This window comes from Cornus florida, unplaced genomic scaffold (genome assembly GCF_030987335.1).
Source record: "Cornus florida cultivar Cherokee Brave unplaced genomic scaffold, ASM3098733v1 CherokeeBrave_3.0.0_Hap2_Chr01, whole genome shotgun sequence".
NCBI lineage: Eukaryota > Viridiplantae > Streptophyta > Magnoliopsida > Cornales > Cornaceae > Cornus > Cornus florida.
The window spans coordinates 26,294,129-26,366,217 of record NW_026775571.1 but is presented as its reverse complement, the minus strand read 5'-3'; the positions used below and the strand labels follow the sequence as shown (position 1 = coordinate 26,366,217).

The following is a 72,089-nucleotide window of genomic DNA, read 5'->3' as shown; positions in this document are numbered from 1 at the left end:
CCATCTGAATACTTACCTGATAACTATTGTTGTAGGCAAACTCAATAAGTGGAAGGTGATCCTCCCAACTACCACCCAAGTCAAGTACATAGGCCCAAAGCATATCCTCCAAGATCTGGATGGTACGCTCCGACTGGCCGTCCGTCTGTGGATGGAATGATATACTAAGGTGCAACGCTGAGCCAAACGCTGGTTGAAGTCCTTTCCAGAACTTCGAGGTGAACTTGGCATCCCTATCCGACACAATAGCCACGAGAACTCTGTGTAATCTCATAATCTCTTTCACATAAAGTACACCGAGTGCCTTAGCGTCATCTATTGCCTTAATAGGCAAGAAGTGAGCCGTCTTGGTCTATCTATCGATAATGACCCATACGGCTTCATTTCCCCTCCGTGACTTAGGAAGACTCGTCACAAAATCCATTGCAATCTCCTTCCATTTCCACTGCACTACTGGCAATGGCTGCAATAAACCAGCTAGTCTCTGATGCTCAGCCTTCACCTGCTGACAGGTAAGGCACTGAGCCATAAACTGTGCAACATCCTTCTTCATTCCATTCCACCAACACTAACATCTTAGATTGTGATACATTTTGGTACCACCCAGATGAACTACAAAGTAGGAAGTGTGAAACTCCCGTAAGACGTCCTCACGACAAACTGTGGGAATAACTAACAAACCCCTGAGCTGTAGACCTCCATCTGCATGTAAGGTCCAATCCTTTACGGTCTTGCCACTGGAGATCAAAGTGTAAATGGCATCCAAATCCGAATCCTGTCTCTGTGACTCAATCAACCATTTAACAAGAGTGGGTTGAGCCATAAGACTAAACAAGAATGCTAACTCACAGCCATCATCATCATCATTAAAGCAATACAATCCCATTTCAGCCAAATCTTTAAGCATCTTCCATTTCCGAATAGCTAAACTAGCCAAAGTTCCATGAGATTTTCGGCTTAAAGCATAAGCTACAACATTTGCCTTGCCAGGATGATACTGCAAATTAAAGTTGTAGTCTTCTAAGAACTCAACCCATTGCCGCTGTCTGTTGTTCAAGTCCTTCTGGGAGAAAAGGTACTTGAGACTCTTATGGTCTGAGAACACATCAAATCTCTCACCATATAAATAGTGTCTCTAACACTTCAAGGCAAACACAACTGCCGTTAGCTCTAAGTCATGAGTAGGGTAGTTAAGCTCGTGAGTCTTCAATTGTCGAGACCCATAAGCCACTACTCTACCATCCTGTATCAGTACACAACCCAAACCATCACATGAGGCATCACAATAAATCACATAACCCAAGCCACGCTCGGGTATCACCAACACTGGAGCCGTAGTCAACCTTGTTTTCAACCCTTAAAAGGATAACTCACATGCCTTATCCCATGCAAACTTGATCCCTTTCCGGGTCAATCTGGTTATAGGAGCTGCTAAATAGAAAAAATCCTTCACAAATCTCCGATAATAGCCTGCTAGGCCAAGGAAACTCCAGATCTCAAAGACATTCTTGGGTTGCTCCCAATTCAGAACTGCCTTTATCTTTGAAGGATCAACTGAAACCCCACCTTCTGAGACAACATGTCCCAAAAATTTCACCTATTGTAGCCAAAACTCACAATTTTCATATTTAGCATACAAACGGTGCTCCCGTAGAATCTGCAACACTATATTCAAATGGACCTCGTGCTCCTCCCGAGTCCGTGAATGTCATCCATGAAAACTACCACAAACTGATCCAAGTAATCGTGGAAAACACGGTTCATTAGATCCATGAATGCCACTAGTGCGTTAGTCAGACCAAAGGGCATGACAAGAAACTTATAATGTCCATACCGCGTACGGAAAGCGGTCTTTGGAATATCCTCCTCTCTGACCCGCAACTGATAATAACCTGACCTCAAGTCAATCTTCGAAAAACAACTGGTTCCTCACAACTGATCAAACAAATCATCTATCCTTGGCAAGGGATACTTGTTCTTGATGGTAGCATGATTTAACTTCCGGTAATTAATGCACAACCTCAAAGAACTATCTTTCTTCTTAGCAAATAAGACCGGTGCACCCCACGGTGACACAATCGGTTGAATAAAGCCTTTCATTCTTAAATCGTCAAGTTGTTTCTTCAATTCTTCCAATTCAATTGGTGCCATACGATACGGTGCCATAGAAATTGGCACGGTACCAGGCATCAAATTAATAGCAAACTCTACCTCTCGGTATGGAGGCAACTCAATCAAGTCCTCAGGGAACACATCCAGAAAGTCACGCATAACCACTGGATAATCAATCCCACAAAACTTAATATCATCATCGGCAAAAAGGTTAGCTAAGAAGAACCCTTGTCAACCCCGCCCTCTAACACCATAGAATGAATGAGTGAAAGGATCACACCGATCTCCCACAAAACAGAAACAATCCCCATTCGAGGTACACACTGAAACTCTACCGCTAAAACAATCAATGACAGCTCTAAAGGATGACAACCAGTCCATCCCAAGAATGACATCAAATCCTGTCATCTCGAGAAGGATAAGATCGAACTCCAGTACCCGTCCGGCAATGGTAATGGAACTGTAATGACCCGGATTTTTCGGATAAATTTTTTCCGTTGTCTTTTCCCTTCTGAGTTTGGTTTCTTCTCGATTAGTGTCGTCTCGAGTGCTCTGGAGTGATTTCTGAGACTCTTTTCTGTGGATTGACAACTTCCTTTGAGGACCGAGTCAGTTCTGCACTTTTCATTTTTTGACACTATTCACATTTTGTCTTTTTCCCTATTTTGTCTTTTCCTCGTTTGTCACTCTGTTTGCGTAACCACACTTCTTGTGTTCGGAGTTGATTTTTGACTTCGCGTATCTTCATTCTCAATGATTTCTATGAGATACGTATCTTTACTTTCATGAGAAAGTACTCTGGTTGCTCCCGGTGTTCATAGGGGCATAAATGCAAAGTTCTTTGAAAACTTTTTCTCTTCTTGGGGTGTTTTTCATAAATATCTTTTGAAGATATTTTATTTCAAGGGTATCTAAGAAAATATCTTTTGGAAGATATTTTCATTCTGGGGCAGTTTCGCAGTTTTCACTTTTTGGAGGGATCATTGTGCAATTAATGAAAGTTATTGCTCAATGCCTTGTTTTGAGCCTGGATCCTCGTACGGGACTCATTTTCACATTTTGTTGAGTCATGGACTCTTAGAATTTCCTCCTGGACGATGTTTTCTAGTTTCGAGATTCTTGGCCCCAATTTGCGCTAAACTTGTTTTGGGCATAACTCTCTGCTCGGGACTCGATTTTTGACGTTATTTCTTCCGTTGTTCATATTTTCTCATTTGGAATCTTTTTTGTTCACGGAGTTTTGCCATTTGAGAGCGTCTGCATGAATTCCACTTTTCCGGACCCGGCGGGGCCCATTCGGGGCAGTTTTTGAGTTTTTCTATAAATAGGAGGTCTTAGAAAGAAAAATCAGATTTTTCTCTCTCTCTCCTCTCTCATGGCCGGTCCAAGCTCCATCCATGGCTGCCATCTTCTCTCTCCTCTTTTGGACCTCTTCCCTTCATTAAAAAGTAGTGATGCCTTTGTGTTTATTGTTCCCCTCGGCGAGACCTTTGATTCCAACCGATTGGAATCTCATTTTGGCCATTTCTTGAGTTCCGGTTTGAAGTCAAGTTGTGTTTTTGATGGGGCTTCTTGGGATTCATGTTCGTGGTGTTGTCCCCGATAAAACTTAGGAGTTTCATCAGATTCAGAGCCGATTTATTTTGGTGGGGATTTGAGATTTCATCTCAAATGGAGGTAGGGAATGTTTTAGGATTTTATATGTGTTGTATTGTGTGTTTTCCATGTTTATACAACCTATATGCATGCCTTGTATCAAATTTAGGAAATTTGAAATATTTAATTCTTTGTATAAGATTTAATTTTCATGATGATGAGAAACTTAGTTTTGAATTGTGGCATGGTAGAAACTCTTGTTTTAATATGTTGGTTAACATATATTAAATTTGGATTAATTAAATAAGAATTGCTCCTTTTAATTAATATTTATCTTTTGTGAAAGATTTAAGTTCATGGCCATACCTTGCATAGAATTGAGTTGTGTTATGTTTCTAAATTAAGTTTTGGCATGTTTGTTAACATACTTTAATTTGAGAGCATTTGGTTGAGTTTGGAAATCTAGAGATTTAATTACGGAAATTAATTAAAATCTATTTTGGTGGTTTCATGGGCCTAATTAAGCTTGTTTGTGAATATATGTAATGACCATGATATGTTTATTAACATATATTAAATTAGGGCCAATTGGAAATGATTTGAAATCTAGAGAGTTTAATTATTTTGATGTAATTAAATTCTATCTTGTGTATCCATGGATCTAATCATGTTTTAGAAGTTGTTTCTATTTTAAGAGTATGGATTTAGACTTGTGATGTATCCACTAGATTGTGTTATATGCATTGAAGAGCATTATTGTTAAGTTTATATTCATGAGAGTATGTTTCTAATATGAATATATTATTGGCTTGTGATTTCGTAGCATTATGGATATGAAATGCTTATTATGCACAATTGAGAGTTATATCGCTAACTTGTTACTATGTAATAGTAATATGTATAAGTTATGAACTTATTTGGCTTATTTTGGAATCTTGGAACATTGTTGAGTTGAGATGGCTAGGGTTTGGTTCTAGTACGGGGACGTGAGTCCTCTAAGTCATTGAGATAGTGCGCACTTAGGGTGGTCTTCCCTGCGGGTTAGTGCCCGGAATAACCATTGAGGTATCGGCAGAATTCCGAGCGTGATATCCAAGTCTTCCACTATTTGTTTTCGCATTCAATTCCAAGTTGACAATCATGTTTACCTTGTTAACTTGTGGTTTTGGTTATTGGCGATTTTGATGTTGTTAAGTACATCCATACTAAATTGATATATTTAGTTGATTTCACACTTTTAGATTTCTAGTTGATAACCTAGAGAATCTATGTCTTGATGTGTGGTATTAGGTATTCTAATTATGCTAAATTGTTATATTTAGTTGGTGTTGCATTTTAAACTTCAAGTTGATTACCTTGAGAATCTATATGTTGTTGCTTTATGTAAGTATGCTCCTATGTTGTTGCTTTGTGTAAGCATGAACCTATATTGCTAAAATTGCATGAATGAAGTGATTGATGCTAGAAATGATCTTAGGTAGCTAGGATGCTCCTTGGGTCTCACCTTTGACATAGACGTTAAGTGGAATGAACCACAATAATTAAATCATGCAAACTTGTAAAACGTAGGTCGATGCATGCTCATTTCCTACGAGTAGCTTTATGTTACTCACCCCTATGATACTGGGGCATATTTCAGGTACAAGAATCAAAGTTGAGGTCTTCATTACGCTTGGATGGTTTGTGGACTTGGAGACTTCCATTTTTGTGAAGGTTGGCTTGGAATGCCAATTGTAGTCTTATATGTCAACATGTGTACATTTGATTCCCTATATGTAATGTGTACATGAGTACACTCTTTATGATGTATTTGACATGTATGAGATGAGGCCGGAGGCCAATGACATGTAAATTGTATCCTATGTAATTTTTGACTTCATGGAATATTATAAATGTATTGAAAAATATTGAGTTTTTGCTTCACCATGTTTGCATTAGGTGTGGGAATTCCATTTTGATTCTTCCATTAGCATTCATTCACCATGTATGAAAGTGTGGCCAAGGGCCAAATGGTATTTTGAAACCATCTCATGATTTTAAATTTCAAGTTTTCGTTCCAAACTTCATTTTTGGCATTTTGGCTGTTGGGGGGTCATTTTTTGTATCGGCCATATTTTTGGGCCATGGACCATTGTAGCACATCTTACTAGGTAAGTTACATTTGCGTGCATGGTCATTTCCAGGCAAAACTTCTTCTTTGGTGAAATGAGCCTCCTACGAACTCATTTTACACTTTTGTTGCATATTCTGACCTAAAGGTATTTTGGAAATTTCCCTTGAGGAATAAATTCTGTTCTTTACATGGTCACTTAGAAAATGTGATTTTGGGGAGGGTTTCTTTTTTGTGTTTTTCCAGAAAATGCCATCTTGGCATCGGAAATTGCATCCGAAGTTTAGCTCTTAGTTTTTAAATTTAGCAGCTTTTTGGACCCTCTGGACCAGTTTTCTTGGGAGGGAATTTTGGGTATTTCACAATGCGTATTTTTCAATTTTTCTCTTTAGTCACGTAGAAATCTCGATTTTGGGGGGTTTCTTCTTTGAGTTTTTCCAGAAAATGTCATCTAGACCCTCAAATTTCCATTTTTCTAGGAAAAACTCCTGCTGCCAAGTTTTTAGGTTGCACTTTACTGCCCTCTTCACATGTAAACGGTTACGAGGGGTTTCGTAACCGGTTACATGTGCTTGGGCAGTGTTTTGGTCGAGTTTTTTGGTCTCCTAACCGGTTAGGAAGGCTTGGTAACTGGTTAGATGTTCTTGGTTACCCCCTTTTTGACCGTTTTGCCCCTTCTTCTTCCGTAAGCCATATCTTCTTCATCCGGGCTCCGAATCAAGTGATTTTTGAGTTTAAGTTCATTGATTTTTCGTTGTCTTTCCAATGGTGTGCTGGGTGGCACCCACTTTTAGGCTGGTAATGACAACTTTTCCCCTAGGTGCATTCTTGTCCGTTTTTGAAATGTTGTTTCCACATTTGATTCCTTTGTGTCATGTGACCTCGTTGAGGGTCACAATGGTGTCTTAGAGTCATGTTGTATCTCTAGAGACCGTTGTTTGTCTTTTGCTTCCGCATTTCGGATCCGTTATCGGGTCATCTTTCGGTTCATCACTGATGCACCGGGTTGAAAAACTTGGGCCGTCACAGGAGCAACCCGACAAACTCTACGAAGAGTGACTGAATTCCCAATAGGCATGTCAACATAAAGTGGTTTGTCTAACTGATTGACCTCCAACCCCAATGCCCGTGCAAATGATGAAGCAATGAATGAATAGGAATTAAGCACCAGAATCAAACAACACACGAGCCCAAGAATGGGACACAAGAAACATACCCCTGACAACTGAAGGACTGGATGATGGCTCAGCTGGAGTGAGTGCAAACACGCGACCCTAGGTCCTCTGCCCCTAAGAACCACCTGCTTGATAACCAGACTGCTGAGTGGGTGCACTCGAAGAAACTCCCCTACCCGATCGAGAACTCTGGGCTGACGTGGCTGGCTGAGACGGCTGAGGTGGTGGTGGCGGTCGAAACCCTGACTGAACTGTGGCAAACTGCATCTGCCTCTGCTGTGAACCTCCACCTCTGCCCAAACCACTGCCCCGCTGTAGACAATCTTTCACCCTATGGCCCTGCTGGCCACACCCGAAACATCCACCAGACGCCACCCGAATCTGAATACACTGGGACTTGTGCTGCCCTAGTTGCCCACACTTGAAACAAATCACCTGAGGTACCTGAGTCTGAGTGCATTGGGACTTGTAATGTCCTAACTGCCCATATCTGAAACAAGTAACATTCGGTCTAGAAGACCCCATGGACACTGAAGCTCTGGGTGCAGATCTGACTAGCTGCTGTCCCCTGAACCCTGACTGCTCATGCTTCTGCTTCTTACTTGATTGTCCCTCGGAGAAAGCACTCATACCCCTGTTGTGCTTGTAGGACTCCCTGATAGCCTTACTATCTTTACTTTCAGCCTCAACCACTAAGGCCTTTCGCACTGCTTTTGCATACTCTGTTGGTTCTAAAGCAGCTACAATTGGCCTAATAGTAAGATCAAGGCCATCAACAAATTTCTCTATATTTCCTTCCTCATCATTAGCAATCCCAGGTATAAACCTCAAAATTGACGTAAACTTGTTCTCATATTCTATAACTGTCATGTTTCCTTGCTTCAACCCATCAAACTCCTTCTTTAGCTCCCTCCGCTTTAGCACCGGAAAGTATTTCTCATAGTACAACTTCTTAAAAGTATCATATGTCATAGTATCCAAATCGTACGTGTGTGAAACGGTCTTCCACCACATCTCAGCATCACCAATAAAATTGTAAGTTGCCAATATGATCTTCAACTTGTCCGCTACCAAATTCATAGCATTAATATGCTTCTCTACCCTATCCATGAAACTATCCGCAACAAGCGAATCTAGGCCGCCCTTAAACAAAGTTGGCATCAATTTCACAAACTTTGCAATGTGGTAAAGAGTCAACTCATTTGTCTTTGGAGGTGGCGGTGGTGGTGGTGGTACCGGTGGTGGCACAAACAGTGACAGTGACGCACCTACCGGTCGAAATGTATCAAAAAGAGCTGCCTGAACGGCTAACCTCAACTGTTCCTCATTTATCTGAAAAGGTGGATCAACGATCCCCCTCGCTTGTCCCCCTCTTGGTGGGACCAAATCACGCAACAAGATATCTTCCTCAACTTGCTCATGATCCCTTTCCACGGGATTAAAGCTAGAACTTTCCCCGGGATCCCTTCGTGGTAGCATAATGCTATAAGAAAAAGGAAACGGATCAATTACAATGACGCTAAAATACATACGAGAACGGAGTCATCACGCGAATGACTTGACAAGAATAGAAACACATAAACACCTTCCATACTCCCAGAATACCCAACTAATGATAAACATAATCATGCTAATAATATACAACAACACTAAGCACTTAACACGTAATCATGTAAGCAGTTAAACAATTAAGCATGGCTTTTAAATAATTAAGCACCTTAACACATAGGCATATAAGCATGTAATCACGTAAGCGATTAAGCAAGTAAACAAATAACTTAACTCCCCATGCAATCCTAGGTAAGCCTCTACCCGTCGTCCTAATGGTATTCGAACCATTGCTCTGATACCAAATTTGTAATGCCCCAAAAGGATACCAAAATAATCATAACAAAATTATAAAATTTCAGCATCACCTCTGCAGAAAAAGTCCCTCGACAACCTGTTGAAATACAAAAATAAATGCAATGGCCTCACTGGGCCTTAAATCTAACCTATCCTGTCCCAACGCACAATACAGATGTGACGACCCTAGATTTTTCAACCCAGTATGTCCTGTGATGACCCAAAACGGATCCAAAATGCGGAAGCAAAAGATAAAAAAATGGTCTCTAAAGATACAACATTCCTCTAAGACACCAATGTGACCCTCAACAAGGTCACGAAACCCAAAGGAAGAAAATACGGAAGCAAAATTTCAAAAACGGATAAGAATGAACCTAGGAAAAAAATGGTCATTCCACACTAAAATAGGTGCCACCATGCATACCATTGGAAAGACAACAAAAAAATAATAAGTATAGACTCAAGAATCACTTGATTCGGAGTCTGGACGGCAAAAATATCAAGTTTTGAAGTCGAAGGAAGGGAAACCCTATCCCGATTCAAACCAAAAATAGACACTACCTTACTAAAACTTGAATAACTTGAGCCATAAGAAGAATCTGAAGCTCTAATTAGTACCATTGGAAAGCTTATTTCGACGCGATCAATTTAGACTCAAGAACGAAACAATTCGGAGTTAAAACAAAGAAGTTATGATGATTTGAAGTCGGAGGTGTAGTGTTGAACCAAGACACACACACCCATGAACAGTACTTTGAGCACTCGAACAAGGACTTCGAGCGCTCGAAAATTTCCCTAAGAAATCTGCCCAAAGTTCAAGCGCTCGAACTCCCCCTTAAAGCGCTCGAACTTCTGTGGCTGCTTCTAAAATGCTGACTTGAAATGCAATTTTGTAGACTTTTTGGGCCTTTTTGAGAAAAACACAAAGAAGAAACTACCCTCAAAATCATGTTTTCTAGCCAATCATGCCAAAAGAAAACTTTATTTTTTAAGTGAAAACCCCAAAATGCCCTTATGCTCAATTTAGGCTCAAATCGGCAAAAATGTAAGTTTGCACCAAACATACATTTGACCCCAAATGCACTTCTAGGATGAAATGACTATGCACGCAAATGTAATAAGTGATTTTGAGCACGCGGGAATGGTCCACGGCTTCCGAAAATGACCGATGCAAAATCCGACCCCCTGACAGCCAAAAAGGCGAAAATGAATTTGAATGGAAATTTTGAAAACCAAAATTAGCAAATGGATGGAAATTACCGTTTGGCCCTTGGCCGCACTTCATGCATGATTAATGAGATCTTACGGAAGAATCAAAATGGAACTCCCACACCCGATGCAAACATAGTGAGACAAAACTTAACATTTTTTCAATATTCTCATGATATTTCAAGAAGTCAAAACTACATAGGATACAAATACATGTCATTGGCCTTCAGCCTCATCTCATACATGTCAAATACATTATAAAGAGTGTACTCGTGTACACAATACATGTTTAAATTCAAATATACATATTTTGACATATAAGGCTACAAATGCCTTTTCAAGCCAACCTTTACAAGAAATGAAAATCTTTGTGATACCCCTCGGATCCGAGACACGGGTTGATCAGGCCTAGGCCCAAACCTGAGGGATATCAAATAATTAATATTTTAAAATGAACACAAAATACAAATTAAATAAGAATTCAAATCTAAGAGCTAAAAGAAACTAAAAGGAAATCCTTGAATCATAATTAATCAAATCCGATAATCCAAAACTCCATAAGTTTACAACTCGGGAATCTATCCATTGGACCCCTTATTAAAATTCTCAAACTAAAACCGAAGTAATAGAAATAAAATCCAAAACTAACATAGAGAAGATTCCTACATAATCGGAGGAATGAATGGCTATATCTGCTCTGCACGTCCGAGCTCTAACCCTGGAACTGACGAACACCTGAAAAATAAAGGAGTGGGTCAGGCCCACATGCAAGTCCTGATCTATTACAATCCAAATAGTAATTCGATATGCAGATACATCCTACGAAGACTCAACAATATCTAGAGTAGTCCATATATGTATATAGTACACACTATAGGACGCTCGCTAGTCCAGTAGGTCTATCTCAACCTGAATAGAAGGCAACATGCGAATACGCACCCGAAGGTGGGCATGAGTACCTAGACCTACCAAGGAACAACACCTATGTCCAGTTATCCATCCTAGGCGATATACGCACCCTAACCATGGTCCTGAGACTCAAGATCATACCATAGCACATAAAATAAATATATAAAGTCCGTACTCCTAATACAAAATATCATCCATCTATTTAGTGGTCTGATATATGTATAACAAATCCATCCTGAAACCACAATAGGTCATTCAATTTATTTGATTGACATGACACAAGTAGGTGATGGACTTAACCCTTATGGTTAATCCATACCTTAATCCAAATTTGGTAGGACTTAGTGTTTTGAACTAATCCATTCCCAATATAGGTAGGTCTTAGTGTTTTGAACCAAGCCATCCCTAATATGACACCGTCCCATACCGGTTCATATATATATCCATATAAGTAGGACTTAACCTTTTTATGGTTAATCCAACTCATTCCAAATTAGGTAGGATTTAGTGCTTGAACTAATCCATACCTAGTATGTCACCGTCCCATACCGGTACATACAATCCTCCAATTAACGAAGTTGACAAAAACAGGAATAAGTATTTATCAACCATACTCCAGAATTAGCATAAATATAGTTTAACATGTATATAACCAACTTATGCATTCAATATAAGATCTAGAATCCCAATTACAGTCCATTAAATTTATTAAGTAGAATTACACAATCTACCTCTCCAAACAGTACCATAACTGATGCAATGTAAAATAGATTTTAACACCAGTTGATCCCAACTAAGCATACATATAACTATACAACAGTATGCTCATAACACAGCTGCAAAACATGATTTATAAATCCAAGTCATGCAGAGAAATAAAATTCCAAAAATAGTAAACAATAGAAATTAATTTTCAAATCATCCACCCACAGGTTCACTGTTTAATCTTAGATTAATCCCATTCTTAGTTCCTACTTGTAATCATGCTTCCCAACATTTTTACAAGTCTTAAACATTAAATTACAACATCCAGTAGCCTTTAAATAATTTTAGAAAATCCAATTTCAGCCAAAAAGTCCCTAAAAATTTGATTCTGTGCGTTTTAAAATGGAGCAGGCTCTAAAATTTGAAGCCTGCTCAATTTTTCTCTTGGAGCCGGCTCTAAGGTATTTGAGAGCCTGCTCTCTTTTCCCCTAGCCTCCATTGTCCGTTCCAGCTTCGTCTTCTCCAATTTCGGTGATTACCAGAGCCTCTGTAACATGTTTTAATTCTCATTCTAGGTTCAATCTCAGTCCTAGGTACATATTAAACCACTGATATTCAATGATAGCATGCATAAAACATAGGTTTAGAAGCAACGATTACAAAACCTTAGTCTGAAACTTTAAGCAACCCACAACGGATTTATTTGGTGATCTTCATTACTATTTTAAGAACTTATTCTAGGGTTCATTTAAATATCTCAAACTAATACTAAAACATAGATATCCAATAACAACAGGAATTTAACACAAGTGCTAAAATAATCGGCAACAAGATTTCTGTTAAAACTTTTAAGCAACATCAAACTGATTAACTCAATAGAAACAAAATACCGATTCCACATGCATACAAGATGAATTATAACATTCGTTGAATCTGTTTTAATGTTTGATTAATTCCTGGAGTCTAACTAGGCATGCACAGAACACGAATTAATGGGAGAGAGAAGAACAGAGACTTGCCTGCAGTTTCAGATTTGAAACTATAATCCACCGTCTCTATAAATTCCAGCAACGTCAACTTGTTGTTATCAACCTCTGCCACTCCTAGTTAGGACCAGAACTCCTCCTTGAATCCCTCCCTTAATCTCCTAAAGTTTCTCTCGGTAAACCACACAAGCTCCCTCTCTGTTTCTCTGCCCTCACAACTCTCTGTATGACTCTGTTACGTGACTCTGTTATTGAAGGTGGTGAGTAGGGTTTATCAAAAACCCTAGGCAGATGTATACCCATATATTTATAGAGTTATACCAAACCCTAAATTAATTCAAGCCCTAACTAAATCCTAACCGGCCCATAGAACATAAATAAAACCTGTGTCGGCTAAATAACTAAACCCTAAATTATAAAACAATTAATTTTACATAAGCACGTAATTAAGAAAACTTAAGAAACACAATTAAATAACCAATTAACCTAAAAAAAATTTATTTAAACAATTAATTCACGAAATGCAAATAATTTATTAACCAAATATTTAAAACAATTTAATTCAAGTAATGCAATTAATCTAGCAAACAATTTATTTAAACAACCAAAATACAATTTAAACAATAAATTTAGTAAAAACACACATACATAATTAAAATAAATGCCAGGACTATCTTTTTTAAAATTAGGGGTATTGCATTCTTCTCTCCTAACAAAAGGAATTCCGTCCTCGAAATTCGCTCTTACCTTCTTCCCATAATTCAGGAAACTGCGAGCGAATGACATCCTCTCGTTCCCAAGTGGACTCAGCCTCATTGTGATGACTCCACTGAACACGTACCAAAGGAATAACCTTGGTACGAAGAATCTAATCCCGTCGGTCTACAATACGACACGGCGGCTCCAAATAAGTTGCATCCGGCTGCAACTCAATCTCCCCAACATCGATATGCTGATACCGATCCTCATCGCGCAGAAATTTCCGCAACATGGAAACATGAAACACGTTGTGGACGCGATCCAAAGTATCCAAAAATGCCAAGCCAACCGATAAGCAACAACTCCAACACGATCCGTAATCATGAATGGACCGACAAACCGCTGTGCCAACTTCCCTTTCTTCCCAAAACGCATAACACCTTTCATAAGTGACACTTTGAGGAGAACCTGATCTCCAACTCTAAACTCCAAAGCACGAGTACACCGATCAGCATAACTCTTCTGCCTACTCTGAACAGTACGCATGCGATCCCTAATAAGAGCGATCTTTTCAAAGGTATCCTTGATGAACTCAGGACCCAAGAATCGATTCTCTCCAACCTCCATCCAACAAACAGGTGATCGACACAGTTGACCGTACAATGCCTCAAATGGTGCCATACCAGTAGTCTTCTGAAAACTATTGTTATACGCAAACTCCACAAGTGGCAAGTAATCCTCCCAATGGCCCTTGAAATTAAGAACACATGACCGAAGCATATCTTCCATAATCTGATTTACCCTCTCAGTCTGTCCGTCAGTCTGAGGATGATAAGCAGTACTAAGATGTAACTCCGTACCCAAAGCCTGCTAAAAGCTCTTCCAAAATCCAAATACAACGCTTGAATCCCTGTCTGATATAATAGACAATGGAATGCCATGTAGCTTCACAATCTCTGAAATGTAAAGCCTTGCCAACTGCTCGAAGTGTAATCAGTGCAAATAGGCAAGAAATGAGCTGACTTGGTCAACCTATCCACAATAACCCATATGGAATTATGTCCCTTGAAAGAATTTGGCAACCCTTTCACAAAATCCATAGAAATGCTCTCCCATTTCCACTCCAGTATCGGTAGTGGCTGTAGAGCTCCTGGCGGCCTTTGATGATCAATCTTGACCATCTGACAAGTACCACATCGTGAGACAAAAAGAGCAATGTCCCTTTTCATACCTGCCTACCAAAACTGCCACTTCATATCTTGATACATCTTGTCGCCTCCTGGATGAACAGAAAACTCGGAGTGGTGAGTCTCAGTCATCACATCTTTCCTCAAATCATCAGCAGAAGGTACCACTAACTGACCCTTGTACCGCAAACCTCCATCAGCCCCAACATAGTAGAATGGAACCTCTCCGGAAGTTATCTCTGCAACTTTGTCGATACACTGCTGATCGGTGAGTTTTGCTTGTAAAACCTTGCGAATAATGGAAGGTGTAACCACTATGCAAGCCATAAAAGCGTCTGACAACTCATCTACATTCTTCAAAGTATTCCACTCAGTGGTGAATAAGGCAGAAAGACTACCCACAGGTCGGCGACTGAGTGCATCTGCTACCACATTTCGCTTTCCCTGGGTGATACTGTATCGAGAAGTGATAGTCTTTCAAGAATTCCAACCACCTGCGCTGTCTCATATTCAGCTCCCGCTGAGTGAACAAATACTGCAGACTCTTGTGATCGCTGAATAATCTGAAGGACTCACCCAACAGATAATGCCTCCATATACGTAAAGCAAAGACCACAGCTGCCAACTCCAAATCATGCGTTGGATAATTAAGCTCATGAGGCTTAAGCTTCCGAGATCCATACGAAATCGGTCGCTCTTCCTGCATCAAGACACATCCAAGACCCTGCAATGAAGCATCCGTGTAGACCAGATACTCTATCCCACTCTGTGGGGTAAACAAAACTGGTGCAGAAGTCAACTTAGTCTTCAGCTCATCAAAAGCTTTTTGACAATGTTCATCCCACACGAACCGTACACCCTTCTTAGTCAGATGAGTGAGTGGTCTTGCTATCTTTGAGAACCCATGGATGAACCTCCTGTAATACCCTGCCAGACCGAGAAAACTCCGAATCTCAGTAGGTGATGTAGGCTGTCCCCACTCAACCACTGCGGAAACCTTGGCTGGATCCACCGCTATTCCCTTTTCTGACACTACGTGACCCAGAAACTTCACTTCCCGCTGCCAAAATTCATATTTCTCAAACTTGGCATACAACTGGTGCTCACGAAGCATCTACAACACCATCCGAAGATGTCTCGCATGATCGTCCTCAGACCTAGAATAGATCAAGATATCATCAATGAAAATAATGACAAACTGATCCAAATAAGCCCCGAAGACCCTGTTCATTAAGTCCATGAACACTGCTGGTGCGTTAGTTACCCCAAACGGCATGACACGGAACTCATAAGAACCATATCTCGTGAGAAACGCGGTCTTAGGAATATCCTGCTCCCTAACTCTCAGCTAATGATAACCAGAACGTAGATCAATCTTGGAGAAGTACGTGGCTCCCCTTAACTGATCAAACAAATCATCAATCCTAGGTAAAGGGTACTTGTTACGAATCGTAACCTTATTCAACTCTCTGTAATCTATACATAGGAGGAGCGAACCATCCTTCTTCTTCACAAATAGTACTGGTGCTCCCCAGGGTGACGTATTCCTATGAATAAAACCCTGGCTAAGTAACTGCTGAATCTGATCCCTCAGCTCTCACATCTCCACTGGTGTCATCCTATGTGGTGCCCTACCGACAAGCGTAGTGCCTAGAGCTAAGTCTATCACAAAGTCGATCTCGCGACTAAGTGCCAACCCTAGAATCTCCTGAAATACTTCCGGGAAGTCCTGTACAACTGGTATGCTATCCACTGATACAGTAATCCCCTCCTCCGTTTCCTACTTCATTCGAAACAAATAGGTGCTAGTGTCCCCGTTAAAACGTGGCATGGAAACGACATAAACATCCTGACTAGGTATGGTAACCACAATAGACCCATCCAAAACAAATAACTTGAGCATGGCAGTGATAACAAATCCATCCCAAGTATCACGTCACGTGTGCATATCCAGGACCAAAAGATTTGTTACAAATCTGAGTCTACCAATATCTAGTGTCACAAGCCCATCCTCCTATGTAAAATGGCGGTATTGCCAAAAAGGTGTAGAGATACCCTGAGGTCTATTGCATACATATGTCACCAACCTAAATCCCAACTGTTCTGAATACTCTGTAATGTAAAACACGTAAAGTAAACAAAATACTCCGAAATCTGCTCAGAGTTAGAATGTCGTTTTATTTTGAGAATCTTCCTTCTATACCAAACCTACCATCTTGAGTTTACACAAGTTCTTTTATAACTCCCTGGTAATCATCCTATTGCAAGACAATGAACCTATAAGCAAAACTTTGTTTGCTTACCCAAAAACCAATCACCCTACTGCGACTGACTTTATTTCCTTATCGCAACGTACACATTCCAATACAGTTTAATAAAACTATTCATGTATACATCACAACACAACTTCCAATAAACAAAATTAAGATAACCAAAACCACAAGTTTACTTTATTAAGAACTTTTCAAACCAAAACTGTCAAACAAATAACCGTAAGGTGTTCTTCAACATAATCCTAATGTACGTGATTAAATCCATACTACCTTCTTACTAATACATCCTCCACTACTAGTAATTAAAAGTACTCTTAAAAGAGCAGTCATCCTTGAACTCCGGTGCCCTCCACCTCGGATGCTCCGGTATCTCCTCCATCCTAATCTTCTTCAGGGTCTTCCTCTCCGTTTAGCTCAGCTTCGAGCACCACCGAAATTGTGTTAGGTCCACAGTATGGTAGCCAATCCCGCACGTAAGAAACTTTCCTTGACTTGTACTCCAAAGCAACTCCTATTGGAATCAATTCCTTAGTCTCCAATTCTGCCTTCTTGATCGGCCTTCGTAGGGGAATCGTCGGAGTAACCTTCCTCGGCCTTGGGCCCGTCTTTGCTTTCATTGCGGCCCTTATCCTCTTCCTAGTGCCAAATATTCTGCAATTACAGAATAAACTTGACATCAGTAACCTCTAAACGAACCGTAAAGGAATACTATGAATCCTAAACTTAAGCTCTATTCACGAGAAAACGCTAAGCGGAAGTCTTATATGATAGAATCCTAGAGAAACTTAAACCTGGAGTGCTCTGATACCAACTGTAATACACCTCAGATACGAGAAACGGGTTGATCAGGCCCAGGCCCAAACCCGAGGGATATCAAATAATTAATATTTTAAAATGAACACAGAATACAAATTAAATAAGAATTCAAATATAAGAGCTAAAAGAAACTAAAAGGAAATCCTTGAATCATAATTAATCAAAACTGATAATCCAAAACTCCATAAGTTTACAACTCGGGAATCCATCCATTGGACCCCTTATTAAAATTCTCAAACCAAAACCGAAGTAATAGAAATAAAATCCAAAACTAACATAGAGAAGATTCCTACATAATCGGAGGAATGAATAGCTGTATCTGCTCTGCACGTCCGAGCTCTAACCTTAGAACTGACGAACACCTGAAAAATAAAGGAGTGGGTCAGGTCCACATGCAAATCCTGATCTACTACAATCCAAATAGTAATCCGATACACAGATACATCCTAAGAAGACTCAACAATATCTAGAGTTGTCCATATATGTATATAGTACACACTATAGGACGCTCGCTAGTCCAGTAGGTCTGTCTCAGCCAGAATAGAAGGCAACATGCAAATACGCACCCGAAGGTGGGCATGAGTACCTAGACCTACCAGGGAACAACACCTATGTCCAGTTATCCATCCTAGGCGATATACACGCCCTAACCATGGTCCTGAGACTCAAGCTCATACCATGGCACATAAAATAAATATATAAAGTCCGTACTCCTAATACAAAATATCATCCATCTATATAGTGGTCTGATATATGTATAACAAATCCATCCTGAAACCACAATAGGTCATTCAATTTATTTGATTGACATGACACAAGTAGGTGATGGACTTAACCCTTATGGTTAATCCATACCTTAATCCAAATTTGGTAGGACTTAGTGTTTTGAACTAATCCATTCCCAATATAGGTAGGTCTTAGTGTTTTGAACCAAGCCATCCCTAATATGACACCGTCCTATACCGATTCATATATATATCCATATAAGTAGGACTTAAACTTTTTATGGTTAATCCAACTCATTCCAAATTAGGTAGGATTTAGTGCTTGAACTAATCCATACCTAGTATGTCACCGTCCCATACCGGTACATACAATCCTCCAATTAACGAAGTTGACAAAAACAGGAATAAGTATTTATCAACCATACTCCAGAATTAGCATAAATATAGTTTAACATGCATATAACCAACTTATGCATTCAATATAAGATCTAGAATCCCAATTACAGTCCGTTAAATTTATTAAGTAGAATTACACAATCTACCTCTCCAAACAGTACCATAACTGATGCAATGTAAAATAGATTTTAACACCAGTTGATCCCAACTAAGCATACATATAACTATACAACAGTATGCTCATAACACAGCTACAAAACATGATTTATAAATCCAAGTCATGCAGAGAAATAAAATTCCAAAAATAGTAGACAATAGAAATTAATTTTCAAATCATCCACCCACGGGTTCACTGTTTAATCTTATATTAATCCCGTTCTTAGTTCCTACTTGTAATCATGCTTCCCAACATTTTTACAAGTCTTAAACATTAAATTACAACATCCAGTAGCCTTTAAATAATTTTAGAAAATCCAATTTCAGCCAAAAAGTCCCTAAAAATTCGATTCTGTGCGTTTTAAAATGGAGCAGGCTCTAAAATTTGGAGCCTGCTCAATTTTTCTCTTGAAGCCGGCTCTAAACCACTTAGAGCCGGCTCAAAGACACTTGGAGCCTCCTCCAAATAAGTTTGGAGCCTGCTCTAAGGTATTTGAGAGCCTGCTCTCTTTTCCCCTAGCCGCCATTGTCCGTTCCAGCTTCGTCTTCTCCAATTCCGGTGATTACCAGAGCCTCTGTAACATGTTTTAATTCTCATTCTAGGTTCAATCTCAGTCCTAGGTACATATTAAACCACTGATATTCAATGATAGCATGCATAAAACATAGGTTTAGTAGCAACGATTACAAAACCTTAGTTTGAAACTTTAAGCAACCCACAACGGATTTATTTGGTGATCTTCATTACTGTTTTAAGAACTTATTCTAGGGTTCATTTAAATATCTCAAACTAATACTAAAACATAGATATCCAATAACAACAGGAATTTAACACAAGTGCTAAAATAATCGGCAACAAGATTTCTGTTAAAACTTTTAAGCAACATCAAACAGATTAACTCAATAAAAACAAAATACTGATTCCACATGCATACAAGATGAATTATAACATTCGTTGAATCTCTTTTAATGTTTGATTAATTCCTGGAGTCTAACTAGGCATGCACAGAACACGAATTAACGGGAGAGAGAAGAACAGAGACTTGCCTGCAGTTTCAGATTTGAAACTATAATCCACCGTCTCTATAAATTCCAGCAACGTCAACTTGTTGTTATCAACCTCTGCCACTCCTAGTTAGGACCAGAACTCCTCCTTGAATCCCTCCCTTAATCTCCTAAAGTTTCTCTCGGTAAACCACACAAGCTCCCTCTCTGTTTCTCTGCCCTCACAACTCTCTGTATGACTCTGTTACGTGACTTTGTTATTGAATGTGGTAAGTAGGGTTTATCAAAAACCCTAGGCAGACGTATACCCATATATTTATAGAGTTATACCAAACCCTAAATTAATTCAAACCCTAACTAAATCCTAACCAGCCCATAGAACATAAATAAAACCTGTGTCAGCTAAATAATTAAACCCTAAATTATAAAACAGTTAATTTTACATAAGCACGTAATTAAGAAAACTTAAGAAACATAATTAAATAACCAATTAACCTAAAAAAGTTTTATTAAAACAATTAATTCACGAAATGCAAATAATCAAGCAAATAATTTATTAACCAAATATTTAAAACAATTTAATTCAAGTAAAGCAATTAATCCAGCAAACAATTTATTTAAACAAACAAAATACAATTTAAACAATAAATTTAGTAAAAACACACATACATAATTAAAATAAATGCCAGGACTATCCTTTTTAAAATTAGGGGTATTACAATCTTCAAGTCCACCAATCATCCAAGCATGACGAGAATCGCAACCTTGGTTCTTGTACCTGAAATATGCTTCAGTATCGTAGGGGTGAGTAATATAAAGCTACTCGTAGGAAATGAGCATGCATCGACCTACGTTTTACGAGTTTGCATGATTTAATTATTGTGGTTCATTCCACCTAACGTTTATGTCAAAGGTAAGACTCAAGGAGCATCCTAGCTATCTAGGATCATTTCTAACATCAATCACCTCATTCATGCAATTTTAGCAACATAGGGTCATGCTTACACAAAGTAACAACATAGGAGCATGCTTATACAAAGCAACAACATATAGATTCTCAAGGTAATTAACTTAAAGTCTAAAATGCAACATCAACTAAATATAACAATTTAGCATAATTAGAATATCTAATACCACACATTAAGACATAGGTTCTCTAGGTTATCAACTAGAAATCTAAAAGTGTGAAATCAACTAAATATATCAATTTAGTATGGATGTACTTAACAACATCAAAATGTTTCATTAAAATCATAAACATGGATGTACTTAACAACATCAAAATCGCCAATAACTAAAACCACAAGTTACAATATAAACATGATTGTTAACTTGGAATTGAATGCGAAAACAAATAATGGAAGACTTGGACATCTAAGCTCGGAATTCTGCCGAGACCTCAATGGTTATTCCGGGCACTAACCCGTAGGGAAGACTACCCTAAGTGCGCACTATCTCAATGACTTAGAGGACTCACGTCCCCGTACTAGAGCCAAACCCTAGCCATCTCAACTCAACAATATTCCAAGATTCCAAAATTAAACCAAATAAGTTCACAACTTATACATAACTTATATAATGCATGAAAACACCTTCCATGCACAAGTAGGTTGAAACCACACAATCCATGCCTTAGAGTTTCAATTCTAAAATGACATACATAATGTCAATTACAAGGTGTGCAATTCACTACATATGGCATCAATATATTCTATAAATAAAACATGTTCTCATGAATATAAATATAATAACAAAGTTGTCCAATACTCAAAACACAATCAAGTGAATACATAACAAGTTCAAGTCCATGATTTGAATATAGAAACAACTTCTAAAATACCAATAGATCCATGTAGCCATTAGATAGAATTTAATTAAACAAGGTGATTAAATTCTCTAGATTTCAAATAACTTCAAATTAATATATGTTAAGCAATATATCATGGTCTTTACATATATCAAATCAAAAGTGCAAAATAAGCAAGATATCATCAAATAGAATTTAATTAATTTAAATCAATTAAATCTCTAGATTTCAAAAGTTGTCCAAATGATCTTAAATTAATTTATATCAAGCACTAAGTCATGGTCATACCATATATCAAGTCTAAGATGGATTACAAGCAAAACAAAATTTACTAGAATTTAAACCAAATTAAATCCATTTAATCTCTAGATTTGAAAACTCATCTAAATCAACCCAAATTAATATATATCAAAGATCAACTCATGGCCAGGCCATTTACCAAGTCTAAAATGAGTTATTAGCAAACTACCATTAATCATAATTTCTCAAATTAATACACTACATGCATACAAGTTGTATAAGCATCAAAAACATACAAGACAACAAACATATAACCCTATAACATTCCTTACCTCACTAGAGAAGTGTCTCTCTAAAATCCAAGGCAAAATCAACACAAAATGGCAAACCCTTCTAGGGTTATGAAGAGGAAGATGAGGGGAACAAAATATATTCCCAAGTTCAAGCTTAGAAATCAATGGAAGGCTCTCAAAATCATGGTCAAAGCTTAAGGCTTTAGGCTCCATCCATGGAGGCTAGGTTTTCTTTACAAGAGAGGGAGGAAATGAAAAATGATGAGGATGAAATATGAGTGGAGGGGATAGAGATCCTCCACTCACTATGTGCTCTTACACTACCTCTCACACACACACTGATGCAAGATCAAATTGTGAGCCTACACTTGTCACAAATCCAAGGCTCCATCCTAGGCTAAATCTCAAGCCTACACTTATCAACCATCCAAGCCAACAAGTGCACCAATCCTAGGCCAACAAGTGGTTAAATCTCCACCCTCCACATGTCCTCATCCAAGGCCTCAAAGTGTTTCCACACACATGTCAACAAGTGGACCAATGAGAGTATGACACTTGTCACACTTTCCGAAAATTGCAAAAAGGTCATTTTTGAAAATATCTTCCAAATTAAATTGTAAAATGGTCCCTAAGACAAAAAATAATTACTTTACAGTAATTACACAAAAACCCCTAAAGTTTAGAAAATTACAAAAAAGTCATGCATCTATACCCTTTACAAGGAAAGTAAGCACTTAGCATGCTTTTCTACAAAAGTGAAAATATACATAGTATGGAATTTAAATATCGTGAATGCATGCAAAATCGGAATCGAATCCGAACACAAAAAGTGAGGTTATGCCAACAAAGTGACAACCGAGAAAAAGACGAAAGTGAATAGTGTCGCAAAAGTGAAAATATGAAAATGACTCGGTCTTCAAAGGAAGTCGTCAATCTAAGGAAAAGAGTCTCGGAAACCATCCCCGAGCACTCAAGATGACACTAAGTGACGAGAAACTGAACTCAGAAAGGAAAAGATCAACGGAAAAAAAATATCCGTGAAAATCTGAGAAAAGGAAAGGAAGAAAAATGGCCGGGTCATTACAACAGATATTATATTACATTCCCAAAATGGTTACATACGTACAAAAGTCCCGTTCCTCCATCTCATCTAAACAAGGGACACACTTTAGTTACATCAATTTACAGTCCAAAAGTGTAGTTAGAATTTAAAAGTCCATAACTTAAAACATTATACTACTTAAACTAAAGTTTCACAAGATAGTTAAGATTACATTTACAAAATATTAGAGTTCTAATACAAAAGATAGTAAAAATAAAATAGATCCTCAAGCTCGTCTAAAATTGTGGTAGATTGTCGTCCGCCACCTCTTTTCCATGTCCTGAAAAATGTTAAAAATAATGGGGTGAGTATAAGCTTAGTAGGAAGTGTCTAAGACACACTTCTTATGTCCCCGTGAATCCATACAATGAATAGATAAAAGTGAATGGGATCATGCCATAGGGAAACACACATTCTTAACCACAATAACAAATATGTAACAAATATCAACCAATCACAATCTTACCACAATGTCATGAAGCGTAATGTTATGCAAATATCACTCCCCATTTCTGAAACAATTCTGTTTCAACAACCAAACCGTTAGTGTAATCTGACCTAAGGCACCTCCAAGGCGTCACGAAAGGAAGGTTGGTTAACTATCTACGACCACAAGGCACCTCCAAGGCGTCGATCCTGCCTAGTTAACTCAACTACATTCCCTTTTAGACTACACCAACATCACAGACCACTAGGCGCCTCTTAGGCGTCTGGTTTTCGCAACACTTTTAGAAAATATTTTCCCCAAAATAATTTCGTTTGTTCTAAAAAAAGTATTTTTTTCCCCTTTCTCTTTCTTAATGAATGCATGAATGTGTGTATTTCAATTTATCAATTCAACTATAGGTTTCACACATTCCATTTACATCATCATCACAATTCAATAAGAATTTCTAAACATTCATTTATTTTATTTATTTATAACCATAGCATCCATTTCTTTTCAAGACAATAAATAAATAAATAAATAATCATAGAACATAAAACATATCAAACATTAAGCATGCTCATTTATCGCAATGAAAATAGATATGTATACGAACTCAAATAACTCATGGAACACAATTATCATTTTAATTACACATAATTACAACAACAACAAGCTAGGTAATGAAAATTTAGCATGCTTAGGATCAAATTTAAGGGGAAAAATTCACAAAAGGTTAAGAAATTGTAGATTAGAACACCCCTACCTCAAATTGATGAAAACCCCCAATTTGAACCCACGAACCCTAGAATTTCAAACTCCCTAGAGTGCACCAAATGATGATTGGTTCCTATCAAATTGACAGCCTCGATGAGCTCAACAACTTTGCTTCACAATGTTCTACTAAATTCCGAAAGGAAAAAGTTAGATCAAGATTTGAAGTTGCAAAAAAGAAAAAAAAAAATAGAACTGTCGAGAAGAAGTGATGCAGCAGAGAGAGATGATGGTTCTGCGTAATGGCCTTATGTTATGTTTTTAATTGGTTGGTGGGCCCACTTACTTTAAAAAAAAAAATTCTTATTACATATATATATATATGAAACTATAAAACATTACAAAAGCCCTAGATATCTATTTATAAAGTCCTAAACCAAATTCCTCGTTGGTCAATGATTAGAATTACTTATAGCCCAAAACTTCTCTTTATGTAGATGTAAACAAAAGCTAATAATAAAAATTTGAGTTGATGTGATGTAATTTCCTAATATATGACGGGGGTATTTTTTTTTTTTTTTTGGCCATTTAGCATTTTTGATATTTTTATAATATAACTGAATTATATAATGAGGGGTAATTTTGACATTTCAATGCTGTTTGAATTTGGCAAGCTGACAAGTGTGTCTTCAAAATCTTAGGGTCTCAATACAATTTTTATTCGGTAAAATCGTATTGTCTCTCCATCCTATCTCAAAATGTAAAAGTAGATGGTATAAGATTTAAATTATACCACCAAATACAAATGATGAAATGTCATAACTGCATATATAGGCCAAAATGAATAAGATGTAATATAGGTGTATTTGAAGTGAGATCATTTTTAAACCGTCAGCAGCACGGATACAAAGTAAAATGCGTGCAGTACTACAAGCAGCTAAGTCTTCATCATGCCGGGCTCGTAGGGCACTCCGGTTGTAGGGATCCAGCCGTCACCAAAGATGAATTTCTTTGGAATAAATTCTTCGGCTTGTGCTGGAGTAATCTTCTTGATTCCTTTCCATGTCACTCTCTTACTCGTGTCAGCACCAGGACCTCTATTATTCAGCTCGGCGTACCAAAGTGTGTCGAGATAGACGTTAGTAGTATTCCATGGACTCCACCCTTCTGGGGCTATCACATTGTCAATTTGAGAATTCATGATAACCACCCTCGAGAAATTCCTCCACGGCCGTCCAAGGAACGCGCTCACCGGAGGTCCACCCTTAGCTAATTCCGGGTCGGCGGTGATGGTGCAGTTCTGAAGGACGAAGCCTGTGGTCATGCGTTCGTCAGTTCTTGACTGGGCTGTGACCATGCACCCTTGGTTGTCCTTTGGCCTCCTGACCAACATCCTGCAGTTTTGGAAGACAGCAGCCGCGTTGCCGAATACGAAGTCCACGGTACCACTGATGGTGCAGTCGCGGTAGAACTGGCGGTGGTTATGAGCGTAGAGGGTGTCCTGGTGACTGTCGATTTGGCAGTTGTAGATGATTGCCCTGTCGGCCGTCACACGAAGTGCCACGGCCTGATTTGCGTCAAGTCCGGCAGTGTTCTCAATTGCAATGTCCTTGACAATGAATCTGTCTCCATTTGATCCTACATAACCATAAATATATATTATAAATCCAACAATGTAAATTAATTAGGACCACAACAATCATATATAGTATAGATAATACTGTAAAGAAAGCATGATTAATTATTGTCACATTGTTATTATTCTCTATATCTTTGTGGTATTTACATGTCATATATATATATTTTTCGTAAAAATCAGTCTATAGAATCCCTTATAATTAGTGTTCCGCTACAATTAAGTTACCAACATTATCCAAATAACAATATCAATAAGGTGGGAATGATTGAATATCTATCATCTTGTAGAGTTCGGGTCATTTGCACTGTAGAGTAGTGGATTGCTAAGATCAATGTAGATCAATTCACACAACTTAGTAATGTCATAATGTGTGATTTAATCGCAGCAGTCTATTGCAGTACAACATATGTGTTGTCTTACAAAGATCAACTCCTCCTTTCATATCATTTAAAAGTTTAAAACTATTATTATAAGCTATTTAGTAGTGAGTTACCAAGCGTCGCAGTTTCATATGTCTTTAGACCATCACCACCATTGCTGTTGCTTCCGGTGATCTTGGTTTTCGTGGGGCCGTCCCCAATGATCATAACACCATGCATTGCTTTTGTGATTTGCACATTCTCCTTATAAATACCAGCCTTGACATGGATGACAAAGGTGCCACGGTTATGCAAAGGGACTTCCTTTACGGCTTCACTAATGGTCTTATACTTCCCTGATCCGTCCTGCGCCACCACAACGTTGGGTTTGATGGTCGCCGGAGTAGCCGCGAGGAGCCTCCGTGCCGTTGAGTCGACCCATGAAGGGAACTCGTGGGAACTCTCATGTTCTAGGAGTCTCCTGCCTCCTAACAATTTGGATAGTTCGGGGATTTGGGGCCCCTTCCCGGCAGCCTCAAAAACCGAGGAGAGCTCGGTGACCATTGCAAGGCTATTGCTTGACAGCTCGCCGGATATCATCATGCGCTCCTTCATCTTTTCTGATGCCTTACCAGTGAAGGCGTCCAAGCAAGTCTGTTGGTAGGTGATGGCACCACTGAGCCATGTCTTGATGTCTGAGAGCAAACCATCTACATTGCTCTTGTCAATAGAGGTGCTATTAAGCTTGTTAAAAGAGTCCTGGAGATCACTAATTGAGCCATTCAAGAGCTCTTTACACATGTTGAAAACTTTAGGGTCCTTGAACTCGTTTGCATAATCGTTGATTTGAGCCATTACAGCTGCAACTTCCTTCTGAGCCACCTGAAACCCTAGCTTGATGAAATCTTTGGGATCCAGGAGCTCTTCGCCCCCACCAGCAGTCAGTCTGCTCTTGCATGTCTCCTTGTAATCTGTGACTTCGCAGATGGTATCCATCGCCTTCTTCGATTTCTTGGGTTTACCAGCTGCTTTCTTGGGCTTTCGTGCGGCCGCGGCTATCACAATTATAAGAATTATCACTAGGATTACCACACCCACAATGATGGCGATCTTCTTCTTCTTCTTGTCCATATTTTTCAACATTTTAAACCAGGAACAAGTTTATATGCGATCACTTCCAAGAAAAAGAACCAAGTTTATGATCTATACAACAAAGGAAAAACTTGAAATACAATCTGAGTTCTATTCACTCTTCTTGTATTTCTTTGTTTTCCTTTGATAATCGATCAGAGAATGGGGAGACCCCAACAGAGCTGCTGGGGGCGCCTTGTGACATCAACCACCTTTGTCCCCTGGTGGTCTGGTCTGGTCTGGTCTGGTCAGGAAACTTGTGAAATTTTTGCAAACATGTATGTATACTTATTGGATGGATGAGAGAGAGAGAGGGAGGGGGAGAGAGAGAATAGGGGGACACCCGTAGCAAAATGTGAGGCTGATAGGTCCCAATACAGTTGGTAGATTACAGTTGTTTTTATTTAGGCAATTTGGAATCCTAAATTTACTCTTAATCGTTGTTAATTTGTTTGCAGTTGTTGTGGTGTGGATGATGACAAATGTTACTTACAGACTCAAATCATTTTAAGTGAGAACGAGAAATGACTGTCATAATTAGCTAGATACTCTCCAGATTGTGGTAAATTGTTTATCTTTGCTTTTACAATTAAGTACGTTCCCTACATAGATCAGTATTAAGATTCCCCCCCCCCCCCTGATTGTCTCATTTAAAAGAGTAATGCTGCACAAAACTTTTTGGATGGACACCAGGTTTAGAAAATTAAGCTCCTGCCAAAGCATTTGGACTGTTTTGCTTCAAGTGATGAAATCTACCTATATATCTGTAATAGTTTCAACTTTTTCAGATGACGTAGGACTTGATAAAACCATTCTCCACAAATTCCAAGGGGTTGGTTACGGTGATGAAGTTCCGAGACTTAGTGCCTCATGAAACATTAAGTCTTAGGTTCGAATCATTTTGAGTGCGATTAATTCCTTAGGAATCACAACCGTGGACATAATCTGAACTTTATCGATTCGTGCACAAGTCCCGTGGAATAGTCATGGCAAAGGACCAGACACCCCGATTATCGAGAAAAAAATACAAAAAAAACATTCTCCACAAGAAAAAAGGCGATGAAAACAAAAATGTTAAACAAGCTAGAGCTTACCCTATCAAACTAATTAATTAAAAAAAAATTGCTTACTGGTGAAAACATGAGCTAATTAATTAAATCACTAGAGATTGTAGTCTAGTGGTACGTTTATATATATATATATATATATATATATATATATATTTGCTTAAATGGAAAGCTTGTATAACAGAAAAAAAAAAGAAATGTGTCAACGAGCGCTGAAAAGTGGGCAATTAAGCCCCTTAAGCTTAGGTATTCTAGTACTTTTATCTATCTTATTTTTCCGTCTTAAACTAATTTCGTATTATTTCCTTTTTTAGATGCTTACACTACAACAGATTAGGCTTTTAAGAGCGCTGGTATAGGTGTCACAGTACCAACGCTTTTAAAAGAGTGCTGATATAGATATAGGTGTTACAATACCAGCGCTCTTTTTAGAAGCGTTGGTATAAGTCTCATTCTACCAGCGCTTTAAAAAAAGGCATTGGTATAGGCCCCTCCATTCCCTTCGTTTTTTTTTTCCTTCCCTCCAATTTTTCTCTTCCCTCCACTTTTTCCCTCCGCTTATTTATCTATTATGAGCCTAAACTGCGTCGTTTTTCTTTTGGGTCCATTAACACAATATTCCACTTTCCCATTTCAATTTCATTTAGCCCTAATTTCCGTCTCCCTTTTCGTTCGTCACTCAACCTTCTCTTCCTCTCTACTCTATCCCGATCGCTACTCCGTCTCGATCTCTCACTGCTCGATCTTCATTTCTCAGCTGAAGCACTTCTTCAGCTCATCGTAGGCTCTCTCTCTCTCTCTCTCTCAACCCTCTCTTTCTGTACCACCACCACCACCACCACCACCACCATCCTCCCCTTCTTTCCACCTGCGTTTCAGAGTACCTCAAATTTAGATTCTCTCTCTTCCCCTCACGGATCCTACTCATCCTCTCTCTCTTGGTGGTAAATACCCCCCTTTCTCTCTATATTATATATATATATATATATATACACTATACATGTTTGCTTTTCTTGTTCTTTAATAAAAGAAACAGAAAATTAGAATCTAGGGTTTGTAACACAAGAAATGCTGGATATGTTGTTATTGAGCCAGATATCTGAAATTAGGGTTTGAAACGCTAGGAGGGTCCTTCGTTTTCTTATTTACTGTATTCGATGCTATGCCTAAACTATATTAATTAAGAAGTTTTGATCAATTGTTTGAGGGTTTTTATTCATGTGCATCTGTTTGTTTGATTTACGTACTTTGTCCATCAGTAAATTTTTGTACCTGCAAGCAGTCTCTTTGATAGTAATTTTCTTTTTGTTTTTATGAGAGATATATCCACTACAAGAAAAGTGGATTTTTATGACATTTTATTTACGGTTTCTTTATTTTGTCTCGTGGTTGGTGTATAAAGGGACATGTTTTCACGGGAATTTAGCAAGATCCTCGTTGAAAATGTTTTTTACGGTGTTTTATAATCCTCGTGGATATATAAATATATTAAAGACAGTCTTGTTCAACTTTAACGGGAGAAATAACCTTTGTTAATAAAGTGTTAAAATTTTACATTTAAGGCATATTTTTTGTTCCGTGAATAAGTAAATTTTTACCTGGTCCAATTAAAATTGCACTCTCTTTTATTTAATTTTTAATTTATTATTATTATTTTTTTAACGGCCTTCTTTTAAAATCCTCGTGAATATTTAATAACATTTAAGGGACATTTTTTGTCCTGTGAATAAGTAAAAAGAATTTCCCCCAGCACAATAAAAATTACATTTACGGCGTTTTAGAGTCCTTGTGGATATTTAATAACATTTAAGGGATATTTTTTATTCGGTGAATAAGTAAATTTTTACCTGCCCAATTAAAATTGCACTCTGTTTTATTTTATTTATTATTATTAATTTTTTAACGACCTTTTAAAATTCTCGTGGATATTTATAACATTTAAATGATATTTTTTTGTTCCGTGAATAAGTAAAAAGACTTCCCTCCCTTCAAATTGGACACAATAAAAATTGCAATTTATTTTTTTTATTTTTTATTTTTAACGACATTTTAAAATCCTTGTGAATATTTAATAACATTTAAGGCATATTTTTTTGTTCCATGAATAAGTAAAAAGACTTCCAACCCCTTATTTTTTTACCCTTCCACCAAATTGGGTACAATTAAAATTTCACTTTATTTGGCGGGCACAATTAAAAATTTATTTTATTTTATTATTATCATTTTTTTAACGACCTTTTAAAATTCTCGTAGATATTTAATAACATTTAAGGGATATTTTTTGTCCGTGAATAAGTAAGACTTCCCACCAAATTTTTTTACCCTCCCTCCAAATTATACACCATTAAAATTACACTTAAAAAAATATCTATAAATAAATAGAAAAACCTAATTCACATTTCGCTAGCCTCAAACACAGAACAAACGCAGAAGGAGAGGGGAGAGACAAATCAGAGGGGAGCAGCGACGAAGAAGAGGGGAGCGGCCACCAGCGATATTTCTTTTCCCTCTTTCAATCAAACCTAACGTTTCTTTCCATGAGCCTCTTTCAGTTGGCCATCGATCGAAGCAAGCGGCAAGCCCTAAGCCCTAAATGCATGGCTCAGAGACGAAATCTGAAGATTGTGTTTGAATTTCTCTAACCTCTCTCGCCCTTTGTCTGATCGGTAAGCAACCCTAATTTATCTATGTCCAATTTCTTTTTCTCACATAGGTTGTACACACTGACACACAGTCGCGCGCGCACACACATGTATTTGTATTTGTGTGTATATATTGAACTGAAAGTCTAAAATACACAGTCGTCTCTCTGTCTCTAGGAAGGGAAAGTCTTGTTGGTGTTTGCTGGTTCAATAAGTGAGAATCTGAAGGAGGAGGAAACCCAGCTCTCTCTCTCCTCTCCTGGTATGTTTCACCCACAGTCTCTCATTTATAAGAAATGCGTATAAATATATACTTACATGTGTATATGATGTTTTTCAGTTTGGTTTTGAATCTCTATTGATTATAGCCCTTGTCTTTTACAATTTATGATATATGGAATACACTCCTTGAAATTGAAATTATAGATCGGTGTTAATTCAATTTTTTATTTTTAATTTTTTTAATTTTTATTATTATTATTTTTTTTCTGATTACAATTCCGAGACGGACAGCATTTCATAATTCACAATGTCGAATTCAGTTTTAGCACTTTCTATTATGTGAGTTGTGATATTCAGGTCCAACATTCTGGTAGAAATGCTGGGACTAGCTAAGTCACACGTGAATCCTTCTCTAATGCGCGCAGCTCACTACATATGATAATTGCCTAACATTTCGGCTAGAATGATGAACAAAAGTTTCTATATATATAGAAATAACTCTTAATTTGAATATAATAGTGAGGTAATTGATCTAAGTGGAATATTTTATTTATAATTAATTCATACAATTAATATTAGGATAGTCAACATTAGCAATTAGTGGTGCAAACACCTCTAGCTCTTTGAGATGAAGTCCGGATGGAAGATGCCCACTGTACAAGAGAGATCGGGTCTAGCTAGAAGGGCTGGAGAATATGGAAACAGCAAATGGAACTAAAAGTGATTAGGAAAAGGTGGGTGGATATAGCTTCTTCAGGAAAAAAAAAAATGTCAATAACCCTAATTTTGATTATTAGAATCATCTGTCTATAACCAAGTGAATGAATCATGGCCTACCTAAAAAACACTTTTACTTTTTTATTGCAAATTGTTACACATGTTGTTTTTAATTTAATTGATCATTTATTCCCGCCACTCAAATGATAACGGGTGACTATCAAAAGATTGTGTTTGATTGTTAAAAAAAGTTGTAAATTATTATATGCCCAAATCAGAGCACTTTTTCTATTACATCCAAGCTTCCCTTGAATGATCCAAGTATAGCTCATTTGTTTGAACCAAAAGCTCTTGCAGTCTAATGTTCTCATTTCGAGTCGAGCGTTCTTAATTTCGACTTAAATCTTTCATCATCTTTAATGATATGGTGTTTCGTTTGGTGTCCAAAAAAAAAAAAATCCAAGTATATGTCACCTTTTGTCTTGTTTCAAGGTCTATGTCACACCCCAAAACCATAGGGCGTGATGATAAGGTTAAAACAAAAATAATGGAACAACAGTTTTCAACTTAAGAAAATTCTGCGCAGTGGTTACTCAAAAAAAACATAGAAAATTCAATTATTATCGAAATGAAGCAAACTAAATTTTTTTAGAAACTAGACTCAGATGACAATGTGACCGAGTCACTCCCGGATGCTAGAAAAACACCAAGGAAAACAGTTTTTGGAAGGAAGAAAGCTCTCACAGCTTGTGCTGTATTGGAACCAAGTGCAAAACTTTGGCCTGTTTAGTCTTTTAGAGAGCCAATAAAATTTTGGGGCCTTAACCTTTAGAAACTAGACACTTGAAATAATAAAACTGGAAATTTTCATAATTTATTGATTTCAGGAAGGCCGTCAAATTCTTTTCTCAAATTCAGTGTCCAAACTGTGAGCAGAAACCAAACAACAGATGATATAAGATTTTTTTTAAAAATATCCACCAATCAAAAAATTATAAAAATTTTATGAGAGACTTTATACACAAAGGGAAACATATGGTAAAAATTTCACAGCGTTTGAAGCACTACAACCTCTAATTAAAATTCATTTCCAAGAAAGTACTAGAGGAAATTTAAAACAGAATTTTTTTTTTTTTTCTTTAAATAAAACCCTCTAACAGAAAATTCAAAGTTTACCCCCATGAACAACTTATATAATACATAGGCATAACAAAGATCTAAAGAGGTTAAGAATATATACATTACATAAAGTCATCCGTAGAAAGATAATTTTAGTCCAAATTTGTACACCCAAAATAAAGAGTCACAGTTTTGATGCCCAGTCACTAAGTACATATGCTACCATTAACAGGCTATACACAAAACATCTATATACAGTAGCCAGTCTAAAGAACACATAGCAGAGAGCATGTTGTCATCTTCACTCTAGCACAGTAACCACGACCTTAACATGGTTTCATAAGGCATCAAACATGAACAAAATAGTACTTCAGGCTAATATTTTACACAAAAACATCAAGCACAAGATGCTCCACAAAAGGATCACATCTATGGGAACTCAAGCTCGGGTCTAGCATTGCCGTCCTGAGCACCAAGACCTGAAAATAAAAAAGGTGAGACAATGCCCAGTAGGAAAGCCTTTAACAAATGCCTCCATGAGGTTTTAGGTTCATGATCTGATTTACATGAGAATTCGTTGGCCAAGTTTCTACCAAGACCAATTATAAAATGATGGAATTTGAAAAAAAAAAAACAGTAGCTAAAAGAAAATCCCAGTTCCAAAACCATTTGAGAGTTAAAGTGAGTTAGTAAAGAGCTAGTCTTCATTTGGGCCTTTTGTCAAACAACTTTACTTCAATTAGAGTGATCCCAACTATCTCTTCCCCTTCGACTAGTAGGGATTCAACTCCGAATACGCATCTAGGGTCTACCGCTGCGGGTTTATGGTCTTTCACCAACGGGTAGCTCATACCCAATTGCTCACCCCTTTCGGCCGGGACATCACCCTCCTAGTCCCAAAGTTAAGTAATAGAATAATTCAACCCAAACAATTTAAGACAACTCAATTACAACATTCCAGAATCTAAGCAGAATTATTTAGGCGTAAAATTGATAATATACATCAGTCTATCAACATGCTAAGTTCTGATTGGAAAACATTTACCCGTGTAGAGTTCTGAAATAAAATTATAAGCAATACTTGTATGTAACCAAAACTCAGATCATGACCAAGCATATGTATAATATCTTAGCTAAAATCAAGCATTTGACTACAAGAAAATCATGTACTTGTAACAAGAAAAACTATAATTTCATGGAACATTAAATTGGGAAATAGAACTTTAAAAAAAAATAACTCTCAAGGCTGCAAGACTTAAAGAGAATCCCTACCCAATTGAAGGTAACAACTGGAGGTGGTGAGATTAGATGGTGTGTGTGTAAAATGCCTACATTTTCAGCCTTAGTCCGAACCCTTCTTCTTCTTCTTCTTCACTTTCTGTTCTTCTTTCTCTCAGTCAAACAACCCATGGCTGCAAGTTTTTTTTTTTTTTTTGGGCATGCGACAACTATGAGGGAATTAGTTACAAGTGTAGTGCTAAATAATTAAACGTGTCTCCAAGTTTTGCATATGAATGACACCTAGTTCTGGATCCCCTACATGCTGCCACATGCAAACCCACTAAACCACATTCTATTAATATCTCAATACTCCCTCATTTCCAAAAGTAATCACTCAATGGCCCTACCCATTTTATTTATTTATTTATTTTTAATATTATTTGTTAACAACTAAATTCATCTCATGAGTAAAATAGAAAAATTAAATGAAACTCATGACTATAAATTAAATACTAAATCAGAAAATTATATACTAGACAATTAAGGAATTATAAATTGCCAACGAACTGTGTACAACCGATGCATTTAAATAAATTCCAAGCAATTTGGGATGTACTAATATTGAAATGCAACACATGAAATAGGTAGAAAGAAATTTAATCAAAAATCATGTAATTCTGGTCCTAAACATAGGGAAGACTTAATTAAATTTAAGGTTGTCACAGTCTAACATAAGCCAATGTTTGCTTAGATCATGAGAACCCTGATTATGAATGAGATGAAATCTGAAATAATGAATGAGATGAAAGCTTTGTTGGTAAGTGTTACAACAAGTTATATACGTATTATTTTCTGCCTATATAGCATTTGAATTTAATGTACTAGTTTTTTTTTATCCATGTTTTTATTAATTGTAGTCCCAAAGCTGGTTCTCAGTCTAATGCTATGCCAAGTCCTATTATAGAAGATCTACAAGGTTTAAAATGTGAGTTGTTACACTGGAATGGGTCAGGTGTAGTTGTTGCCAAGGCTGAGATTGCAGTAACGGATCCTAATGCGTTAGAAAGTATGGGTCAGGTGTAGTTGGTCCAGATTGTTGGAAAGTATGGATTGATGATATTTTGGTCGGCGACTGTCCTTTGTATCGAGCAAGCCTAAATGGAAATTTTTATCTTCGTGATGCTAACACAAGCTCGGTTGTATGGCCTAAGAAATATGTGAAAATTATTCAGGTCAATTAGTCATTCATTAACTTATTATTATATTTCTTAAATTAGTCATACAATCTGATTTTTTATGTATTTGTTGGCATTACATTTTTGAAATATTTTTTTTTGACATGATTGATTATCACTAGTTCATTAGCAGCAGAAGAATCAGAATTTCTATGATTCCAGTCTACAACAAAGGTCAAATATTATGCCTCTTTTATATTGCACAATTTTAATGCTTTTTATACTCATACTTAGGGGGGTCACGTGCCTTTAAGTGACCAATTTTGCGGTGTATCTTGAACTTTATTACCTTATTGGTACATCGGCCCGTGTGGAGGCCATTTTTATTTCTTGTTTTAAAATGTTGAAAGTATGGGAGTATGGGATCATCGTATGTGGATGTTTTGATTGATTGTTATGGAGAAGAAGTTGTTGATATGTTATTTATACCTTTACTTAAATTGGAGAACAATATTTGTAGGTAAATTGGAGAATGACTTCTTCATATTCTAATTATTTATGACCCTATACTAATGAGCAGACGTACCACATATCATCAGAGATAATGAGAACCAATCTCAAAATTATAATTTATTTCAATCAGGCCTTGTCATGAAAAATCATTCCTGAGCACACAAGTATGTTGCATCCCACATCTAAAAGGATTTAGACTAAAAAAATATCATACTAAAACCTTTAAATTAACACTTCCCATGCCCTCTCTGGAGGGTAATTGCTTAGTTCGATATGGCCGGTTCTATTGATCCATGGATAATTAACGTGTAAAAGACTTGTTAACATAGAACAGATGTTGAAAAATATTCAGGTTAGTTGGACTTGGAAAACTTGCTATCATAACTTAGGTTACTTTGCTTATGAAAAATGTCTGAAACACTGGATGAAAACAAGCTTCATGGGCATGCTGGAAATGTTAGGGGCACTTGAGAACTACACAAAGAACAATAATAATAATCTTATATCATGGATGGTGACTAAAGTCTTTTTTCTTTTTTTTTCATCACGTCTTTCTTCCATCATCACCAAATAGCACCATTAACATTACACATATATAATTATGAAAAAAAAAAAAAAAAATCAATTCAACTCATTAAAGAATTCTCCAATTAAATAATCAATAACTCAAATCTCATTACGTAAGTCTCCAATTTAAAATTAAAATACCCAATCTTAATAATTAAAAATCATGAAATAAATATAAATTTCGAACTCGTAAAAATTCAGGTTGTTACAGGGCCGGGTAACTCAACCACATTAGGGCGATCTCTCTAATCCCCTCTAGGCTTCACTAACGCCGCGGTCCCTAGGCAACTCCTAGGCGGCCGGGTTTCTCACAAAATCTTTTTCAAAATTCTTTCCCAAAATCCATTTCATTACAGAAATAGGGGAAGGAACACACACACACACACAAAAGTATTATCTATCATATACAAAGAGCCATAAATATTTTAGGTCATGGAACCAGCTGCCTCCAACAATTAAGCTTGTGAAAGTGGGAGAGAAACTAAAATAAAAGTACTAAAAAAAAAAAAGCTAGCTCACTAGCTTTTTTAGGTGCATAATCACTAGCTTTATTTATTTATTTTGAAGATCGACTTGTAAACGAAGATTGTATTAAAATGATGATTTCCAGATAAAATAAAAAAATTCGAATATAATTCATTAATAATTAGATTTAACTTAAACACATATGGTAGATGAAAATTTCGTCTACATCTAAACCTATGATCTATATAGAGTTTGAGTGTTTTCAAGATATGTGGGAGTTCTTTGCCAGATCAGCAATCTATCACAATTTGAATTATTTTGGATTGTTCCAATTGAATATATCCCCATGTACCCCTAATTAATTTTCAAGTTTAGCTCCTCACCACTTGCTTTGTATCAATGTCAAATATTAATATAAACTATGATCTCACAAGTTATAAGTTTGACCAATGCATTTGATGATGGATCTTATTATACAAGTTTCTTAATTTCTGTATTCCATAATCAAATGGGAGTCTTTCCATCTTAGGTTACTATCTTTATCACGTCAAGTAAGAACAGTTTTATAGACTTGCCCAAATTAATTAAGATAAGGAAGGGATTAATGTATTGATTAGAATTCTCTTTGTTGTTTGTTAATCTGTTAGTTCATGACCTTTTTATGAAACAATTCCCTTCATATATAGTCATTCTTTTATTTATATATTATTATTTTTATCCAGTAGGTATTACCAATGGACTTAGCTAATCAATCTCAATTATTAATCAATAATGTGAAGTATTATCTGCCATTTATCACACTAATTGTTACATCATTTGAGAATACAATGTCTCGACTTTCCTTCCAAGATTCATCCATGTCTATAGGGCTTCTTCTCATTGAAGTAAAACTCGGTTGTCTCGGCATCTGCATACTTGTACTTTGACCCTCCAACATCAGCAACACGGATGACATTGTTGGTCTGTCAAATGCCATGTCCTGCACACACAACATCCCTACTTGTATGCATCTCAACACTTCATTCTGGCAACATGAATCTGCAATTTTAGGATCAATCATCTCCATTGCCTTATCACCATCCCATAAGTCCCATGCCTGAAACGTTTCCAACATTTTGTCAAATTATACACATCAAAGAAAAGAAAAAAAAAAAAAAAAAAAAAGGAAAAGAAAAGAAAAGAAGATTTATGTATAGACTTACATATCCAATAATATTTGAGTGTTCGGGTGAACGAAAACTAGTGTTTCTTCGGCCGGTTATAATCTCTAGTATTAATACTCCAAAACTATACACATCAGACTTGACAGAAAATAGACCTTCCATTGCATACTCAGGAGCCATATAGCTGCTACATTTTACAAGTGATCATGGAATTCAAGTTAGCAAATCTTTGAGGATAAAAGATAAAAACTGATTTTCTGTGTTGTAATTTGGCAATTAGTGTAATCTCATTCTTGAACTCCTCCAAGCCTTGTCCAGACTTTCTTGAAAGCCTCTTCACAGCTATTTCTTGTCCCCATGGCAACTTTCCTGTTAAGCATTATAAAAGTTAGCAGCACTTTAGTGCATTCCAATACACAATTAACCTTCAATTTTTACCATTTTTTCGTAGAAAATTAAAGAACATACCTCGTAGACAGGGCCAAATCCACCTTGTCCGAGCTTGTTTTCATTTGAAAAATTGTTTGTAGCTAATGCCACAGTATTAAAATCGAGGAATGATAATTCTGCTCCGCTTACATGTTGCCCTTGAACTCTAAGGTCATCCGGTCCAGAAAGATCTGTCGAAAGTTCCTCACTTCTGCGTGCATAAAGCATCAGTAACTCATTGTTCTTCTGCGATGGATTCAAGAATGCTGTAATGAAGAATCAACAATTAGCATAAACAGTCAAGATAATTAACAAAATAACAGTACAATTTTCATTTCACTTTCTAAAATTTACCTTTCAATTTTGCTCTGAACCTCCATAGTAGCCAAATGGAAACACTTAGAAAGAATGTGCCCACCACCACTATTGCTATTATTACAAATTTGGATATTTTTCTCCCACCACCTATGTTAGAAGAGAAACAAATACAAAAGTCATTATATTGTTTATAATTGAACAATTAAAAGAATCAAAGAACTCTAGCTTGCTCCACAAGAAAGCAAAAACTATTTGAAAAGGTCAATTCATGAGAAATTTCTGATATTTAGATATCCTATTCTGCTAGAGTTCTAATCAAGTATATTCATGAGAAATTTCTGATATTTATCCTATTCTCCCTATAGGAGGTAAAAATATCTCTTAAATGTTAGAAATTCTAACAGCAGCAAAAAGTATATTCATGAGAAATTTCTGAAATTTATCCTATTCTTCCTATAGGAGGTAGAATATGTCTTAAATGTCAGAAAGTCTAACGGCAACAAAAAATATTATATGATATAATGAAAATTCAAAATGCTAACAACAGCAATGACATATACAATTGAAAGTTTCATCTTACCTAATTCAGAATTCACGAGACGAATGTAGAGCGTGTTCCCACCATCTGCAAATTGCTGAAGATCAACAAAATCCCCACTCCACATCATGCAGCTGATCCTACTTACACATGCATATGCTTTACATGAACAATTGTTCAGACACATATCTTTGCAAGCATTGATATCTTCTGATCCCACGTAGTCCATGAAGTCCGGCAACTTCATCCCCTCAACCTTGACAAATCCATCTTCTTCCCCATTCCCTCCCTCAACTAGGCTATTATTCCTCTCACACTGCAATTGTGTCCTCCTAACACACCCTCCTGACCAATTCCCTCTATTCCACTGATCCAAGTCTTTTGCTACAAACCCTTCAATATGTACAACTTAAACTTCATTAAGATTTCAAATGGTAGATTAGTCACACAACTCACACATTAATCATTACACCGACAATGATTATACTTGAACAAATTTATCATCCATTTTGTTCATTTCCATTGACTTAGACCCAAACAATTAATCAAACTTATAAGTTAGCATAACTTTACTATAATTTAGATAATCTAAGTGAGCACTCATGTCATGTGCATTACATGGCTTGCCGCCCTTATTAGGGATCATATAAGAAAATTTAACTTAGTACAGAACAATATATAAAAGCTTAATTAAATGCGTTTTTTTTTTTTTTGGTAGAAAATTGAAGAGAATAAGTCTATGCAATTAATTAAACACCATATTAATAAATACATGAAAGACATTGGCCACAAAAGATGTTTGTTCATAAAGGTTTGCCCTTTTTGGACCAGACTAAGGGCTCCGCAGACCGCCCATCCCATCTTTGCTTAATTAGAAAAACTTTTTGATCACATGAAACCAAAAATTCAATGGTTTCCACGTTTTATTCAATTCAGTAATAGTTACTCAACCAATTAGGTCAAAAAATATATTGTGTGTTTGCTTTACAATCCAAAACAACAAAAAAAAAAAAAATTAAGCAAGCTGGATTGAGTTTGTGTTGATTTGTGTTACCCAAAACATCATTAAAAAAACATGTCAAAAATATTTTGATATAAATATTTCCTTGGAATGTGAGATTAGAAGTTTGAGCTTCACAATAGATATTTGTAAATGTGTATGAATACTTATTTGAAATTTGTTACACAATCGCTTCTCATATTAGACTTATTAGACGACTCAAATATTGTTGGTTTTTTATATCTCCAAACAACACATGATAGAATTGATTTAAAAAAGAACTCATAATGTCGCTCAATAAGATTTCAATTTCCAACAGGTCTGATGCTTGCAAATTTCTTTTTATTTAACTTAAAATATGTATATTCACATCATTTGTGGATCATATGCATTATATGCACCGGTATGGGACGGTGGCATATCAGAGATGGATTAGATCAAAAAGTTAAGTCCTACCCCTTCATACGTAAGGAATGGATTAACTAAAACAGTTATATCCTACATGGATGCATGTCCTGTTAACTAAAACAGTTGAGCGACATAACAGATGTTTGCTCTATATTTTTCTGCAGTAGGAAGGATAAGGATCTAATTGAAACATTTAAATCCTAAGTAAATGTCGTGTCATGGCAATGAACAGTTGAGCAGCACTTTATTGGTTTTGGATGGAATTTATATATATATTTATGTTACCACGATATGAGCTTGAGTCTCAGGATCGATAGTTAAGGAACGTATATACATGCCACGTCATCAAAAATGACCCACAAATTTTGGTCAAATGGTCAACAGGCGATGCCACATCAGAAACAATGGCCCACAAGTTAAATGGTCAAACGGTTTAAGTTACGTAACACTTACCACGTCAGTATACCTCGAATATAAAATCGAAGACTTGAAGACCTGAGTTGGGAGTAGGACTCAGGATTACTTGGGATCCGAGGAGGTTCTTGGTTTGGTGGATGAAGTTCAGGGCTCGTCGAGTCGACCCTCGACCTAACTCATAGAGAGAGAGATACCATTTGGACTCCCATACATTTTAAACCCATCTTAATTAACATTATTTTATAATGTTAATGGGCCCCACATGTGATGTCATATGACATCACCCAACCTCTCACTTGGCCTATATAAGGAGGTGATCCAAGGCCAAGTGGAAGGCAGAGCAAAAAAGGAGGAAGAAATAACCTTTCATGGTTTTTCTCCATACATCTTCACCGAGGGAGTCAATGGTGTACTAATACACTACCATCTTCACCCTCTCTCTTCAGTTTACCTGTGTTTCCACCTCTCTCAGTCCACCTCGGATTCTATTATGTTGTTTGGATCACTCAGATTTATGTGTGATATCACCATTTATATGTATTTTATTATGTTACGAAAATGAACCCCCACAATTTGGAGACTCCACTGGGGATATCAACACAAAGTCGATGGACTCAGGCGACCATCCTTCTACAATACACCTCCAAAGCTTGAGGTTTACTACCTTATTTTGCTGAGCTCGTTCTATATTTTAATCATCTTCATTTCTTTGCATTTTCGTACTGTCAGCTGCTTTAATTATTACACCTGCTTGTTAATCACTTGCGATGATCTTCTGTTCTTCATATCTTGCGCATATATATAGTATATACACAAATATATATATATATATATATATATATATACCTTTTTTTTTTTATGACCTACGATCAGGTTAATTCAAAGACTGGTTAAAGTATCCTAGATTATTTTGACCAGCGCTCCATGAAAATTTAAGAGAATTCATGTTCTATGACATCTCCCTATTATTGATTATACAACTGCAAGCAATATCACCCACTGTTATAAAGACTACATACACCTTACCACATTAGCGTATAACGTGCGGTTCAATTTTAATTTTTAATTAGTTACATACCATTCTAGATTTGAGAGTGAGACTTTATTGTTGTAGTTTTGGAATGTAGATATATTGTCCCTGAAAGTGAATAAGGTGACTTTAATTTTGACAGGTGACTAAGAACAATAATGGTACGTTATTTTTCATGATTACATTTTTCATGGTTACATTTTCATGGTTATAGGTGATGCTATGTAACGTTTATAAAAAAATTCTCTTCGGGAACTAGTCAATTTTTTTGCCATGACTAGTTCCCGTGGATATTAATTTTTGGCTGGTTTCACAATGTTGGGTTTTTTCATATTTTAAAGTAAGAAAGGTGTTGGACTTGTCAAATATGCTTTTTTAGGGTATGAATAAAAGCTAGCAAACTCATCTATGAAAAAAACAAAGAATAGTAACTCAATGTAACATAAAATTTGATCATGTGAAACTCGAAGTGGGATGTGTCTTGAAAATTAACCAATCACTTATGGATTGCATCACATGTAAAATTATAAGCTCTTAACTTTATTATTTTTTAACTAACTCTTTTCAGAAGGCCAGAGTTGTGGCAATGAAATGGATAGTTGATCTTTCTTTCTGTCACTTTTGCAGATGAGGTCTACCATAGTGTCAATAATGGTTTGAGAGATTTGCCTGCAGTTGAGCTATCTACACTTCCTTTAATACTGAAGGTTCAAACTGATTCTTCTGTTTTATTTTTAACGTAATCTTAGTTTTCATTTTCTTCTTTAAGTGTTCTTTTTTGTTATTTATTTCTCAATCTTGAGGCATAGTGTCAATTTTTGCTTAGTATATAATATATATATAGAAAAGAATGGTACAAGAGAACTTATAATGCTGACCCTCTTAATATTAAAAACAAGGAGATGATGAAACAATGCATGAGACCGGGGCATTCCTTCTTTGGGTTTCGATTATCAGAATGTTGATGACTTTTATTTATTAGTGAGAAGTAAATTGAATTCTACAAATTAAGTAGACTAAATTCAATGTAATTTTAATAGCTTTGCATGTAAAGTAATCATCCGTATTGAATATATATATATATATATATATATATATAAAGCTCTGATATAGCATGGTGTCTAAGTGCCATTGATTTGAAAAAGCTTACAAAAATAATATTTTTGCAACCACAAGAAACCAAAATAATATTATTTTTGAATGTAATATTGTCTTTCTGATTTTTGCAACTTCTACTCCTAACATATCTTTTAATATTATTTTTGCAACTCCTACTCCTAACATATCTTTTTGAAATCATCAATATAGTATGTTTCTGGTCAAAAACAATATTACATTCAGTATCACAGTGTCAAAATTAGATACGTCTTTCTCATAGTTATGTCATTAATATTTCTAATTCCCTGTCTAATTTTCTTGACATGGCAGTCATTGCGTCACATCATGAATATCAACATCAAGATAGAAATTTGCAGCTGTCACATACCACCTTCTTCAGGTCAGATTAGTGTTTTCATGCAATATTCGGTTTCTTTTTTTGTCAAATACAATTTTGGTCTCTTATTTGCCTTCTTCTTGAACAAAAAATTCTATTTTTGTATGCTACAAGACACTGAGCTTGCTATGTTCTTGCTATTGCTGACAGTGTGACCAACATAATTCAGCCTTTGTCTCGGTTTCCTTCGCATTAGCAATTAAGAAGGGGATAAATCGCTTTTGATTGGCTAATATTCTTTAAAGGTATTGATGATTGCTTTTCTTGCTTTTTAATTTTTTATCTATTCATTTAAAATTATTCCTTATGAGTTTCATTAGTTCATCGATATATTCTACTTGTTGCATGATAGGTGAATCAACTTTGGCATATCATCATGCTGAATTATTAGCTCTTACAAATAATCGTGTTGTAATATGTTTTTATTTTGATTAATGCAAATAATTTTTTTATGTTCATGTGGAACTTTGGAGATTGAACTATTACCTATTGCTTTCTTACTGTACAAAATGGACCCATCTTGCATAATGATAGTTTACTAAAAATTTAGGATCATTCTTAGGAACCCTAGCTACATTTTGTCGAGGAATTTGTTTTAATGGAGTAGTGATGATTTTTTTTAGTACATATTACTTTTTTATTCTTTTCAAATACCTTGACTAAATTGTTATCATGTTTACCAATAATATATTTCTTGTCCATATATTTTATTTAGGTAGGTTGATGTAATATCATGGATAGAAGTTGGATAACTCAGTCAAGGTACTTCAGATTGTAGTTTGATTAGGTTACTTAATCTAATAACTACAATTTAAGAAATTTGATTTTTTATATGCATTACCATGCAAATAGGTTAAGTTCAGTATACTTGCGTGGAGTTGGAGAGTTTCTAGATATCTCATTTGAGCGACTTGGGAAGGATGGGCGTATATATTGTCCTTGTACTGATTGTGGCAATTGTATTAAGAAAACACGTTCTGAGGTGAGAGATGATTTGGTATGCAATAAGTTTATTCAATCATACACAACTTGGTTTTATCACGGGGAAGAAGTGCCGTCATCTTCTCGTTAAACTGATATACACACAACACATGAGGATATCAATGCAAACAAAAATGATGATATGCATGGACTCTTACACGAGGGTTTTGGTGTTCCAACTGAAGGGAGGGAAGAGACCAACGGAGAAAATGATCAGCATCGAAAGGTGTCAAATGAAGAGTTAGATAAATTTTATAGGCTATTGGAAGATGCAAACCAAGAGTTATATCCTGGGTGTAAAAAGTTTTCAAAGTTATCCTATGTAGTGAAACTATATTTGGTGAAGACTAAATGTAATTGGAGTGACAAATCATTTACTAATCTGTTAAAAGTGATAAAAGAAGGATTACCAGATGGCGAGACATTACCAAAAACCTTCAATGAAACAAAGAAGATGATTGGTGACCTGGGACTAAAAAATATGATAAGATTCATGCATGTTCCTCTAATTGTATGTTGTATTGGAAGGAGCACTCTAATGATGAAATGTGTTATAATTGTGGCAAGTCAAGGTAGAAAGTTTTTGATTCAGAAACTGAGGGCAATGTGAGTACATCATCCTCATCAACAAATAAAAAAATTCCTGCTAAAGTTATACGATATTTTCCTTTGAAGCCAAGACTCCAAAGATTGTTCATGTCAAGTAAGACAACTTCTTCTATGAGATGGCATGCTGAAGAGCGAATCAATGATGGATTGATGAGACATTTCGCTGACTCCCCAGCATGGGATAGCTTTGATAAAAGATACCCAACATTTTCTAGTGATCCTCGGAATGTCAGGCTTGCATTAGCAACTGATGGGTTCAACCCATTCAAGACCATGAGTGTTGCACACAGTACATAGCCTGTTTTGATACTCGTGTATAACTTACCCTCGTGGATGTGCATGAAACAGCCTTATTTTATTCAATCAACCTTGATACCTAGCCCTAAGGGACCTGGAAATGATATTGATGTCTATTTGCAGCCTTTGATAGAGGAATTAAAAGAGTTGTGGGTTGATGGGGTGGAAACTTATGATGCTTCAAGAAATGAGATGTTCTGCATGCATGCAGCATTATTTTGGACTCTTTTTGACTTTCCTAGTTATACAATGGTTTCCAGATGGAGTACAAAAGGGTATTTGGCTTGTCCTACTTGTAACAAAGACACTTGCTCTCATTTCTTAGATCATAGCAAGAAAATATGTTATGATGGGCATCGTTGTTTTCTTGAAAAAGATCATAAATATAGGCGTCGTAAATCAACATTTGATGGCATTGAAGAGGTAAGGTGTGCACCGCCTATGTTATCTGGAACACAATTGTTACATGAAACAGAGGGCCTTAAATTTCCACCATTTGGAAAGAGTGTGCATACAATGTGAAGATCGGAAGTGTGACGATCGGACGCGTCCGACGCACAATTGGAGAAAGAAGAGTATATTCTTTCAATTACCATATTGGAAGTATAATCTTTTGCGTCATAATCTAGATGTGATGCATATTGAAAAAAATATATGTGACAATATACTTCACACATTGATGAATGATCGGAAATGGAATGATGGATTAAAAGCAAGACTTGACCTACAGGATATGGGAGTAAGGCCTTCACTTCACCCACAAGAACGTGGTTCAAACAAATTTTACTTGCCTCCTGCAAGTTTGACGCTATCTTCACTTGAAAAGAGCATATTATGTCGAGTGTTGAAAAATGTTAATGTTCCAGATGGGTATGCATCTAACATTTCACGTTGTGTGAAATTGAAAGAGCGTACAATTAGTGGGTTGAAGAGTCATGATTGTCATATCTTGATGCAACAACTTCTAGCCATAGCCATTCGTAGGATATTGCCTAAGAATGTTTGCTCAGTACTTGTCGAGCTCAGTAACTTTTATCGAGAGCTGTGGTCAAAGACTCTTTGGCCTGAAGACTTGGATAAATTGGAACACCGGATTGTTTTAATACTATGTCAGTTGGAAATGATATTCCCACCTGCCTTCTTTACCATAATGGTACATTTATCTGTTCACTTGGCTCACGAGGCAAGGATTACAGGACCAGTGCAATACTGTTGGATGTATCCAATTGAGAGGTCAAGATTTTTAATGAATTTTCATTTATAGTTTGTTTATTTTTCAAAAATTCTGATATTATTAAATTTCATTCTTTATATTTAGGTACCTTATGACTTTGAAAAATTACGTGCGAAATAGAAGTCATCCCGAGGGGTCAATAGCAGAAGGTTATTTAGCGGAAGAATGCTTGACTTTTTGTTCACGCTATCTGACAAATATTGAGACGAGATTCGATAGGCCCCAAAGGAATTCCGATAATGTGCTTGATGGAGAGGAAGTGAATGATTTTGGTGCACAAGGTCGTGCCTTGGGAAAATAAGAGTTCATTAATCTAGATGAGATGACTTTGGTGCAAGCATCGGTATGTTTTGTTCAATTATCATGGAGCCGAACCATTCAACTATAGATAACGACTTGGATGTGCCTGATGATAGCACGTTTTGGACAAGAGCTGATTTGCTTGGAACAACTATAGAAGAAGATGATGATGTTGATGATGACCTTAATGAAGATGAGATTTAGGATGATTCCATATCTACTACTCAATGAATGTGAAACGTCTTTTTTGGATGTCAAATGTCTTTTTTGGATATTATAAGCTCTGATTCACCATATATATATATATATATATATATATATATATATGTATGCAACTTTGACAATAATATTGCAGTATCATATTTTGTAGCATGCACATGTATGCTTCCCGTGAAAACTGATTTAGTTTTTTTGTGTGCTTATATATTTTTAATATGTTTTGATATATTCTTGGCATATTATTGTATAAGTGTGATCAATGATTTTACCAAAACAGAATGGTTTTATATAATTTCCATTGGACAACCAAAAATACCCTTAAGTTTTGAGGTATTTTTTATTTCTTTTTATTGATTTTTCCTGGATTGTGCACTGCCATTTTTAAACAATTTGATTGCATTCTCTTAAATGAATTCTCACTTTTTTGTTTTCTTTTCCAGGAAGGATAAACAATAAGTTGACAATGAAACGAACGGTTAGTGAAGTGGAAAAAGTGAGTGAACAAAATACTAAAGCTTCAACTTCAAAATCATCCCAACCACCGCCGAAGAAGAGACGGGGTCCGACACGATGCAAGAATGTCGTAAATGCGACAACCTTATTACCATTAAGGTACATATATACAGAGATCATCTTATATAGTTTACATAATTAGACTATATTCAATATGAAGGAGAAAAAAGGATTTCTATCTTTATTTTTGTATTAAACATCTACAATTGTTAATTTTTGTTTAGGGTTAATAAGTTTGGATAGCCGATAGGCCCTAGAAGTGGTACATATACTAATTATTTGGGAACACTTTCTCGGAATGCTAATTTAGCTCCTTTGTGCTACAAAACTTGTTGGGAGATGCCTAAACGGCTGAAGGAGGATATGTGGAACGTTGTAAAGGTAAAACCCTTTAATGATATTAAAATAATTTTTATGGAAAAAGTGGATTAACATGCAGCAATTATCACATTTTCAGGGAAAGTATGATGTGGGAATCATGTCAAAACATTGGACCATATCCTCCATCGGGAAAAAAATGGAGGGAGTAGAAGTGTGAATTAAAAAGTGAATATTACTCGATTAGGGATATAGATGCAGAAAGATTGGCAAACCCACCGCCTGATGTTGAAAATGAGCTGAGACGACCCTGGTTTTTAGGCCAGCGTGTCCTATGATGAACCGAAGATTGACCCGATAACGGATCCGATATGCGGAAGCGAAAATAGAAAACAAGACTCTAAAATGTCAAAATGACTTTCCATGAGGTCGTGGAACTTAATGAGATCTGACGCGGAAGTAAAAGACAAAAAATATGACAAATAAGTCACCAGGGGCAAAATAGCCATTTCTAAAAACTGTGGACTAGGGTGCCACTAAGCACACCGCGGGAAGGACAACGAAAAACTAATCAAGATGGACTCAAGAATCACTTGATTCGGAGTCTGGATGAAGAAAATATGAAACTTTTAAGTTTCATAAAATCAAACTTTTGGGTTTGAAATCAATGCGGCAATGGTACTTTACATGGGTTGAAATGGTCCTTTTAGACCAAACTAGATGCAACTGAGCATATTATTAGAAAGACAGGAAAAATTAATGAATTTAGACTCAAGAATCACTTGATTCGAAGTCCAGACGAAGAAGATATGAAACGTCAAAGTTTTAAAAAAATCATGTTTTGGGTTTAAAAACAGTGCGGCATGGGTATTTGATAAGGGGTAAAATAGTCTTTTCAGATATAATTAGATGCAACCGTGTATACCGTTGGATAGACAAGCAAAATTTAATAAACTTAGACTCAAAAATCACTTGATTTGGAGTCCGGATGATGAAGATATGAAGCCTCAAAGTTTCAAAAAAATAGACTCACTTTTCGGGTCAAAAATTTGGGTATGAATAGTGTTGTAACAGCAAGCCACATTTGATTTTTTTCCCAGAACTGAGGTTATGAACGGACTCTTAAACGAGTTTTTCTGAAAAAACACGAAGAAGAAACCCTCCTTAAAATCATGTTTTCTACCCGACATCATGGAAGAAACAAAAAAAAAACACAATGTAAAGCCCTTAAAATGCTCTTTGAATAGCGTAGGTCAAGGTGGACCCAAAAAGCTGCTACATGAAATTTTTCAGAATCTGCCCACAACTGAGAGCAAAAACGAGTTAGAAGATAAATTTTTCTGGAAAAACACAAAGAAGAAACTTCCCTCAAAATTGAGTTTTCTATGTGATTTGCGAGATAAATTAAAAAAAACGCAATGTAGAATGCCCGAAATGCTCCTCTATGAAATTTGGTCATGGAGGTCCAAAAAGCTTCTAAAAAAAAAAACAGAAAGCTGAACTTTGCCATCGATTTTCGGCACCAAGACGAAATTTTCTGGAAAAACACGAAAAAGAAACCCCCCACTAAAATCATGTTTTCTAAGCGACCATGTCAAAAGAAGAAAATAAAACTGATGTGAAAGGTCCAGAATGCCCTTAGATCAGATTATGCAAAAAAAATGCGAAATGAATTCACAAGAGGCTCAAAACACAAATGATAAGGTTTTGCCCGGAAACGACCATGCACGCAAACGTAACTTACCTATTTGGACGGGCTACAATAGTCCACGACTTAAAAATACCACCGATACAAAATTCGACCTCCCAACGGGCAAAAAGGCAAAAATGGAACTTGGAATGAAAACTCGGAATCCAGAAATACAAAACGGGATTAAATGACCGTTTGGCCCTTGGCCACACTTCAAACATGATTTATAAGACCCTATGAAAGAATGAAAACGGAATTCCCACACCCGATGCAACCATGGTGAGACAATGACTTGGCATTTTTTAATATTTTCCTAATATTTTAAGAAGTTAGAAGTTACAAAAAATTCAATATACATGTCAATGGCCTTCGGCCTCATTTCATACATGTTGAATACATTGAAAGGAGTGTACTTAAGTACACATTACATACATGGAATCAAAGAATACAACTTTTACATATAAGTCTACAAAATGACATTCATGTTAACATTTGCATGAAATGGAAACTTAAAAGCTACACGATATCCAAGGAATGCTAAGCATCACGAATCAAGTTTTCATACCTGAAATATGCCCCAGTAACGTAGGGGTGAGCAACATAAAGCTACTCGTAGGAGATGAGCATGCATCGACTTAACATTTTACAATTTCATCACCTTAAGGTGAAACATGTCAAAGGGGCTCATGCCACCTAACGTCTATGTCAAAGTGAGACTCAGGGCGCATCCTAAGCTATCATGGAGCATAAGCAATAAGAATCATGATACATATACACATATGAAACAAGTCAAGTTTGGGATAATCCAAAGAACACGATAAGAATTATATACGGAATCAAGAATAAGGCATAATATCTATGCAAGTATACAAGGATGGAACATTCCATATAACATGACAATAAGTATGCTCGGACATATGTTAACAAGAATTACATTATCGATGCAATTAACATGACAAGGAGTATACTTGAAATCACGAATGGGGCATAATATCTATGTTCCAATTGAATCTATAGGATCAATCCTAAACTACATTAGAACATTAAAACACAAATTACAATTTCAATGCCATCTAACCAACATTAGAACTTCTAATACAACGCATAAAGCATGATTTCTCTAAGTTAACATCTTGCAACTTAAAATGGGAAATCAACAAAGAAACAAGTCACAACATCATCTAGTTATCAACTTGAAATGAAATGCGAAATCAAATAAAGTGAATACATAGACGTCACGCCAGATCAAACCGACAATATGGTTACTTTAGGGTTACTAGCTCATGGGTAACCTCCCTATGTGCGCACTAGACTATATAGATGGACTATCCCCCGTACTAGAATCACGTTCTAACCGTAGCCAAACAACGACATTCCCAAGTTTTCAAAATTAACAAATTGTGCAACAACGTATATATCAACATGTATATACAAGATAATCAATTATCAACCATGCACAACCAAATTTGGAAACCTATACAATACATGCTCTAAGTCCACAACTAATATGATATGATGGATGTCGAATCTTCAGTGTGCGATTCGTTACACGCTATGCATGAAAGATGTTAAATATGAAGTGTACAAATCATTACACAAGGCAACAGTATATTCAATAAGGAAAACATATTCTCATGAGTATAAACATAGCAACTATGTTATCCAATGCTCAAAACATAACCAAATGAATATACAACAAATCCAAGTCCATGATTTGAATATAGAAACCACTTCTAAAACACAACTAGATCATAGAGCAAATTGATAGAACTTAAATAGATAAACACAATTAAATTCTCTAGATTCCGATTCAATTCCAAAGAACCTCAATTTAATACATGTTAAAGGACATGGCATGGTCATCACCTATATCCATTCTAAAACTTAATTAGGTTGTTGGAACAACAAAGTAGAACTTTAATTAAATTATACTAATTTAAATTCCAAGATTCTAAAACAACTTTTAATAGTCCCAAATTAATATATGCTAGTAAACAAGTCATGATCAATACAATTATCAAGTTAAAAACTTAATTAAGCTAATGGGACCATTAAATAGATTTTAATTAATTCTTTTAATTAAAATTTCTAGATTTTCAAATTTAACCAAATGCTCTCAATTTAACATATCTTAGAGAACATGCCAAGGACTAATGAAATATCACATTACAAGTTTATTTCATTTAATTTACGACCATGTGAATTAAACTTTAACTAAAGTTAAATATAAAATAAAAGTCGCAATTCTCATACAATTAATCCTAATTTAATATACGTGAACAACTATACCAAAGCCTAATTTTCTAACATGCCACAAATCAATTCCAAGTTGTATATCACCATGAGGATTAAATCTTAAATAAGGAAATTAATTAAATGAAAGGTTTCAAAACCTCACCGAATATTCTAAATCAAATATATGTGAAGCTATATGGCATATAGATCAAGAATATCAAGTCGGAATTCAAATGGAGTAAATAGTGCACTCAGGGCAAATTAATTAATCAAGTTAATTAATAATTACTAATTTTTCAAAACAATTCCGATTTCTCTCAATTTAATTTATGTTGAAGAGTATGTTAGGGCCTAATATAATATACTAACACATATTGATTTCAAGCTAGTTAAGGCCATGTGAATTAATCTTTCACCTAAGATAAATATTAAATAAAAGCTTTAGTACTTATTTAAATGGTCTAATTTTAATACACGACTATGAGCATATAATGGGGCAATATAATATCATGCTATATGTTTAAACCAAGTCATGACCAATCGGAAAAATTAGATCCCGTACAAAAAAAATAAATAATGAAATCTCTAGATTTTATATTTAATCATGCAAACAAGTAGTATAAGCATCACAAGCATACTATATAATAAGAATTTAAATATAGAACATCCCCTACCTCAATTTGAGATGAAAAAATTAAATTCCTACTGAAACGAAAGTGCTCCGAATCCGACGATACCGAGAGGTTTTGTCGGGGACAACACTGTGAACAAGAATCTGCAAGAAACCCCATAAAAATCCCAACTTGACTCCAAACCCGAACTCAAAAAATCGTTGGAAATGGATTCTAATAAGGGCATAAGATGCGCAGCGTCAAGACAAGCATTAAACGTTAAGGCCGAAGACTTTTCATCAAAGAAAAGTGAACCAAAAGAGGAGAGAGAAGATGGCAGCCTTGGAAGGTTGTGGGACCTGGTCCAGAACATGTGGGGAAGAAGAAGAAAATTATGTTTTAATTTTTTAAAACCCCCTCTTTATAGAAAATCACAAAAAGTGCCCTGAAAGGGCCCCGCCGGATCTGGAAAAGTGGATTTTGAGCAGATGCACTCAAATGAAAAAACTCCATAGACGAAAAAGATTCAAAATGAGAAAATATGAACAACGAAAGAAACGGCGTCAAAAACTGAGTCCCGAGCAGAAAGTTATGCCCCGAACAAGTTCGGCAGCAACGGGGGCCAGAAATCCCTAAAACTGGGGAAAACGACCAGAAGGAAATTCTGAGAGTCCACGACTCGACGAAATGTGAAAATGAATCCCGTATGAGGATCCAGGCTCCAGACGAGACATTTTGCGATAACTTTCGTTAATTGCATAATGATCCCTACAAAAAGGGTTAACTGCGAAACTGCCCCAGAATGAAAATATCTTCCAAAAGATGTTTTCTTAGATACCCTTGAAATAAAATATCTTCAAAAGATATTTACGAAAAACACCCCAAGAAATGAAAAAGATTCTAAAGAATTGTGCATCCATCCCCCTGTGGGCACCGGAGCAACCAGAGTACTTTCTTGCAAAAGTAAAGATACGTATTTTGAGAAAACCACTCAAGATGAAGGCACGTGAAGTCAAAAACCAACTCTGAGCATGAGAAGCGAGGTTGTGCCAAAAATTAATAAACGAAGATAAGACAGAATAGGGAAAAGGACGAAATAACGTATAGTATCGAAAAATGAAAAATGTGAAAATGACTTAGTCCTCAAAGGAAATTGTCAATCCACAGAAAAGAGTCTCAGGAACCAATTCCGAGCACTCGAGATGACACTAAGCGACACGAAATAGAGCTCAGAAAAAAAAATTAAACGAAAAAAATTCATTCGTAAAATTTCAGAAAAAAGGAAAGGAAGGCAAATGACCGGGTCGTTACTGGAGCATTGGGAATTTTTGGTTAGGCATTGGGGTACGCCTATTGCGAAGGTAATCCTCTATCTACCAATTTTATTTAAAGTCAATGAGTTGAATTTATAATTTACCTGCTTTCAGTCATTATTTTAGGTGGAATGTTAGAACGTTTACTTTTTCTCACTTTTTGTAGGAGGTCAGTAAAAAAACATAAAGAACGTCGTGGGAAGCAGACAATGATGCATACTACAGGGACAAAATGCTTTGCACGTGTTTCTGTCGAGGTTAGTTGAAGTTTTGGCAATATAAATTATTTCAGTTCTTATGTCATTGAATGATTATAAATGTTAGTGGTAAATAATAATATATATCACAATATCTATGTTTCTTTTATAGATTGAGGAAGACGAGGTATTCAGCTTTCTCTTACAGATTTATTCATTCGCACACATGTAAATAAGGATGGCAAAGCTACTGATGATGCTACTTCGGAGATGATTGTAAGTTTTCATGCTTCTATTTTGCAAAAAGGGGGTCACGTGCCTTGAAATGACCAATTTTTAAACTCTTTGCAGTGTATTAGGGGGTCACATACCTTAAAGTGACCAATTTTTAAATCATCGGCCCGTGTGGAGGTATTTTAATTTCATTGTTTATCATCGGCCCGTGTGGAGGCAATTTACTTTCTTGTATTTGTTGAAAAGCATGGGAGTATGGGATCATTGTATGTGGAGGCTTCTTGTTGATTGATTTGTGTTGTGGAGAAGTATTTGCTATTTGTTGTTTGTGTTAATGTGTCAATCATATTCTCCCCAACATGTATTTAATTTCCATTAACACTTGTACTCTATTTGTTCTCTCATCTTTTCTTCGTTTCTAAGTTTTATTGCTTCATCCTTGTTCTACCCCTAGTAATTCTTGGGAAATTATGGACACAATGTGAAGTTGTTTACATTTTTAGATTTCTGGTTCTGTTGAAGTTGTGTTCAGTTTATTAAATTCTACTATATTGACATTGAGTTCATTTTCTAAAATTCTACTTCTATTTATGACCTTGCTGGTGTGTACTATTACTGCTATATTGGGATTGTCATTGAGTTCTTCTTTGAACATCCCGTGCTTGTCCTTGAATATGTTAAACACATCTGTTGAAATCCAAAATTGTTGGTTGAGAACTGATTGATAACTCAAAAATCACAATCAAGTTAGGGTAGGAGGAAAAGAAAATACACTTCACCATTTAATTCTTGGGAAATTAAATCATTCATACAAGATAGAAACACACCAAGGAGACATTCATTGATTTTACGTTTTTTTCTTCCTTTTGTTGATTTCTTGAGATTCAAGTTTTTGAAGATTTTGTGGAGACCAATAATGGAAAGGGAAAGTATGTTCTGATTCTAAAACTCCATCTGGAATCTCAAATCTAATTACAAAATATTGCAATAATAAGAATGGAGGAAAAATTTGGATAGAAAATCAAATGAAAGAAATCAAGATGATGATAATAATATATCCTTTAATTTGAACCTCAAAACACTTCGTTAAGTTTGCCCGGATTCTTCTCGCGCCAGAAGCTGCGTGGTTTAAGAGAGCCAGTAGATAGAAGACCTACAATTTTTTTGGAATTTAGAAGTGACAAGATGTGATGCTGGGGATTTTTTATTTTTTTCTCTGGAAAAGAAATGATGTTGGTGATTTAATAAGTTTGAGGTTTTGAAGTATATATATATATATATATATATATATATATATATATATATATTTGAAGAGAAGTTTTAGGGATGTAAAGAGGAGGTTAGTGGAATACGAATATCACTAGCCTTAATTTATCCTTTAGTTGTTTGTAAAATTCTCCCACATTCCTATCAGCATAGAGATTTTGCACATTTTCGTTTAATTTATTGTCTAATTAATCCTGATGTCATAGCTCACAATATTATGCAATAGGGTGTTCTGGAATCTGGACCACTAGGTTATTAATGTCTTTCAAGAAACTTGGGCTGCGCGTCGAGTTTAAGGTGTACCTATTTGGTTTAAAGAAATTGAACTTGTATGAATGATTTTAAGAAAATACCTATTTGGTTTAAAGAAATTGAACTTGGTCGTTAATACCATTTAATTCTTGGGAAATTATTTACATTTTTAAATTTCTGGTTCTGTTGAAGTTGTGTTCAGTTTATTAAATTCTACTATATTGACATTGATTTCATTTTCTAAAATTCTACTTCTATTGTATGACCTTGCTGGTGTGTACTATTACTGCTATATTGGGATTGTCATTGAGTTCATTTTTTGAATTTTACAACTCAATTTGAAAAAAGGTAAGAAAATTTACATTTTTAGATTCTGGTTCTATTGAAGTTGTGTTCAGTTTATGAAATTCTACTATGTTGAAATTGAGTTCATTTTATGAAATTCTACTTCTATTTGTATGACCTTGTTGCTGTGTGCTACAACTGCTATATTGGGATTGAAATTGAGTGAATTTTTCGAAACTGTATTGCTTCCCATTGTCAACATGTTGCTGATTAGTGCCCTAAATTCTTCAATTTAACGTGTTCCTCTCAACCCTAATCATCGAAGTCTAAAAACAAAATAGAAAAACATCTTTCAAAGGCACACCTCTGTTTAGTTTTCAAAGTTTCAGAATGTACTATTTTATGTAGCGTTTGAAGCAATGAATCAATGCAATCTATGATATAGTAATCACAAAACTGAGTCTAGAAAAAACTGTAGTGCTTCACATTTTCACTAAAGTTCATTTTACTGGTTGCAATTCTTCACAAAGAGAGTGTTTTTATTTTATTAAATCTTCCTCATAAATCTTCATAATAGTGGAATGGAAGAATAATAATAACACCATCTATAATGAGAAAACAAGGTCACTCAACATCCTAATTCACAAAATCACAGGACAGAATGGCAAGTATATTATTTAAAGTCCATAATAGTAATTATATGTATAACAGTTTCTGGATTCTTGTTCTATCATTCATTTCATTATATTTGTCTGGATGTTTCATAGCAGTATGTCATGGTAGTTCAAACTTTTTTTTTTTTTTTTTTGGCAAGAAAACATAAAAGTACTTCAAAAAAGTTACTCTGACTCTCCTATTGGCACTTCCAATGATTTTTGCTCCATTGTGAGGGGAGAAGAGATAACTGGTCGTGTGCGGATGCTTGGCTTCGGGCCTACACCAAGCGATGTTTGGGGGCCCTCTCCTAGTAAAGCTGAACTGATTAATAATGCAAAAAAAATCTGATGAGGAGGCACGTGCTGCACTCGTAAAGTTGCAGGAGACCATTTCAAAAATGCAAGCCGACTATGACAAGTAGTTGGAAAATTTACGAGCCAACTATGATGACAAGTTGGAAAATTTACAACAACAGGTGGCTATGCTAATGCAGATGCAACAACAAAATTGTAGTGGACAGGTATATTTATTATTAGTTTTATTCTTTACTAAATATATGTACTTATGCCAAGATTTTATGTATTTTGTTTTCTTATTTTGAATGGTTCTGATTCGTTAGATGCTCCTCCTAGAGTATCCCCAAATTCATTATCTAGTCGTGTTGCCAATTCAGTTAAGGTTATGAACTTTTAATTTCTCTTATATATATGTTAAATTTTCATTTATTATAATGTGTGCGTAATGAATTTATAAAAAATGTAGGGTAATTCAAATCAAATGCGCAAGAAGACTTGTTGAAGTTGAAGAAGGGGTCGTGGCTGTGCTTTTTGAATTTCCTTCGCCTTGGATGGGTTCTTTTTGAAAAACTTGTACTACATTTGTCAAAAATTGTTAATTCTTTTTGTCTGACATTTAGTAGCGTTATTTAGACAATTTGGATGGTATATTAGCAGGTTAACTTGTGGTTGTATTAGTATACATTTTTGCTTTTTGGTTGACGTTTACCAGCTTAACTTGTGGTTGTATTAGGAGCTAATTTTGATGGTAATTTTCATATTGGCAGGGTTAACTTGTGGTTGTATTATGTAAAAATAATATGGAAGGTATTTTTATATTAACTTGTGTTATATTGGATGACATTTAGTAGTTGGTAGTATTGATATGTTTTTTCCAAAAATTATAAGGGTAAAAAAAAAAAAAAAAAAAAAAAAAAAAAAAAAAAAATATCCCTTTACCGGCGCTCTTTTAAGAAGCGCTGGCATAGGGAGGGAGGAAAAAAAAATAAAAAATAAAAAATTCAAATTACCCTTTACCGGTGCTTTACCAAAAAGCGCTGGTAAATACACTCTACCAGCGCTTTTGCAAAAAGTGCTGGTAAATACTCTATCTTAGCGCTTTCTGGAAAAGCGCCGGTAAAAGCCTACCGACACTGGATTTGCCAGCGCTTTTTGGTAAAAGTCAGAACTATTGTAGTGTTATCCCAAAAATAGGTTAATTCAGCCAAATAAGAGTTTAAAAGAAGCAATCTCAAGTTGAATGGAAGAAAGAAGCAAAGTGGAAGCAAAGTGGAGGAAAACCAGCAAGTTCGATTGATCTCAAAATTACTTCGATCGATCAGAGCAAGATCAATCTGGCCTCATCAAGATGGATCCAAGCAATTGTCCTTATCCAAAAGATCTCACCATCTTCGATCGATCCAACCTTTCTCAGATCAATTGAAATTATTCGATCTTATCCACACATACCACCCCACCTACCACTCTTGTCTTTTTCTTAAAATATCTCAGAGATTTGTCTTTATTCAAAAAGGTGCCGCCAAGGATGATTGATCTTTGCAGCATTCGATGGATCTTACCAATGTCTGATCGTTCTCATCACAGTTCGATCAATGAACATCCTCAAGTCCGAATTAAAACAAAGTCCAACTCATTAAAAGTTGGCTCATGGTGTAATCATTGCAAGGACCCTAGTGCACGAATCCAGACCATTGGGTATGACATTTGAGCCTCCTATATAAGGATTTTGGGCCATTCATATCTTCATATCTTCATTAGACATATCATATCTCATATCTTGGAGAGGAGGCTAGAGACTAGAGAGCTTTTACACATCTTTGGGAGTTCTTCCATTCTTCTAGGGTTTCCATAAAGAAAGAGGTCATTCCTACCATAGAGATAGCCCTTGAGGGTTGAAGGACTACTTCAATAAGTGACTAGACATTTACTTGGGGCTAGAGTAGTCCCTAAGTTTGCTTCCTAGACCTAGTGTTTTGTATATTTTTGGGGATTTACTTATAACAAATGTTTTGATCTTGGATTTATATATATATCTTGTGGTTTCTACTTGATGTGTATGGATTAATGCTTTCAATTGGATTGTCTATTTCTAATCATATGACTATGTATGCTAGAATGGATAATTTATGTGTTTTTCTCTAGATTTAATGGAATTTATGCATGTCTATTTGTATGGATGAAGTTAATCTAGTGATGATCAAAACAAAGTGCTTAATTGAATACTTTTGTAATGGTTCACACTTGTTTCTTGATGGATTGTGCCACACCTTTAGCTTACTTAGTTTAATTTCCATGTCTTTAGTGTAGATGTAGTATAGTTGCTTTAGATTCATAGATAGATGGACAATCTATTTTTGTTCCTTGGTATTCTATACTTATAAATGCAAAGGGTGTATGTTTCTAGATAGTTGTGTGTGCATAAATTATGGTTTCATTGAATGGATTTTGGTCTCATTTGATAGGTTGTGCTTTCCATTTGAATTGGCTAGACAATCTATACTTATTTTCCATCCATACCTAGTTTCAATTAATGTCACACACACACACAAGTTACAATTCAATTTCTCCATTAATATGCAATTGCTTGTGTCTAGTGAAGTTAAGCTTAGTGGTGAGCTCTAATACCACAAGTCCTCTCCTCTATATCTTTTTCCTTACTTTCTAAATTGTTACCTTTTACTTGCATTAATTTCAATTGCATTGTAGTTTAATTTAATCAACCAAACAAATCATCTTTTGATCACTTGCCCTATGACGACGGCCGTTCCAATACGCCAAACTAAATGTAGTGAATGTGTGGTTCAAGAAAAGCCTTTTATGTCAAATTTAAATTTATAAAAACCACTACCAACACCACTACTAACGTAGCAAGAGTGAGTAGGGATCGTCCCAAGGGATTATACGTGTTGGAATTTCAACTTCGACTCTAGCGTACCAAATGATTGCAAAAGAGAGTTGGGTTGGTTGATTAAGCTAAATTGAATTTAACTAAATAAAATAATATGAAGTAAACAAGAGAGAGAGAGGTCTTGGGGTGTAGAGATCACCACCAAGTAATACTATTCCAAACCATAATCAAGTGACTAATGAGGGAAATGAATGTGTTGCAACAATGTTATGTGTGTAAAAGACATTCAATTGGTAAGGGTGACTCAACAAGTGTATAAATTGTCTCAATCAACATGTGTGAGGCCACAATACATCTATTGGTAGAGGAATATATTGTCTAAACATAATGTGAAGATAACAAAATAACAATTCAAGTCATTGAACCTTTCATTAAGCTCATAGTCCAAGCAATCCATAAGGATGATTTAGTTAAACATGCATTATCTAAACATCATGTGAGAGGTACAAAATATCTATTGGGAGAGGAATAAATTGTCTAAACACACGTGAAAGATACAACATATCATAACTAGTCATTAATCCTTCATTAAGCTCACAATCCACATACAACACAATATTAGAGGAATATGCCATTTGGACTCACAAGCATGGAACATCAAACATCAAGAGTAGATTGTCCTCCCATCTAACATTACACTACCACTACACTAAATCTACACTACTAGCATGAAAATAAAGCTATCTAGACTAGGGGAGAGGCACAAACCATCAAGAATAGGCATAAACCATCAAATGAACCAAAATAGCATTCATTAAGCATATCATCTTGATAATCTCTAGATCTATAGCATCAATACACATAGACATGCATCAAAAACACTAAATCTAGGGATAAACACATGAATATCCTACTCTAGCATACATAGACATATGGATAGAATAGAATAGTCAATTGGAAGCATTAAACCATACAAACCATGAAATAATCAAGATTTATATATACATGAATATCAAGATGTATCATATAACACTAATCCCTCAATAATACACAAGATTAGAGTATAGAAAGCATGCTTGGGGCTAACTCTAGCCCCAAGAGGATGTCTAGCCATTCATGGTAGTGATGATCCAACCCTCAAGGGCTAACTCCATGGCTGCTCCTTGTTGGTGAAGATCTCCTCCAATGGTGCTCTAGCTTCCCTCCTTCCTCCTCTCCAAGAATAGCCTCCAAGATGATTTTCAATGTGTGATAAGAGACTCTCTCCAAAAAGTGTATCATATTCCTTATATAGGTAGGTCAAATACACCCCATGATGAGCTGTGGTCGTGCAAGGCATATTCTCCAATGATTGGATGAAGGACGGAATAAATGAGCTGGACTTTAACTTTTTCTCGCTGGAGGAAGTTCGATCGATCGAACCTTAACTTGGATCGATCGAAAATGGGTTCGATCGATCGAACTGCATCTTGGATCGATCGAAGTGGTCTGACTCCTCCGGATAAGGACAAGGCTGAGATATTTCGAAGATATTTATGGGGAAAAGGACAAAAGTGGTTGGTAGGCGTACAGCTGTGGATAAGATCAATCATTTGAATAGGACAAAATAGGGTTCGATCGATTGAAGGTGATGTTCGATCTATCGAACTTGGAATTTCAGCAAAGGCCAAGGTTGGATCTATCGAGAAGTACTGTGATCGATCATAGATGTTCGATCCATCGAACTCTAAGTTGGATCGATCGAACTTTTCAGCTGCACAACTTGATTCCTTTTTGCTCATTTCTTTCTCCACTTTGCTCCCTCCTTTAGTTTATCTCAGGATTGCTTCAATTAAGCTCTTATTTGGCTGAGTTAGCTCAATTTTGGATTAGTGCCTGAAAATATAAATAACACGTAATAAGTCTAAAACGGCAAAGTAAGATAGATAAAGGTACTAGAATGCTTAAGCTTAACGGGTTTAAATGCGCACTTTTCAGTGCTCATCACCCTACTAACCCTATATTTTGTTTCCATTGCAAACACGCCCACAATCCCTTGAGACGATCACTACTCACCTTAACTACATTTTTAGTTAGAGGTAGTAGTGGCGTTTATAAATTTAAAACTTGGCCACATTGCACACTCACATTCTTAGTGCATTCTTAAATGTTGGCCCTCCCGACAGCCACCAAGTTTTTGGCACTGTTGCCGGGTATTGAATTGGCAATGCCGTGTTTTGGGAATAAATAGGAATTAGTACTCTTTTGATCGTGTCTTTCCTTTTCTTTATTTTTGTTACTTATTGTGTTTATTCTTGATTGGCTAGGTGCATTGAGCTAAGAGAGAGTCAAGCAAAGGGAATTAAAGAGCAAAGGAAGCAAGGAAGCCAAGTGAAGCTAAGCAAAAGCATAAAGGGCTAAAATTTAAAATTTGCAAAGCATAGCAAGGCTTGAAAATCGAAAATGAATTGAAGTTGCTTAAGGACCCTTTGTGAGATCTTTCTAACTCAATCTCTAGTTAAATTGTCGGCCTACGTGGTGGCAAGTTTTTAAATTCTTAGATAAATTGTCGGCCTGCGTGGTGGCAAGTTTTTAAATTCTTAGATAAATCGTGAGCCCGCGTGGAGGCAATTTAATTTTCTTTGCATATTGTTTAAGCATGGGAGTATGGGACTAATGTATGTGGAGAATGTTTGTTGATTGATTTGTTATGGGGGAAAAGTGATTGTTATTTGCATGTTTGCTAGTGCATGCATGGTCGTAGGTCATTGAATCCAACTCTTGTCCCTCCTAATTTGTGTCTTGAATTGGTTGTTCGTAATCCTAGGGGAAGAGGTAGTTCGCATCACTCCATTTCACCAATGGAGGAATTGAATGACGACCATGTGGAGGACCTTGGTCCTTTCTCAACTTCCCACTTTACGCTTGTAAATATTTTAGAAAACTTTCACTGTGGCGACCCTGGTTTTTAGGCCAGCGTATCTTGTGATGAACCGTAAGGATGATCCGATAACGGATCCGAATGCGGAAGCGAAAATAGAAAGCAAGACTCTAAGAAGTCAAAGTGACCTTCCATGTGGTCGTGGAACTCAACAAGAACTGATGCGGAAGCAAAAGATCGAAAATATGACAAATTAGCCCCCAGGGGCAAAATAGTCATTTCTGAAAACTATAGATTTAGGTGCCACCGAGTACACCGCTGGAAGGACAATGAAAAACTAATCAAGATGGACTCAAGAATCGCATGATTCGGAGTCCGGACGAAGTAGAAATGGCATGACGAAGAAAAACGAGCACTTAAGGTAAAAAGGGTAAACTGGTAATTATCCAGGAAGAACCGGGTGCAACCGAGCATACCGTTGGAAAGACAGCGAAAAATTAGTCAAGTTAAAAAAAAAAATTCACTTGAATCGGAGTCCGGACGAAGGAGAAAAGCCCAAAAGAAGAATTGACGTCGCGGTGGCCCGACGAGGGGCCATGGCGCACACGGCGCCCATGCGCGAGCCCACCGGCGTGCATGCCGGCGCCCAAGGACAGGGCTGGTGGCAGCCCTTGGCTGCTGCTACATTTTTTTTTGATCTGCCCAGAACTGAGGCTTGAAACGGAGATCAAGACGAGTTTTTCTGGAAAAACACGAAGAAGAAACCCCCCCTAAAATCGAGTTTGCTACCCAACATCGCAAACGGAATCGAAAAAAACTCACTGTGAAATCCCCAAAATGCCCCTAGATCTGAACTGAACAAGAGGGTCATAAAGCTGCTAAATGAAAACTGGAAACTGAAACTTCACGAGGGATTTACGGTACCAAGACGACCTTTTCTGGAAAAACACGAAAGAGAAACCCCCCCTAAAATCACGTTTTCTAAGCGACCATGTCGAAAGAAGAAAATAAAACTAAGGTGAAAGGTCCATAATGCCCCTAGATCAGAATATGCAAAAAAAATGTGAAATGAATTCACAAGAGGCTCAAAACACAAACGATGAGGTTTTGCCCGGAAACGACTATGCATGCAAACGTAACTTACCTATTTAGACGCGCTACAATGGTCCATGGCTTAAAAATATAGCCAATGCAAAATCCGACCCCCGAACGGGCAAAAAGGCAAAAATGGACTTGGAATGGAAAACATGGAATCCAAAAATGCAAAACGAGATCAAATGACCATTTGGCCCTTGGCCATACTTCATACAAGATTAATAAGACCCTATAAAAGAATGAAAATGGAATTCTCACACCTGATGCAACCGTGGTGAAAGAATGACTTGCGATTTTTTTTCAAGATTTTCACAATATTTCATGAAGTTAAAAAGTTACATAAAATACAATATACATGTCATTGGCCTCTGGCCTCATCTCATACATATCAAATACATTGAAAGGAGTGTACTTAAGTACACATTACATACATGGAATCAAATATACATATTTTGACATATAAGTCTACAAAATGACATTTCATGCTAACATTTGCATGAAATGGAAACTTGAAAGCTACTCGACATCCAAGGAATGCTAGGCTTCACGAACCAAGTCTTCGTACCTGAAATATGCCCCAGTATCGTAGGGGTGAGTAACATAAAGCTACTCGTAGGAGATGAGCATGCATCGACCTAGCATTTTACAAATTTATCACCTTAAGGTGAAACATGTTAAAGGGGCTCATGCCACCTAACGTCTATGTCCAAGTGAGACTCGGGGAGCATCCTAAGCTACCTTACAGTCTAAGCAACAAGAATCATGATATACATACGTGTATGAAACGAATCATGGTTGGGAAAATCTAAAGAACACGACAAGAAGAATGCTTGAGCATATATTAATATGAAATGCCTTTTCAATACAATTGAACTAGGTCTAGAGTAATCCATACAACATAACAAAAGCATAGTTGAATACAAGTTAACAAGAATCACATTATCCGTGCAATTCAACAACAAAAGAGCATGTTATACAATGCAACAAGGTTTAAGTTCTCAAAGCCATCAACTTAGAATCTAAAGCACAAAATAGCAGTAGTGGTTCATGCCACCTAACGTCTATGTTACAAAAGAATCAATAGGATCAATCCTAAGCTTTATTAGAACGTCAAAACACGATTTTCAATATCGATGCAATTTAACCAATATTGGAACTTCCAATACAATGCATAAAGCATAATTTCGCAAAGTTAACATCCTGTAACTTAAAATGGAACGAAAAATAAGAAACAACAAGTTACAACATCATCTAGTTATCAATTTGAAAATGAAATGCGAAATCAAACAAAGTGGATACTCGGACGTCACGCCGGATCAGACCGACAACATAGTTACTTTAGGGTTACTAACCCATGGGTAACCTCCCTATGTGCGCACTAGACTATATATAGAGGGACTATTCCCGTACTAGAACCACGTCCTAGCCATAACCAAACAACGACATCCCCAAGTTTCCAAAATCAACAAGTTGTGCAACAACGCATATATCAACAGGAATATGCAAGATAATCAACTATCTACCAAACACAACCAAATTTGGAAACCTATACAATACATGCTCTAAGTCCACAACTAATATGATGTGATGAATGTCGAATCTTCAGTGTGCGATTCGTTACACGCTATGCATGAATGATACTAAATATGAAATGTGCAAATCATTACACAAGGCAACAATATATTTAATAAGGAAAACATATTCTCATGAGTATAAACATAGCAACTATGTTATCCAATGCTCAAAACATAACCAAATGAATATATAACAAGTCCATGTCCAGGATTTTGATATAGAAACGACTTTCAAACACAATAAAATCCATGGCTCAATTCGATAGAATTTAATTAAATAAAAATAATTAAATTCCCTAAATTCTAATTCAATTCCAAATAACCTCAAATTAATACATATTAAAGAACATGGCATGGTCATCACCTATATCCATTCTAAAACTCAATTAGGTTATTGGAACAACAAAGTAGAACTTTAATTAAATCATGCTAATTTAAATCCCAAGGTTCTAAAACAACTTCAGATAGTCCCAAATTAATATATACTAGTAAACAAGTCATGGCCAATACAAATATCAAGTTAAAACCTTAATTAAGCTAATGGGACCGCAAAATAGATTTTAATTAATTCTTTTAATTAAAATCTCTAGATTTTCAAACTTAACCAAATGCTCTCAATTTAACATATCTTAGAGAACATGCCAATGACTAATGTAATATCACATTACAAGCTTATTTGATGCAAGTTACACCTATGTAAATTAAACTTTCACTGAAGTTAAATATAGAATAAAGGTTGTAATTCTCATGCAATTAATCCCAATTTAATATATGTGAACAACCACACCAAAGCTTAATTTTCTAGCATGCCACAATTCAATTCCAAGTTGTATATCACCATGAGGATTAAATCTTAAACATGAAATTTAATTAAATGAAAGGTTTCAAAACCTCACCGAATATTCTAAATCAAATATATGTGAAGCTATATGGTATGTAAATCAAGAATATCAAGTCGGAATTCAAAAGGAGTGAATAGTGCACTCGGGGAAAATTAATTAATCAAATTAATTAATAATTACTAATTTTCAAAACACCTCCAATTACTTTCAAATTCAACTATGTTGAAGAGCATGCCAATGCCTAATATAATATGCTAACACATATTAATTTCAAGGTAGTTAAGGCCATGTGAATTAATCTTTCACCTAAGATAAATATTAAATAAAATCTTTAATACTTATTCAAATGTTCCAATTTTAATACACGACAATGAGCATATCAAGGGGTAATATAAAATCATGCTATATGTTTAAACCAAGTCATGAGCAACCGGGAAAATTAGATCCCGTACAAGAAAAATAAATAATAAAATCTCTAGATTTTATATTTAATCATGCAAACAAGTAGTATAAGCATCACAAGCATGCTATATAACAAGAATTTAAACCTAAAACATCCCCTAACTCAATTTGAGATGAAAATCTCAAATGCCATCAAAATGGAACGGCTCCGAATCCGACGAAACTACTAGGTTTTGTCGGGGACAACGCCGTGAACATAACCCCCATGAAAGCCCCATCAAAATCATAACTTGACCTCAAAGCCAAACTCAAGAAATAGTCAAAACTAAATTCTAATAAGGGGAAAAGGTAGAGCACGGCGAGGGGAACAACAAACGTTAAGGCCGAAGACTTTCCATCAAGGAAAAGTGAGCCAAAAGAGGAGGGAGAAGATGGCAGCACCCCTTGGGCTGCCATGGGAGCTCCAGGTCATGCATGAAGTGGGGAGAAGATGAAAAATGAAATATCTCACCCCCGAACGGGCCCCGCTGGGTCCGAAAAAGTAAAATTTGAGTAGACGCGCTCAAATGGTAAAATTTTGTGAATGAAAAAGATTCAAAATATGAACAATGGAAGAAGCGGCGTCAAAAACTGAGTCCCGAGTAGAAAGTTATGCCTAAAACAAGTTTGGCGAAAATCGGGGCCAAAAACCCTGAAACTGGAAAACATCGACCAGGAGGAAATTCCAAGAGTACAGAACTCGACAAAATGTGAAAGTGAATCCTGTACGAGGATCCAGGCTCAAAACAAGACATTTTGCAATAACTTTCATTAATTGCACAATGGCCCCTCTAAAAAGTGAAAACTGCACTTATGGCCCAGAATGAAAATATCTTCCTAAAATATTTTCTTAAAAACCCCTAAAATAAAATATCTTCAAAATATATTTACGAAAAACACCCCAAGAAAAGAAAATAATTTCAAAGAACTTTGCATCCATGCCCTAATGGACACCGGGAGCAACCAGAGTACTTTCTTGCAAAAGTAAAGATACGTATTTCTAGGAAACCACTCAAGATGATGACACGTGAAGTCAAAAACCAACTCCGAGCATGAGAAGTGAGGTTGTGCCAACAATGTGGCAAATAGGGAAAAGACAGAATAGGGAAAAGGACGAAATAGCGCATAGTGTCCAAAAACGAAAAATGCGAAAATGACTCGGTCCTCAAAGGAAGTTGTCAATTCACATGAAAGAGTCTCAGAAACCAATTCTGAGCACTCGAGATGACACTAAGCGACACGAAACAGAGCTCAGAAAAGAAAATTAAACGAAAAAAATTCATTCGTAAAATTTCAGGAAAAATGAAAGGAAGGCAAATGACCAGGTCGTTACATTCACTGCAAGTACCTCACTCTTAGAGTAGAACTTGTCTTTTTAATTAGGCTTTTTTTTATTCTCTTATCCATGATAGACCACAGAAGCTTGGTACTTGGAGTGAATTACTATGTGCAGATCAGAAAAACGATATGTTAGAAAGCTCTTTGTATAGAATTCCTTCCCTATTTGAAGTAGATTCAATGATAGGAAATAAGAGAAGGTTTGATCTTTGTACTTCAAAGGCAAGCACGTCAAGTGATAAAGAAGAGTCATCGGATTCAGGGGCTTCAAGTTTGAATCATGTGGCTGGAAAAACATCAGCACGTCATTTTGGAGGTAAGCGCCATAAGGGTAGGAAGGTGTTGGTGAGTGCTGCTGAAGTTAAACTGATTGATGAGAGATTGAGAAACCTCGAGGAATAAGCTGAAGTACACATGTTGATCGGTTGATCAACTATACATCAACCTTCGCAATAGCACGAATCATTGTAAAATAGGGCTATTGGTCGGGTAAGTCGAACCACTGGGACTGCGCTAGTCTTATGGCAACTGTAGTGTCTAGAATCTTTCTAGAATGATGAGGGGGTGTTTATAAAGGTTTTGTTTGTTGTCACTTAAATTAGGAATTCAAAGCGCATAAAACACTAATTTGCAAGGAATTTAGGATGAAATAGAACAATAGAGAAAATGAGACTAGGGAAGTGAATCCGCCTCCATCCCTATACATATGCTAGATTAGACCTAAATTGGGGGAAAAACAACATATGATGGTCAAGACTTACATAGCAACACATGGTTGCCATATAAGTAATCAAGAGGTACATTAGGTCTCAAACAAGTATAATCCATCAAAAGATAAACATGCTTAGACTACCTAACTAAGGTGTAGCTTATACACATTTACTTAAATGAGAGACTATCAAGTTCTTGACAAAATGATAAAGCACATGGAGTTAGAGATTAAGCATACACCATCAAAGGATTTCCTAAGCAATGGTCTATCAAAGTCACCTATCAACATGCCATGAAACCATTTCATAACCTTGCTTCCACTCTCACCATGAAAAACTCAAGCAATATAATTACTCTAAGACATCATCTAAAGCAAGATAATCACATCATCCATACAATATGATTACTCTAAGGCATCATCTAAAGCAATATGATTACTCTGAGACATCATCCATACATGTATCAACATTCATTACAACAAATGAGGTGCTCTTGGTTATGAAAAGACCATAAAATATACATGGCAAATCCCCAAAATAGACTATCCTAGGACATGCTTACAAGGGAGGGACTTCATCACCTCCTTAGAGGAAGAGTTAGTTACCCATTTCTAAGCTAGAAGAAGGAAGAAGCTCCATCTTCATGGCCATTTTCGTGCAACCTTCTTGGTGCTTGAAGAACACACCTCCTTTGCTCCCTTCTCTCTCCTCTAATCTTGTAGAAAAATGTAGGATAGCAAATGTGTGGCCTTTGGTAGCCTTTTATCCTCCAACAAAACCCTCTCTCTCCTCCAAGGAACACCTCCAACCATTTCATAAAGAAGAAAGATGGCATTGAGGAAACCAATGTGCAAGTGGCTGAAATTGAGCCATTTCTGAGTGCAATCTGCCTGATTTTCGAGCACTCGAAAAGTGGTCTCGAGCACTCTAAATTAGTGCAATGTGCAACATGCTCTTCTTGCTCAGCGCTGACCTACTTTGGTAAAACTGCTATAACTTTGTGCCCCAAACTCCGAATGATGATCTGTTTGAAGATTTGGAGAGTTGATTCAGTGTTTTAAAAACTTCATGTTTTGATGAAGACTCAATTCTCAAGTCTGGTTGGTCGAAAATGGGAAGAAAGGCAGTACTTCAGTGCTGCCAGGCAGTTCTGCGCACCTCTGTTAAGAAGATCATAACTCTCTGATCCGAACTCTGAATGATGAACCGCTTGAAGATTTGGAAAGCTGATTCAGAGATCTAAATCTTTCATGTTATGATGGAAGTCCACTTCTTGAGTTTGCTAGGTCGAAAAGGGCGACAAAAGTCAGGATCACTGCTGCCAGAAATTCAGAAATGGCACCCTTTTTGTTCAAAATTCCACAAGGCATCATTTTTGCTTCCTTTTTGCACTTTAACCTGAAAATGCATAAAAACATGCAAATGGAGTTAATCTACATAAAATAATCAATTAATGGACTTTGTTAATGTAATTTAGGGCGCTTGAATATACAGTATTCAGCGCTTATCACACCCCCAAACTTACATTTTGCTAGTCCCTTAGCAAAACCAAAATGCCAAGCTCAATGGAATGAAAACATGGGAATGCTATTACAAAAATATTCACCATGGCAAAGATAAACATAAACATAGCTCAAATACAACTTGAAACAGATAAAGAGCTGGAGACGGGATCATTGGGAAGACTACCTTGCATATATGAAGCATTGATGCAAAAATTAGGAAAAACCATTTCAACGTGCATGCATCAACATCATAGTCCATATAAATAATTCAATTGTCATCTCTTAAATGGAAATAACTCAAACTCCAGTGAAAGTGAATTGGATTCTCAACATGCGGCTTTTACTTTCTTTTCCAATTCCAAAGCACAAGTTTTCAAATCATTGAATTCCCCTTTAAATGAGGTCCCTAAGGCATGATTTTATTTACAAGACAACTTTTGTTGCTTGTTGACAATTTATTGCAACTCATAAGCGAAACATAGAATGGTTGTACAATGTTGAAGTCCTTTAAGCTTTCTAACCAACCTATGTAGCAAACGTTAGGCCAACAGCTCCCAAACCAGATGGCTTTAGGGTGTTAAGTGTAGAGACACTCCTAGGGCTTAATAGCTCAAGTTGGAAAGGCTACGAACTCCAACGAACCATGTTTATTACAATTTTTTTTGAATGACCGTGCAATGTTTAAGTCCTTTAAGCTTTCTAACCAACCCTTGTAGCAAACGTTAGGCCAACAACTCCCAAACCAGACGGCTTTAGGGTGCTAAGTGTAGAGACACTCCTAGGGCTTAATAGCTCGAGTTGGAAAGGCTACGAACGTCAACTGGTCATCATCATTTTTTTTTTTTTTTTTAATAGATACATGCCAAAGGTATCCATCTATCAGGTTCATCAAATCAGATTAACTAGGCCAAGGTCAAGGTCAATCAAGTTGCATGCCTCACAGTTAAGTTTCCAATGTGCATCTGTGCATTGTGAAGCTTATAAGAGTGTAAATCCAGCAAAAATCTAATTGAGGCATTTATACAGACTACATTGTATTTGCATGATCACTTCAAATTCAAATTTCTTTATTTTCAAAATTTCTCAATTGCTTCTATACACAAGGTATTAAACATATGCTTTGTCTCCGACAAGTTCCAAGTTACACTATCATTGCTTTACAAAAATATGATACCAAACTATGCCAAGAATGCTTTGATGCATCCCCAAACTTAAACTACACAGTGTCCTCAATGTGGGACATGGAT

At 36.3% G+C, this 72,089-nt stretch overlaps 1 protein-coding gene and 1 long non-coding RNA gene across 13 annotated transcripts; one reads left to right on the top strand and one right to left on the bottom strand.

Moving 5' to 3' along the window:
* Window positions 1-24,549: 24,549 nt before the first annotated feature.
* On the bottom strand, window positions 24,550-27,749 carry LOC132277243 (pectinesterase-like). Its single transcript, XM_059779338.1, has 2 exons — window positions 26,620-27,749; window positions 24,550-26,125 (listed from the first exon to the last, which is right to left on the bottom strand). The coding sequence occupies exons 1-2, from the start codon at window positions 27,626-27,628 to the stop codon at window positions 25,425-25,427; spliced, it is 1,710 nt and encodes a 569-aa protein (XP_059635321.1). The 5' UTR covers window positions 27,629-27,749; the 3' UTR covers window positions 24,550-25,424.
* A 1,445-nt stretch (window positions 27,750-29,194) lies between these two features.
* Window positions 29,195-58,460, top strand: LOC132293939 (uncharacterized). 12 transcript variants are annotated; one of them, XR_009477941.1, is made up of 14 exons: window positions 29,195-31,349; window positions 31,503-31,587; window positions 43,255-43,334; window positions 44,056-44,125; window positions 44,273-44,367; window positions 48,203-48,374; window positions 48,500-48,656; window positions 48,733-54,490; window positions 54,609-54,699; window positions 54,812-54,915; window positions 54,991-55,050; window positions 57,491-57,853; window positions 57,953-58,011; window positions 58,096-58,460. It is a non-coding gene; the product is annotated as an uncharacterized LOC132293939 (long non-coding RNA). The 12 variants fall into 12 exon arrangements; XR_009477934.1 differs by lacking the exon at window positions 57,953-58,011 and having other exon boundaries at window positions 29,197-29,627; window positions 31,091-31,349; XR_009477942.1 differs by lacking the exon at window positions 57,953-58,011 and having other exon boundaries at window positions 29,196-31,349; window positions 57,575-57,853.
* Window positions 58,461-72,089: the final 13,629 nt, after the last annotated feature.

Coding starts and splice junctions, on each gene's coding strand:
- LOC132277243 (XM_059779338.1), bottom strand. CDS start 27,628: ATGTTGAAAAATATGGACAAGAAGAAGAAGAAGATCGCCATCATTGTG. Junction 26,126..26,619: donor ATATGAAACTGCGACGCTTG/GTAACTCACTAC, acceptor ATGGTTATGTAG/GATCAAATGGAGACAGATTC.